Source organism: Ranitomeya imitator, chromosome 3 (genome assembly GCF_032444005.1).
Source record: "Ranitomeya imitator isolate aRanImi1 chromosome 3, aRanImi1.pri, whole genome shotgun sequence".
Taxonomy (NCBI): domain Eukaryota; kingdom Metazoa; phylum Chordata; class Amphibia; order Anura; family Dendrobatidae; genus Ranitomeya; species Ranitomeya imitator.
This window is the reverse complement of record NC_091284.1, coordinates 132,140,560-132,212,648: the sequence shown is the minus strand read 5'-3', so window position 1 is coordinate 132,212,648 and position 72,089 is coordinate 132,140,560. Positions and strand designations below refer to the sequence as shown.

At 46.7% G+C, this 72,089-nt stretch overlaps 1 protein-coding gene across 2 annotated transcripts; it reads right to left on the bottom strand.

Moving 5' to 3' along the window:
• Window positions 1-32,653: 32,653 nt before the first annotated feature.
• On the bottom strand, window positions 32,654-65,094 carry PRDX4 (peroxiredoxin 4). 2 transcript variants are annotated; one of them, XM_069761465.1, is made up of 8 exons: window positions 64,820-65,094; window positions 58,149-58,266; window positions 51,342-51,458; window positions 50,561-50,683; window positions 48,350-48,480; window positions 36,414-36,448; window positions 36,138-36,184; window positions 32,654-32,789 (listed from the first exon to the last, which is right to left on the bottom strand). In XM_069761465.1, exons 1-8 carry the CDS (start codon window positions 65,031-65,033, stop codon window positions 32,786-32,788), a joined length of 789 nt encoding a protein of 262 aa, XP_069617566.1. In that variant the 5' UTR covers window positions 65,034-65,094; the 3' UTR covers window positions 32,654-32,785. The 2 variants fall into 2 exon arrangements, with proteins under 2 accessions (XP_069617566.1, XP_069617565.1); XM_069761464.1 differs by lacking the exon at window positions 36,138-36,184.
• Between the last annotated feature and the right edge of the window lie 6,995 nt (window positions 65,095-72,089).

Genomic DNA, 72,089 nt, shown 5'->3' with positions numbered 1-72,089 from the left:
ATGCTGGACATGGGGACAGACAGACATGGGGGCAGAATGCTGGACACGGGGACAGAATGCTGGACACGGAGGTCAGAATGCTGGACACGGGGGTCAGAATGCTGGACATGAGGGCGGACTGTGAGACACGGGGCAGAATACTGGACGTGGGAACAGAATGCTGGACACGGGGGTCAGAATGCTGGACATGGGGACAGACAGACATGGGGGCAGAATGCTGGACACGGGGACAGAATGCTGGACACGGAGGTCAGAATGCTGGACACGGGGGTCAGAATGCTGGACATGAGGGCGGACTGTGAGACACGGGGCAGAATACTGGACGTGGGAACAGAATGCTGGACATGGGGGCAGAATGCTGCACACTGGGGCAGAATGGAGATATGGGGCATGATTGGAGACACGGGGCATGATGAAAGACATGGGGGCATAATTGGAGACAGATGGGGCAGGGTTGGAGACAGATCTTGCAGGATCATGGGGCAGGATGGATACGATGGAGACAGATAAGGCAGGATGGGGAGATCATATGGGGCAGAATGGATACTCATGTGAGCAGGATGGGGGAACGTATAGCTGAAGCCAGGAATGAGACACATGGGGACCAGGATGGGGAATATTATTACCATTGGGGCTAATTAAGGGATATTATTACTGCAGTGATGTATTTATTTTATTTTTTGAGTATACTGTTTTAAATAGGGGGGCGGTCCTGTTACTGTGTAGAGTAATACTATGTCGCCTTTTTTTCTTCATGTGGTGTAATGTAAAAGTTGGGAAAAATTAAGTAATGTGTTCTGCAAGCGGAGCTTGAGATAACGGTTATTTCCTGCAGAGACAAGTCTCCTGGCTGGAAGAAGTGATGGCGGTCTGTACTGGATGAAAGAGGAAGAACTTCACCTAGAGACGTCATTGGTGAGTCAGTGTGTTACCTATACACTGACAATATACACTGTATACTATATTAGATTTTTTCGAAGGAAGTGATTTCTGAAACGCGCCTCGGGTGTGTGTGCGCGTTTACAGGACAGTGAGGCATCCTAAGGTAATGCTCTCTACACTAACTTGGGTTGGTGGCAAAGCAGTAACCACTCGGGCAACATCTCTGACAATGTCAGGATACAAAGGAATCACTTGTTGCACTGTTATTTTTGATGAACAGTCAAATTTCTCAATTTCTTTTAGTGCACATGAAAAATTCTGCTGAAATGTACTGGCTGTGTTCTTTGATGGGGATGACTCCTCTATGCGGGAACGCTTTGCACAGTCCTTGTGATCCAAGTATTTTTCAAAATTAAATTCTTCATCAGTTGATGAGGATGAAGATGTGGCAGGATGACAATTCTTCTTGTTCCTCCTGACTGTTCTGCAACCCTTTCATCCTTACTGCTATTTTAAAGAGCTTCTTTTCCTTTAGTTAGCTGTTGATCATCTAGAAGAATCCGATGCATTGGGTCTACATAAACAGCTGCCAAAAGAATGTTATTTTGTAATAGTAGCTTCTCTCCGTTTCATTAATGTAGCAATGCCACTTGCAATTAACCCTCCTCTTTGGGACAGGCGAAACATTAGGTTCTTCCACTCCTTTAAGAAAATACCTGGAGTTAAGTCCTCTGCTTGTAATTTTTTAGTCACTGTAAATGGGTGCTCTAGCAATTTTTCCAGCTCAGTCACCTGATTCCACTGACTTTCATTTAGCGCCAGTTGAGGGTTAGCCATGTCTACAAGAGAGGTTTTTAGTTCAACCAAGCGCTGAATCATTAAGTACTGCCCCATCGTGTGGCTTGATCAATAATTGCCCCTTTTCCAGCACGTCTCTTCAAAATTGAGTGAACTTTAGGGGTTCTGGCAAAAGTAGCCAATTTTCTCACCTTGCCAATCAGTGCAGCAGCATGTCCTTCTTGCAGACTGTCTCTTATAGCCAGCTGTAGCGTATGCACAACACAGAGCATGTGATGAATGAAAGAATGTATTGACAGTTTCAACAAGATCATCTAAACTATCATGTTGATGTTCATCTGAAGCAACTTCAGTTTGCTCCTCAGTTATAATACTGTGTTCCTCTATTTCAAACATTTCTGTGTCTGTGGACCCAGAATGTTCTTCTAGCTGCTGGTCACCATCATTACTCTCATTCATTAGCTTAATAGTACTTATCATATTTGAAGCATTGTCAGTTACGACAGAAAGAACTTGCTCTTTTTTAAGTTCATAGTCTTGCAGAACCTTTTCCACCAAGACCTGGAGAAACTCACTTGTGTGATGAGCTTTGGTGACTTTTACTGCCAATGTCTTGGTAACTATTTCATTTTTGTCACAAACAAATCGGACATTGATGGCAAAATAGTTCACTCTGTGACGTGCGCAGGCATCCATTTTAAGAAACAGAAAGCGTCCCTTGAGAGTTTTTTTAAGTTCTTCCTTTTGTTTAAAAGCTTCTTCGATTACTAATTTTCTAATACTCTCTCTCTCCAGAGAAACACCAAGCTTGCGGGCCATTTCCCCATTCCGACACAAAGCTGGTCGTGAAAATAATGAAATAGGCACACTATCCTTTACAACAAGCTCTATGGTCTGTTTTTTAAATGTATCTACTGTCATTGTCACAGTAACTTTGTCACTGACAAAATATCTTGCAACTGATGGCTGCAAAGTTCTCTGCTCCTTTGTTTGGCTGGAAGAGCTGGGCACTGGTTCATTGGTTTGGATGCAGTCTCTCTCATCCACTGCTTTCAGTATTTCTGGATGAAAGCGCTGTAAATGTCTCTTTAGATTAGAAGCTCTGGTAGGAGCATTTTTATCTTTGCCTGAATATGCACTGATCTTGGCTTCACAGCATTTGTTTTCGTCTGGATCATTTGTCATACACTGACAGACATAATGTTTTGTATCTTGAGTGATGGTGAAATGTTCAAATACAGCTGATTTAATGTGACGCTTCTTTGACATTCTCAGGTTTTTAATTCTGCACTCACAATCCAAATGACAATTGTTTTTCCTAAAAACAATTGTACAAAATTATTGCCAGGTTGTACAATTGATATAGTGGTCAGTAATACTGTTATTCCTCATGCACTCACAGTTAACTAATGCAAAGTTTGTTGAAAGGATAATACTTCTTACAGTCTTCCTCTTCTGAGTAGCAGCTGTGAGATGCTTGGAAGACCCACACCAAACATCTAGTCTAGAGGAGGAGCTTTACTACTAAGAATTTGCAACACTTTCAGTTTCATACATTGTAAGTAGGGGTTTGGGGCAGCATGAGGTTAACCAAGTATAAGATTAGATGAGGGCAGTGGAGAACAGTGACACACAAGTAAGAAATGTGTATCTCCAGCAGAACTGCTTATCACGGTTGTTCATAGTTTGATAGAAAATATATATTTGAGTAACATTTATAAAATTCATATGAAGTTCAATTATGAAATATTAATACATTTTTTTTTAGCCCCTTCATGACCCAGCCTATTTTGACCTTAATGACCTGGCTGTTTTGCAATTCTGACCAGTGTCCCTTTATGAGGTAATAACTCAGGAACGCTACAACGGATCCTAGCGGTTCTGAGATTGTTTCTTCGTGACATATTGGGCTTCATGTTAGTGGTAAATTTAGGTCAATAAATTCTGCGTTTATTTGTGATAAAAACGGAAATTTGGCGACAATTTTGAAAATTTCGCAATTTTCACATTTTTAATTTTTATTCTGTTAAACCAGAGTTATGACACAAAATAGTTAATAAATAACATTTCCCACATGTATGCTTTACATCAGCACAATTTTGGAAACAATTTTTTTTTGCTAGGAAGTTATAAGGGTTAAAATTTGACCAGCGATTTCTCATTTCTACAACGAAATTTACAAAACCATTTTTTTTTAGGGACCACCTCACATTTGAAGTCAGTTTGAGGGGTCTATATGGCTGAAAATACCCAAAAGTGACACCATTCTAAAAACTGCACCCCTCAAGGTGCACAAAACCACATTCAAGAAGTTTATTAACCCTTCAGGTGCTTCACAGCAGAAGCAACATGGAAGGAAAAAATGAACATTTAACTTTTTAGTCACAAAAATTATCTTTTAGCAACAATTTTTTTATTTTCCCAATGGTAAAAGGAGAAACTGAACCACGAAAGTTGTTGTCCAATTTGTTCGGAGTACGCTGATACCTCACATGCGGGGGTAAACCACTGTTTGGGCACACAGCAGGGCTCGGAAGGGAAGGCGCACCATTTGACTTTTTGAATGGAAAATTAGCTCCAATTGTTAGCGGACACTATGTCGCGTTTGGAGAGCCCCTGTGTGCCTAAACATTGGAGCTCCCCCACAAGTGACCCCATTTTGGAAACTAGACCCCCCAAGGAACTTATCTAGATGCATATTGAGCACTTTAAACCCGCAGGTGCTTCACAGAAGTTTATAACGCAGAGCCATGAAAATAAAAATTAATTTTTCTTTCCTCAAAAATTATTTTTTAGCCTGGAATTTCCTATTTTGCCAAGGGTAATAGGACAAACTGGACAACAAAATTTGGGGTCCAATTTCTCCTGAGTACGCTGATACCCCATGTGTGGGGGTAAACCACTGTTTGGGCACACGTCAGGGTTTGGAAGGAAAGTAGTGATGTTTTGAAATGCAGACTTTTTTTTTTTTTTTAAACTCGTTTATTAATTTCAGAGTAAACAAACATTGCACATATTACATTTATCATTATTAAACATACCATCAGATACAAATGATTACAAAACATCATCGCATCCAAAGTTCAGAGGTAATAGACTGTGCATGTTGAATCATTAGTACCTATAAAATACCTACTATACAACTTAAACCTTTAGTAATAAGTCGCCAAAAGAAAACAGATTCAAGTTTGCTCTGCAACGATGTCCCTAAACCACATGCCCTCCCTCCCGTGCACATATCTAATCCACGCAGACTACAGAGTATGATGAGATGAGTTCCATCTACCCCAAATTTTTTTTAATTTACCTGGGCATCCTCTATTATGGTATAGTGTTCTTTCATATGGGATAACAGAGTTCACCAGGTCAATCCAAGCTCTGAGAGACGGGGAGGAGCTACCCATCCACCTTAATGCCAGTACCTTTCGTGCTAAGAAGAGCGCTTCTCGAAGGAAGATCCCAGTATGGTGATCCCAGGTCTCTGTATCCCACACCCCAAATAGGCAAGTCAATGGTTCAAGTGGGACAGGGATTAACAATAAAGACGTTAACAATGTTGTGACTTCTTTCCAATAGTGAAAGATTACCGTGCACCTCCATATCATGTGGATAAAATCCGCATCATGCGCGTGACATCGTAGGCAGTCTGACGTCTGAAGGCGGCCCATTTTAAAAAGTCGTGTCGGAGTCAGATAAGTCTGATATATAATATATAGCTGGGTCATCCTATTGTTAACTGAGGGAGAAACTTTAGTTGGAGATTCCAAAATATCTTCCCACTCCTCTCCCAGTGTATCGGGAAGGAGTCCCTCCCATTTCTTTTTTAAGGAGTTAATAGTGAGCCCATCTCCCACGGATAATAGATATGTGTATAAAGAGGAGATGAGTCCCTGAGGACCCTGTGATTTGAGAATGCCTATAAGGGGTAAAGATGAAATTGCTCGACTTGCACCTGCATTTCGCATATGTGACTGGAAAGCTGACCTCAGCTGTAAAAAACGGAAGAATTGAGATCTTGGGATATTGTAGGTATCCCGCAATTGCTCAAAGGACACAAAAACATCCTGGGTTATATAAATTACCTACCGAGAGAACACCATATGAGATCCAGAACTCAGTAGATGGGTGATTTAGTAATTCTGGAAAATAACTATTATACCACAGTGGCATTTCGGCTATTATATCTGTACATTTAATAACTTTTTTAATTTGCCTCCATATTAATCTCGCTTGTCGAAGCAATGGCAGCAAACGGGGAGCACTGACTTTCTCCATTTCCAAAAAACCCAGTGGACAGTCAATCCGGGCAGAATGGATTATATGGCTTTCTGAATTGGGTAGGGGGTTGCTAGGCATCCACTTGCTTATCGCCCTAGCCTGCCCGGCAAGATAATATAGATAAAAGTCTGGTAAGGCTGCCCCTCCCCCCCTTGTCGGTCTCTGTAGAGTAGATAGCTTGAGTTTGGGTCTAGTCTTCCCCCATATAAAGGACGTGGTCAGGGAGTTTAAGTTTGCAAAGAAAGATTTGGGTATTGGCACAGCACTATGTTGGAGACAATAATTAAATTTGGGGAGCAATATCATCTTAACTAAATTAATGCGACCTGCAACGGAGAGAGGGAGTTTGCTCCAAGTTATAAATTTAGATTTGGCCAGGTCCAATAGTGGATAAATATTAAGTCGTAGGTCCAGCTGACTATATTGAGACATATGTATTCCTAGATATTTGAAATTGGAGACTATAGGTAGTGACGAGAGATTTTTGAGACAGGGCATCGGCGCATGTGACAGAGGCATCAGAGCAGATTTATCCCAATTTATATAGAGACCAGAGAATTTGCTAAAATTATCTATAGTCGTTATTACTCGTGGTAGTGTTTCTTCTGTTTTATCCATAAATATGATCATATCATCAGCATATAAACCGATGGTATCCACACGATCCGCAATACTTATTCCTTTGATATCCGTGGAGGACCTTATGCGTATTGCCAAGGCTTCTATCGCGAGGGCAAAGAGGGCCGGGGACAGAGGACATCCCTGACGGGTTCCCCTATGTAAAGTAAAGGAATCAGAGATAGTTATTCACAATTACCCGTGCCCTAGGATTCCTATATAGTGTATCTATCCCTCTAATAAATTTATCTCCAAAACCGTATTTCTGCAGACATGCGGATAGAAAAGGCCATTCGAGGGAGTCAAACGCTTTAGCTGTGTCTAGGGATGCCAGAGCCCAGTTATTGTCCAATTCTAGGGAGCTATATTGAATCACTGATTGGACCCGCCGAATATTAATAGAGGTACTTTTCCCGGGCATAAAGCCTGTTTGATCTGGGTGTATAAGATCTAATATGATTGTATTTAGTCTAGTGGCCAATATTTTAGTGAAGATTTTATAATCTACGTTCACCAATGATATGGGGCGATATGATCCACATTCCAAGGGGTCTTTTCCCTCCTTCTTAAGTACAATGATATTTGCATCATAAAATGTTTCAGGCATAATTTCTCCCTCCCATATATTCTGAAGTACCTTCAATAAAAGTGGTGCCAGGTGGTCCCGATATTTTTTTATAGAACTCAACGGGAAACCCGTCAGGTCCAGGGGCCTTCCCGGTGGCCATGTCCATTATAGACTGTTCCACTTCCTCCAGAGTAAACTCGGCTTCCATAAAAGCTTGCTGGGTTGGGCTCAGTAAGGGGAATGCTATGTCTGATAAATAGTCTGTACATTCAGGGACCCCAAGACCACTACCCGATTTGTACAGTGACTTATAGTAATTACAAAAACTTTGAAGAATTTCCTCGGTGGAGGATACCAACGCACCATCGAGTGTCCTAATCTGTAGTACCGTGTTGGAGGTGTTATGCTGACGTACCAAAAAAGCTAGGAGTGTACTGGCCTGATTCCCCAATTCAAAATAAGACTGACGGGTAAAAAATAATTTACGTTTTGATTTAGTGTCTATATTTTTGGTGTATAATCTTTGGGAAGTGAGCCACTCTACCCGGTTGCCGTTAGTTTGATTGGCCACATAGGCGGCTTCCGAGTCCTTCAGCCGTCGCTCCATCTCGTCATCCTCCCCCGCCGTCACCCTCTTTATATAGGAGATTGTAGAGGACAGACATCCCCTCAAGTATGCCTTTAGAGTGTCCCAGAACAGATTGAGATTCGAGGGGTCTGGGTGAGTAGAGACAAAGCAGTTTAACTGATCAACCGTTCTATCACTAGCATCTATCAGTTTCAGCCAGAAGGGATTCAATTTCCAAGGTATATTATTATTTGACTGACCGTATTTAAGTTTGAGAAAAACTGGGCTGTGATCTGATATCCCCCTGCTACCATGTTCGACACTATTCACCCATAGCGCTAGGTCACTAGATCCAAATATGTAATCTATACGGGATAGAGACTGTCTAGTTGAAGAATGACAAGTATATTCCTTTGTCTCAGGGTGACGTGTTCTCCATAGGTCTAACCATCCGCTACCGTTCATAAATGATGCCAATTGAGAGGGAGATTGAGAAAGGGGCCCCCTTAATATCTCACCGTCTAGTCTCAGTCTGTCTTTAAGATTATCCATGACTAAATTAAAGTCTCCCATACAGATAACACTAGCATTAGGATAATTTAGGGAGAAACCCAATGCCATGCGGAGAACCGATATGCCAGCCGGGGGTGGGTTATGAACACATAGTATCACATATTCCCGCATATTAATAAAGGCATGAACAAAAACAAAGCGACCTTCGGGATCACGTCGTGACTAGTGTTGAGCATTCCGATACCGCAAGTATCGGGTATCGGCCGATATTTGCGGTATCGGAATTCCGATACTGAATTCCGATACTTCCCGCGTATCGGATACCGGAATCGGAAGTTCCCAGAATTCAAATTGAACGCAGCAGCCAATGAGGAATGAATGAAAGTGTGGGCACATCCTGTTTAGCATGGTGGGCATGTAAGTACTGGCAAGGCTTGGATTGGCTGCTGAAATGATGTCACTCTGCACTATAAAAAAGCGCTGCCGCCATTTTGCGCTCACTCTGCTGTGATTTCAGTTAGGGACAGGACGCTGTGTTCTAACTGAGGGCCAGTTGAGCTAGCTAATTGCTTTATTTTCCTTTCCAAAGGCTAATTTAGCAAAACGCTGTGTGTTCTTCACTGTTCACCTTGCTCTTGCCTTGCAGCGCTGTTTTAACAGCGTTCTGCAAGGTCTCTGTGTGTGTGTGTGTGTGTGTGTGCAGCTCACTCTGTAGTCTGTGTGCAGCCATATACCCGGTTGTATTCAGCTCAGGGGGGGTTCACACTGCCTCACACAGTTGTTCTTTTTTGCTCTTAGTGCAGCCTGCTGCACATTTTTTCTCAAATTTCCTATTAGTGTTTTTCCACCAGTCTCCAGCTCTATTGTGGAAAAACACTACATAGGATAACCTAGAGGGGGGTTTTTGGGCCTTGCAGCGCCGTTTACGGCTGTCTGCACGGTCTCCGTGTGAGCCCAGCTCGCCCTGTAGTCTGTGTGCAGCCATAGCCGGTTGGATTCAGCTCAGGGTTCGTTACTGGCTCATACCTTGAGAAAAATTTTCCTTTTTTTCAAATAGTGCAGCCTGTTTAAAATTTGAAAAAAAAAATTCCTATTAGTGTCTTTCCACTCGTATCCAGCTAAATAGTGGAAAAACACTATATAGGATAACCTAGAGGAGGGTTTTTTGGCCTTGCAGCGCCGTTTACGGCTGTCTGCACGGTCTCCGTGTGAGCCCAGCTCGCCCTGTAGTCTGTGTGCAGCCATAGCCGGTTGGATTCAGCTCAGGGTTCGTTACTGGCTCATACCTTGAGAAAAATTTTCCTTTTTTTCAAATAGTGCAGCCTGTTTAAAATTTGAAAAAAAAAAAAATTCCTATTAGTGTCTTTCCACCAGTCTCCAGCTCAATTGTGGAAAAACACTACATAGGATAACCTAGAGGTTTTTTTGGGGGCCTTGCAGCGCCGTTTACGGCTGTCTGCACGGTCTCTGTGTGAGCGCAGCTCGCCCTGTAGTCTGTGTGCAGCCATAGCCGGTTGGATTCAGCTCAGGGTGCGTTACTGCCTCATACCTTGAAAAACAATTTCCTTTTTTTCAAATAGTGCAGCCAGTTTAAAATTTGAAAAAAAAAATTCCTATTAGTGTCTTTCCACTTGTATCCAGCTAAATAGTGGAAAAACACTATATAGGATAACCTAGAGGAGGGTTTCTTGGCCTTGCAGCGCCGTTTACGGCTGTCTGCACGGTCTCCGTGTGATTTAAACTAGCTCTGTAGCCCGATCTGCACCAAAAAAAAGGTTAAGTTCACCAAACACAACTTACACTTGTGTAGGCCACATTTGAAAAATAATAAAGTTTAGTCCACAATTTACAACATTAGTGTTTCTTACACCTGTTAGGAGGAGCATTACAGGAATAAGCACACTAAGGCCTTAGTACTTTTCTGCTTATCTTTATCTGTCAACCAAGATGAAGAGGGCAGGGAGTAAGGCACGTGGGCGTGGGCGCGGAGCAGGGAGAGGAGCAGGGAGAGGACGTGGTGATTCTGTGCCTGCTGCGGGCGCCGGTGACTCGTCGTCACTCAGTTTCAGCAGGGAACAGTCCTTCATGCGCAGCTTTGTCGGAGAGCGCCGTGCACCGCTGCTGCGTGAAGACCAAATTGAAGCCGTTGTCGGGTGGATGGCAGCTAACGCCTCGGCATCGACTTCAGTTAGTGCCACATCCTCTCAGGCACAGAGCACTGGAGAGCAGCCATCTGTCTCTTCACCACCTGCCAAATTGGCCAGGCAGTCAGAGAGCCCAGGACAGGAGCCGTCTCTACTTCTGTTCTCTGAATCTCTTGGCTTGGAAACAGGGGGCCAGCCAAGCAGCATTGGAGAAATGGAAGAAGAGGCAGTGTGCAGTGATGCCCAACACCTTTTTCTCTCTGACTCTGAAGAGGCAGGTGGGCCAGTGCCTCCGGTGACCACAGCGCAGTACGCATCTGATGATGAAACTCAGGTGCCGCTTTCTCGTGCGTACTGTGCTGCTGAGACTACCCAGGAGGAGCAGTTGGTGGCAGAGGGTAGTGGAGATGATGAGGTCCTTGACCCATCGTGGCGTGAGGAACAGGAAGGTGGTGGGAGCAGCTCAGAGGAAGAGCTTCCTCTTACGGGCCAAAGAGGGAGAGGGAGGGGGAAGACTGCGGAGCCTGTAGCCTCCACTTTGGCACCCGTTAGGAGCCTGTCTCTTTCCAAAGCCAAAAAGGGCGCTCCCAAGACTTGCAGTGCCTGGTCCTTTTTTGACACAGTTGCAGATGACATTTGTTTTGTCAAATGCAAGCTGTGTCATCATAAAGTAAAAAGAGGGAAAAATGTCAGCAACCTCAATACCACAAATATGTGGAAACATGTGCGGACCAGGCACGCGGTGGAGTTACAGAAACACACTGAAGATGTAGGCCAACCAACAGCGGCAGCTACCACCTCTTCAGCTCGTGTTGCCTCTTCCTCCAGCTCACGCACAGCTGGTTTGGCTTCCTCCCAGAGACCTTGTGTAATTCCACCCACAGCACCACCTTCCCAGTCATCCTCACACTCCCAGTCTACTCTACAGCCATCGGTAGTACAGGCATGGGAGAAAAGGCGGGCATTCTCGGCCAACCACCCCCGAGCACAGGCTCTGAATGCAGGCATTGCCAAACTGTTGTCCCTGGAAATGCTCTCGTTCAGGCTGGTGGAGACTGACAGCTTCCGTGACTTGATGGCATTGGCAGTCCCACAGTACAAGGTGCCCAGCCGCTTTTACTTCAGCAGGCAGGCTGTCCCTGCCCTGCACAGGCATGTTGAGGCAAACATAAAACATGCGCTACTGAACGCCGTCAGTAGCAAGGTCCACCTCACCACCGATGCGTGGACCAGTCAGCATGGACAGGGGCGATATGTTTCCCTCACTGCCCATTGGGTTAATGTTGTTGAGCCAGGTACAGATCGTGCGAGTGGCGCAGGACGTGTCCTGCCCACTCCAAGGATTGCAGGAATCCAGTCTGTACGCATCGACTCCTCCTCTTACACCAGTTCCTCTGATTCCTCTCTGCAGGATCCGTCACAGTCCACCCCCACATGGACCCGTGAACGTTTACCTATGACCGACATGAGCACAGCCGTGGCCAAACGTCAGCAGGCCGTCTTGAAACTAGTTTCATTGGGGCATCGAAGCCACACAGCGCAGGAGCTCTGGAATGCCATAAAGCAGGAGAGCGATGTGTGGTTACTGCCAGCGAATCTCCAGCCAGGCATGGTAGTGTGTGACAATGGCCGAAATCTGGTGGCAGCTTTGGCCCTTGGCAACCTCACTCACATCCCATGTCTGGCACATGTGCTCAATTTGGTTGTGCAGAGTTTTCTGAGGGACTATCCGGATCTTGATGCCCTGCTGCACAAGGTCCGCCTAGAGTGTGCTCACTTGCGGCGTTCCAGCTTGGCCAGATCCCGCATTGCTGCTCTGCAGCGCCGATTCCGCCTTCCGGAACACCGCATCATATGTGACCTACCTACCCGGTGGAATTCCACGTTACATATGTTGGAGCGGTTGTGTGAGCAGCAGCAAGCAGTTATGGAGTACCAGCTGCATCAGGCGCAAAGAAGTCGCAGTCAGCGCCGATCAGACTTCACAACCACAGAGTGGGCCACTATGAAGGACGTCTGCCAGGTTTTGCGTCCTTTTGATTATTCCACGCGGATGGCAAGTGCAGATGATGCACTAGTCAGCATGACTGTCCCCCTTATCTGCCTGCTTCAGCAAACTTTGCAAGGGTTAAGGGATGATGTGGTGGAAGAGGTGGAGGATGAGGAGTCACCTTTTCCATCAGCTTCTGGAGAGTCAGCGCCACGTGGTTCCTCACAAAGGGGTACGCAGGGGCCAATTTGTGAGGAGGATGAGGAGGAGTCAATGGAGGAGGAAGAGCTCCGTCCAGAGGAGGGAGCGACACAATTGTCCAGTGGTCAGTGTGTACAGCGAGGGTGGGGTGATGACGAGCGGGCAGAGATCATGTCTCAAGCAGGGGACAGCGTTTCTGGGCCGGTTGGCACTCTGCAGCACATGGTGGATTTCATGCTGCAGTGCCTGAGAAACGACCGCCGCATCGACCACATTCTCAACATGCCTGATTATTGGGTGTTCACCCTCCTCGATCCTCGCTACCGGGACAACGTCCAAAACCTCATCCCTGCGTTGACCCGGGAGCGTAAATTGCGGGAGTACCACGACACACTGGTGAATTCCATCATCTTCTCCTGTCCAACTGAGAGGAGTGCTGCTAGTGCTTTACAAAGCAGCTCAGTGCGTCGAGGCAGTGGGGGAGGCTCTGCCCAAAGAGGGAGCAGAAGCAGTGCCTCTGCCCAAGGCAAGCCCAGTATGGCACAACTCTGGCACACTTTTGTGTGCCCGCCCCAAATGTCTACACCATCACCGGCGGCTCCAGTCAGCAGGAGGCAACGGTTCCGTCAGATGGTGACAGACTACATGGCTTGCCCTCTTACTGTACTCCCAGACGGCTCTTCCCCGTTCAAGTTTTGGGTCTCTAAGCTGGATACATGGCCAGAGCTAAGCCAGTATGCATTGGAGGTGCTGGCTTGCCCTGCGGCTAGTGTCTTATCGGAACGTGTCTTTAGTGCCGCAGGTGGTGTACTAACAGACCGTCGCATGCGACTATCCTCCGATAACGTTGACCGGCTTACTTTCCTGAAAATGAACCAGGCCTGGATCTCGCAGGAATTTGCCACTCCTCTGCCTGATTAAGTAATTGGGTGTCATCCAGGTCTCCTGCTGTGTTCATCTTTCTACCACCTGAACTGCTATTCCTGGGCTCCAACACCGCCAGTTGCGGCTCAGAAGTGCAGGCTGCACAGTAAAAACATACGACCCAGTGTTATTGGGTTTCAGTAACGTCAGCTGATCCCCAGCTGTGTAGCCGGCAATGTGTCCTGCGACCGCCACGCTGGCACAACAACCTAAATGTAAGGGAACCTGTCCCCCCCCCCCCCCCCCCGTCGTTTGTTACTGAAAGAGCCATCTTGTGCAGCAGTAATGCTGCACAAGGAAAAGGTAGCTCTTTTTTTTTTAGCTCTTTGCACACGCAGAACTTAACACTTATAAAATGTGTTCACTGATACCGTTATACCGTCCCGGAGCTGGGACTTTCCTTCGTAATGTGACGCAGCACAGCCGTCATTCCTACCCCCTTGGTGCCATGCGCTGCCTCCTCAGCGTTGTTTTAAGCTGTCACGGAGCCTGCGCTGTTCTGTTATCCCTTGGGCATGCCCTATTTGCGCTGCCTGTCTTCTGACATAATTTGGTGTCAGGCTGGCTGCGCCTGTGCGGCCGCGGTGCCCGAGATCCCGCCTCGCAGTGTCTTCTGATTGAGTCACACTGCGGGCCTGGGATCCATGGGCATGCGCAGTGCATATCTTCCCCTCGGGCTCTCGCTCATTTCCCTCCGCCTTCTTTAGACTGTGCGCCGTCAGCTGATCCCTAGCATGCCACGGCCGTGACACCGCACAGTCTGAAGAAGAGGGAAGGAGGGGAGTGAGAGTCGAGGTTATGCACTGTGCATGCCCATGGTTCCAAGGCCCGCAGTGGGATTACGTTAGATGAGACTGCGAGGTGGGATCTGGAGCAGCGTGGACGCACAGGCACTGACAGCCTGACACCAAATTATGTCAGAAGACAGGCAGCGCTAATTGGGCATGGCCAAGGGCTAACAGAACAGCGCAGGCTCCGTGGCAGCTTAAAACAACGCTGAGGAGGCAGCGCACGGCATCAAGGGGATAGGAATGACAGCTGTGCTGTGTCCCATTACGAAGGAAATTCGCACCTCCGGAACGGTTTAACGGTATAAAGGGACACATTTTTAGTGTTTACTTCGGTGTTTGCAAGGAGCATAATTAAAAGAGCAACCTTTTCCTTTTGCATCCTTAGTGCTGCACAACATGGCTCTTTCAGCTACAAACGTCTTGGGGGGGGGGGGTTAAAGGTTTCCTTTCAACTTGCTCCAATCAGGCTTCGGCCTACACTCTGTTCCTCTGCTCCTCCTGCTGTCCCTGGGCTCTAACACCGCCAGTTGGTGCCTGGAAGTGCTGTGTGCACAGTCAACAGTCGCTCCTCTGTTATTGGGGTTCAGTAACGTCAGCTGATCCCCAGCTGTGTGTGCGGCAATACCTCCAATCTGCTCCTCCTGCTGTCCCTGGGCTCTAACACCGCCAGTTGGTGCCTGGAAGTGCTGTGTGCACAGTCAACAGTCGCTCCTCTGTTATTGGGGTTCAGTAACGTCAGCTGATCCCCAGCTGTGTGTGCGGCAATACCTCCAATCTGCTCCTCCTGCTGTCCCTGGGCTCTAACACCGCCAGTTGGTGCCTGGAAGTGCTGTGTGCACAGTCAACAGTCGCTCCTCTGTTATTGGGGTTCAGTAACGTCAGCTGATCCCCAGCTGTGTATCCGGCAACGTGTCATGCGACCGCCACGCTGGCACAACTAAAATGTAAGGGGACCTGTCCCCCCCCCCCCTAGGCGTTTGTTACTGAAAGAGCCACCATGTGCAGCACTAATACTGCACAAGGGAAAGGTCGCTCTTGAAATTATGCTCCTTGCAAACGCTGAACTACACACTCATGTAATGTGTCCCCTCACACCGTCCAACCGTCCCGGAGGTGGGACTTTCCTTTGTAATGTGACGCAGCACAGCCGTCATTGCTACCCCCTTGGCACCGTGCGCTGCCTCCTTAGCGTTGTTTGATTCCGTCATGGACCCTGCGCTGTTATGTTATCCCTTGGCCATGCACAGTTTGCGCTGCCCGTCCTCTGACATCATTTGTTGTCGTCCTGGCTGCGCCTGTGCGTCCACGCTGCCCGAAATCACACCTCGCAGTGTCGTCTAATGTGATCCCACAGTGGGCCTGGTATCCATGGCCATGCGCAGTGCATATACTAGCCTCTCACTCCCCTTCTTCACGCTTCTTCAGACTAGGCGGCGTCAGCTGATCCCTAATAGCATGCCACGGCCGTGACGCCGCACAGTCTGAAGAAGCAGGAAGGAGGTGAGTGAGAGGCGATGATATGCACTGCGCATGCCCATGGATCCCTGGCCCGCAGTGGGACTACATTAGATGACACTGCAAGGTTGGATCTCGGGCAGCTTGGACGCACAGGCACTGCCAGCCTGACACCTACATGATGTCAGAAGACGGGCACCGCTAACTGTGCATGGCCAAGGGATAACATTACAGTGCGGGCTCCGTGACAGAACCAAACAACGTTGAGGAGGTGGTGCCCGGCACCAAGGGGGTTGGAATGACGGCTGTGCTGTGTCACATTACAAAGGAAAGTCCCACTTCCGGGATGGTTTGACGGTGTGAGGGGACACATTATATGAGTGTGTACTTCAGCGTTTGCAAGGAGCATAATTTTCGGAGCCACCATTTTCCATGTGCAGTATTACTGCTGTACAAGATGGCTCTTTCAGCAACAAATGCCTGGGGGGGGGGGTTAAAGGTTCCCTTTCAACTTGCTCCACTGCAGGCTTCGGCCTACACTCTGCTCCTCTTTGATTCCCTGGGTTTCAACACTGTCAGTTGCCACCTGGAAGTGTTGTCTACACAGAAAAAAACACTAGGTGATGTGTCAGTGGGGTTCAGCACCGCCAGCTGTTCCCCTGCTGTGTAGTCGGCAACGTGTCCAGCACAAGCCACGCTGGCACAACAGAACAAAAGCTGCCACCAGTGCAGGCTTCGGCCTACACTCTGCTCCTCTCCTCCTCCTGCTGACCCTGGGCTCAAACACCGCTAGTTTTTGCCCGGAAGTGCTAGCTGCACAGAGAAAAACACCAGCCAATGTGTTAGTGGGGTTCAGCAACGCCAGCTGTTCCCCTGCTGTGTAGCCGGCAACGTGACCTGCAAACGCCATGCAGGCACAGGAACTGAAATTAAAAGGGAACCTGGCCCCACCCCCCCAGGTGTTTCTATGTATAACAGCCACCTAGTACAGCAGTACTGCTGCATTTGTACAAGGTGGCTGACTTTTTCTCCTTGCCCACGTGGAACTCAACACGTACAAAATGTGTCTCATTGAGACCATTCCACTGTCCCTGAGGTGTGACTTTCCTTTGTAATGATACGCAGCACCCCCCTTGGTAGCGTTTCCCGTCTTTTGTCATCATGGTTAGCTGGCTGCGCCTGTGCATCCGCCCTGCTAGAAACAACGCCCCTCGTTGTCATATTTATTTTGTCAGCGAGGGTGTGGTTTATGGGCACGAGCAGTGCATATGTTCGCCTGTCTTAACTCATCTCCTTCCGCCTTCTTCAGACTGTGCGGCCTCCTGGCCGTGGTAGGCGATAAGGGATCAGCTGAGGCCGCCCAGTCTGGAGCAGGTGTAAGGACATGTGTAAGCGGCAAACCTATTTACTGCACAAGGCCACGAATCCCAGCCACGCAGTGTGATTTTTTGAAAACACACTGTGGGTCTGGGATTCATGTCCATCGCTAACCGCAACGGCCGACATGAAATGAGGTCAGAAGACAGGAAGCGCTCACAGCGCATGGCCAAGGGATCACAATAGCGCAGACTCCTGTACAGCAAATAACAACGCTCAGGAATCTGCGCCCAGTACCTAGGTGCAAATTTTGACACCTGTGCTGCGTCTCGTTAAAAAGACAAGTCACGCCTCCACAACTGTTTGACAGTATAATGGGCTAAATAGTGTACGTGTTTTAGTCAGCGTGTGCAAGGAGCAAAACAAATAGAGCAACCTTTTACTTGTGCAGCATTAATGCTGCACAAGGTGTGGCTCTTGTACCTTGCAACACCTGAGGGGGGGGTTAAAGGTAACCTTTGAAATTGGTTCAACTAGGCTTCGGCCTACACTCTGCTCCTCTACTCCTCCTGCTGACCCTGGGCTCAAACACCGCTAGTTTTTGCCCGGAAATGCTAGCTGCACAGAGAAAAACACCAGCCAATGTGTTAGTGGGGTTCAGCACCGCCAGCTGTTCCCCTGCTGTGTAGTCGGCAACGTGTCCAGCACAAGCCACGCTGGCACAACAGAACAAAAGCTGCCACCAGTGCAGGCTTCGGCCTACACTTTGCTCCTCTCCTCCTCCTGCTGACCCTGGGCTCAAACAACGCCAGTTTCTGCCCGGACATGCTAGCTGCACAGAGAAAAACACCAGCCAATGTGTCAGTGGGGTTCAGCAACGCCAGCTGTTCCCCTGCTGTGTAGCTTGCAACGTGACCTGCAAACGCCACGCAGGCACATGAACTGAAATTGAAGGGAGCCTGCCCCCCACCCCCCCAGGTGTTTCTATGTATAACAGCCACCTTGTACAGCAGTACTGCTGCATTTGTACAAGGTGGCTGACTTTTTCTCCTTGCACACGTGGAACTCAACAAGTACAAAATGTGTCTCATTACAGACCATTACAATGTCCCTGAGGTGTGACTTTCCTTTTTAATGACACGCAGCACCCCCATTGTTACCGCTGCCCGTCTCCTGACATCATTGGTTGGCTGGCTGTGCCTGTGCGTCCCCCCTGCCCGACACAACGCCCCCCGTTGTCTCATATATTTTGACTGCGAGGGTGTGATTGATGGGCACGAGCAGTGCATATGTTCCCCTGTTTTCACTCCCCTCCTTCCGCCTTCTTCTGACTGTGCGGCCTCATGGCCGCGGCATGCGATAAGGGATCAGCTGAGGCCGCCCAGTCTGAAGCAGGTGTAAGGACATGTGTGAGCGGCGAACATATTTACTGCACAAGGCCACGAATCCCAGCACCGCAGTGTGACTTTAGGAAAAGCCACTGTGGGTCTGGGATTTATGGCCATCGTTAACCGCACCGGCCAACATGAAATGAGGTCATGAGACGGCCTGCACTAACAGGGTATTGCCAAGGGATAACACAAGAGCGCAGTTTCCTGTACTGCAAATAACAACGGTAAGGAATCTGCGCACAGCACCTAGGTGTAAATTTGTACACCTGTGCTGCGTCTCCTTAAAAAGACTAGTAGTCACGCCTCCACTACTGTTTGACAGTATAATGGGCTAAATAGTGTACGTGTTTAATTCAGCGTGTGCAAGGAGCAAAATTAAATAGAGCAACCTTTGACTTGTGCATCATTAATGCTGTTCAAGGTGTGGCTCTTGTACCTTGCAACACCTGAGGGGGGGGTTAAAGGTAACCTTTGAAATTGGTTCAACTAGGCTTCGGCCTACACTCTGCTCCTCTACTCCTCCTGCTGACCCTGGGCTCAAACACCGCTAGTTTTTGCCCGGAAATGCTAGCTGCACAGAGAAAAACACCAGCCAATGTGTTAGTGGGGTTCAGCACCGCCAGCTGTTCCCCTGCTGTGTAGTCGGCAACGTGTCCAGCACAAGCCACGCTGGCACAACAGAACAAAAGCTGCCACCAGTGCAGGCTTCGGCCTACACTTTGCTCCTCTCCTCCTCCTGCTGACCCTGGGCTCAAACAACGCCAGTTTCTGCCCGGACATGCTAGCTGCACAGAGAAAAACACCAGCCAATGTGTTAGTGGGGTTCAGCACCGCCTGCTGTTCCCCTGCTGTGCAGCTTGCAACGTGACCTGCAAACGCCACGCAGGCACATGAACTGAAATTGAAGGGAGCCTGGCCCCCACCCCCAGGTGTTTCTATGTATAACAGCCACCTTGTACAGCAGTACTGCTGCATTTGTACAAGGTGGCTGATGTTTTCTCCTTGCCCACGTGGAACTCAACACGTACAAAATGTGTCTCTTTGAGACCATTCCACTGTCCCAGAGGTGTGACTTTCCTTTCTAATGATACGCAGCACCCCCCTTGGTAGCGCTTCCCGTCTTCTGACATCATTGGTTGGCTACTTGCGCCTGTTCGTCCGCCCTGCCTGAATAAAATGCTCCTCGTTGTCTTAATTATTTTGACTGCGAGGGTGTGATTGATGGGCACGAGCAGTGCATATCTTCGCCTGTCTTAACTCATCTCCTTCCGCCTTCTTCTGACTGTGCAGCCTCATGGCCGCGGCATGCGAGAAGGGATCAGCAGAGGCCGCCCAGTCTGAAGCAGGTGTAAGGACGTGTGTGAGCGGCCAAAATATTTACTGCTCAAGGCCACGAATCCCAGCACCGCAGTGTGGCTTTATGAAAAGACACTGTGGGTCTGGGATTTATGGCCATCGTTAACCGCACCGGCCAACATGAAATGAGGTCATAAGATGGGCAGCGCTAACAGGGCATTGCCAAGGGATAACACAAGAGCGCAGACTCCTGTACAGCAAATAACAACGCTCAGGAAGCTGCGCCAAGCACCAAGGCGTTATTTTGGACACCTGTGCTGCGTCTCATCAAAAAACCAAGTCACGCATCCACTACAGTTTGACTGTAGAATGGGGTAAATTGTGTATGTCTTTCATTCAGCGTGTGCAAGTAGACAAATTAATAGAGCAACCTTTCACTTGTGCAGCATTAATACTGCACAAGGTGTGTCTCTTGTACTTTGTAACACCTGAGGGGGGGGTTAAAGGTTTCCTTTGAAATTGGTTCAACTAGGCTTCGGCCTACACTCTGCTCCTCTCCTCCTCCTCCTGCTTCAACACGGGCTCTAACATCGCTAGTTTTTGCCCGCAAGTGCTAGCTGCACAGATAAAAACACACGCCATTGTGTTAGTGGGGTTCAGCAACGCCAGCTGTTCCCCCAGTGTGTAGCCGGCAAAGTGTCCTGCAAACGCAACGCAGACACAAAGCTGCCTCCAGTGCAGGCTTCGGCCTACACTCATCTCCCCCTGCTTACCCTTTGCTCCAACACCGCTAGTTGGGGCTCTAGGAAGACAATCTTTAATAGGCAAGGCAACGCATCCGGGTTCCAGCACCGCCAGCTGGTTCTCGGCAGTGTTCTTGTCACAGGTACTCCCTCGTGCCAAGCCTGGTTTCAGCACCGTCAGCTGTTTCCGGGTTGTGTCAACTTCACTGAGACGCCTATGCTTGCCCCGTCGTGGGGCGGTCGAGTTAGCCAACTCCAGGGTGCCTCCAGTTTAGGAGCTTCCTATGTGGGCTGCGTGAACTGGTAGTCAAGGCTGGTTCTGTAGTGCCAGTAGGCCCAGCTCCCCCTGTAGGACTGTTGGGGTTCGGTAACTGCGGCTGCCTCGCGGCCTAGCTGTTCTCTCCTCTCCTGTGGGCCTTGGGGTCCACCACCTGGTTCCAGCACCGTCAGCTGGTTCCGGGCCGAGCCTTTGGCTTAGGTGCCTCCTCCTGGGTATCCGAGTTCCGCCAACGCCAGGCGGTCCTTGGTAGTGCTTTTAAGCGCGGGCACCTACAGCTTAGTAACCGGGTTCCAGCACCGTCAGCTGGTCCTCGGTCGTGCCATTGGCTCTTGCACACTGGGGCAACGCATCCGGGTTCCAGCACCGCCAGCTGGTTCTCGGCAGTGTTCTTGTCACAGGTACTCCCTCGTGCCAAGCCTGGTTTCAGCACCGTCAGCTGTTTCCGGGTTGTGTCAACTTCACTGAGACGCCTATGCTTGCCCCGTCGTGGGGCGGTCGAGTTAGCCAACTCCAGGGTGCCTCCAGTTTAGGAGCTTCCTATGTGGGCTGCGTGAACTGGTAGTCAAGGCTGGTTCTGTAGTGCCAGTAGGCCCAGCTCCCCCTGTAGGACTGTTGGGGTTCGGTAACTGCGGCTGCCTCGCGGCCTAGCTGTTCTCTCCTCTCCTGTGGGCCTTGGGGTCCACCACCTGGTTCCAGCACCGTCAGCTGGTTCCGGGCCGAGCCTTTGGCTTAGGTGCCTCCTCCTGGGTATCCGTGTTCCGCCAACGCCAGGCGGTCCTTGGTAGTGCTTTTAAGCGCGGGCACCTACAGCTTAGCAACCGGGTTCCAGCACCGTCAGCTGGTCCTCGGTCGTGCCATTGGCTCTTGCACACTGGGGCAACGCATCCGGGTTCCAGCACCGCCAGCTGGTTCTCGGCAGTGTTCTTGTCACAGGTACTCCCTCGTGCCAAGCCTGGTTTCAGCACCGTCAGCTGTTTCCGGGTTGTGTCAACTTCACTGAGACGCCTATGCTTGCCCCGTCGTGGGGCGGTCGAGTTAGCCAACTCCAGGGTGCCTCCAGTTTAGGAGCTTCCTATGTGGGCTGCGTGAACTGGTAGTCAAGGCTGGTTCTGTAGTGCCAGTAGGCCCAGCTCCCCCTGTAGGACTGTTGGGGTTCGGTAACTGCGGCTGCCTCGCGGCCTAGCTGTTCTCTCCTCTCCTGTGGGCCTTGGGGTCCACCACCTGGTTCCAGCACCGTCAGCTGGTTCCGGGCCGAGCCTTTGGCTTAGGTGCCTCCTCCTGGGTATCCGAGTTCCGCCAACGCCAGGCGGTCCTTGGTAGTGCTTTTAAGCGCGGGCACATACAGCTTAGTAACCGGGTTCCAGCACCGTCAGCTGGTCCTCGGTCGTGCCATTGGCTCTTGCACACTGGGGCAACGCATCCGGGTTCCAGCACCGCCAGCTGGTTCTCGGCAGTGTTCTTGTCACAGGTACTCCCTCGTGCCAAGCCTGGTTTCAGCACCGTCAGCTGTTTCCGGGTTGTGTCAACTTCACTGAGACGCCTATGCTTACCCCGTCGTGGGGCGGTCGAGTTAGCCAACTCCAGGGTGCCTCCAGTTTAGGAGCTTCCTATGTGGGCTGCGTGAACTGGTAGTCAAGGCTGGTTCTGTAGTGCCAGTAGGCCCAGCTCCCCCTGTAGGACTGTTGGGGTTCGGTAACTGCGGCTGCCTCGCGGCCTAGCTGTTCTCTCCTCTCCTGTGGGCCTTGGGGTCCACCACCTGGTTCCAGCACCGTCAGCTGGTTCCGGGCCGAGCCTTTGGCTTAGGTGCCTCCTCCTGGGTATCCGAGTTCCGCCAACGCCAGGCGGTCCTTGGTAGTGCTTTTAAGCGCGGGCACCTACAGCTTAGTAACCGGGTTCCAGCACCGTCAGCTGGTCCTCGGTCGTGCCATTGGCTCTTGCACACTGGGGCAACGCATCCGGGTTCCAGCACCGCCAGCTGGTTCTCGGCAGTGTTCTTGTCACAGGTACTCCCTCGTGCCAAGCCTGGTTTCAGCACCGTCAGCTGTTTCCGGGTTGTGTCAACTTCACTGAGACGCCTATGCTTGCCCCGTCGTGGGGCGGTCGAGTTAGCCAACTCCAGGGTGCCTCCAGTTTAGGAGCTTCCTATGTGGGCTGCGTGAACTGGTAGTCAAGGCTGGTTCTGTAGTGCCAGTAGGCCCAGCTCCCCCTGTAGGACTGTTGGGGTTCGGTAACTGCGGCTGCCTCGCGGCCTAGCTGTTCTCTCCTCTCCTGTGGGCCTTGGGGTCCACCACCTGGTTCCAGCACCGTCAGCTGGTTCCGGGCCGAGCCTTTGGCTTAGGTGCCTCCTCCTGGGTATCCGTGTTCCGCCAACGCCAGGCGGTCCTTGGTAGTGCTTTTAAGCGCGGGCACCTACAGCTTAGCAACCGGGTTCCAGCACCGTCAGCTGGTCCTCGGTCGTGCCATTGGCTCTTGCACACTGGGGCAACGCATCCGGGTTCCAGCACCGCCAGCTGGTTCTCGGCAGTGTTCTTGTCACAGGTACTCCCTCGTGCCAAGCCTGGTTTCAGCACCGTCAGCTGTTTCCGGGTTGTGTCAACTTCACTGAGACGCCTATGCTTGCCCCGTCGTGGGGCGGTCGAGTTAGCCAACTCCAGGGTGCCTCCAGTTTAGGAGCTTCCTATGTGGGCTGCGTGAACTGGTAGTCAAGGCTGGTTCTGTAGTGCCAGTAGGCCCAGCTCCCCCTGTAGGACTGTTGGGGTTCGGTAACTGCGGCTGCCTCGCGGCCTAGCTGTTCTCTCCTCTCCTGTGGGCCTTGGGGTCCACCACCTGGTTCCAGCACCGTCAGCTGGTTCCGGGCCGAGCCTTTGGCTTAGGTGCCTCCTCCTGGGTATCCGAGTTCCGCCAACGCCAGGCGGTCCTTGGTAGTGCTTTTAAGCGCGGGCACCTACAGCTTAGTAACCGGGTTCCAGCACCGTCAGCTGGTCCTCGGTCGTGCCATTGGCTCTTGCACACTGGGGCAACGCATCCGGGTTCCAGCACCGCCAGCTGGTTCTCGGCAGTGTTCTTGTCACAGGTACTCCCTCGTGCCAAGCCTGGTTTCAGCACCGTCAGCTGTTTCCGGGTTGTGTCAACTTCACTGAGACGCCTATGCTTGCCCCGTCGTGGGGCGGTCGAGTTAGCCAACTCCAGGGTGCCTCCAGTTTAGGAGCTTCCTATGTGGGCTGCGTGAACTGGTAGTCAAGGCTGGTTCTGTAGTGCCAGTAGGCCCAGCTCCCCCTGTAGGACTGTTGGGGTTCGGTAACTGCGGCTGCCTCGCGGCCTAGCTGTTCTCTCCTCTCCTGTGGGCCTTGGGGTCCACCACCTGGTTCCAGCACCGTCAGCTGGTTCCGGGCCGAGCCTTTGGCTTAGGTGCCTCCTCCTGGGTATCCGTGTTCCGCCAACGCCAGGCGGTCCTTGGTAGTGCTTTTAAGCGCGGGCACCTACAGCTTAGCAACCGGGTTCCAGCACCGTCAGCTGGTCCTCGGTCGTGCCATTGGCTCTTGCACACTGGGGCAACGCATCCGGGTTCCAGCACCGCCAGCTGGTTCTCGGCAGTGTTCTTGTCACAGGTACTCCCTCGTGCCAAGCCTGGTTTCAGCACCGTCAGCTGTTTCCGGGTTGTGTCAACTTCACTGAGACGCCTATGCTTGCCCCGTCGTGGGGCGGTCGAGTTAGCCAACTCCAGGGTGCCTCCAGTTTAGGAGCTTCCTATGTGGGCTGCGTGAACTGGTAGTCAAGGCTGGTTCTGTAGTGCCAGTAGGCCCAGCTCCCCCTGTAGGACTGTTGGGGTTCGGTAACTGCGGCTGCCTCGCGGCCTAGCTGTTCTCTCCTCTCCTGTGGGCCTTGGGGTCCACCACCTGGTTCCAGCACCGTCAGCTGGTTCTCGGCAGTGTCTTTTGCTCTTGTACCTTCTGCTCCCCATCCTGGTTCCAGTACCGTCAGCTGGTTCCGGGCAGAGCCTTTGGCTTAGGTGCCTCCTTCTGGGTATCCAAGTTCCACCAATGTCAGGTGGTCCTTGGTAGTGCTTTCAGGCACGGGTACCTCCTGCTTAGTAACCGGGTTCCAGTAACGTCAGCTGGTCCTTGGTAGTTCCATTGGCTCTTGGACATTCGGCTACCCATCCGGGTTCCAGTACCGTCAGCTGGTTCTCGGCAGTGTCTTTTGCTCTTGTACCTTCTGCTCCCCATCCTGGTTCCAGTAACGTCATCTGGTTCCGGGCAGAGCCTTTGGCTTAGGTGCCTCCTTCTGGGTATCCGAGTTCCGCCAACGTCAGGCGGTCCTTGGTAGTGCTTTTTAGCACGGGTACCTCCTGCTTAGTAACCGGGTTCCAGTAACGTCAGCTGGTCCTCGGTAGTTCCATAGGCTCTTGAACCTTCGGGTAGCCATCCGAGTTCCAGTTCCATCAGCTGGTTCTTGGCATTTTCTCAGCCTTCTTGTACCTTCTGCTACATTTCCAAGTTGAAGACCCTAACGTCGACAACCCGGAAGACCACCCCGATGACGACGACCCGGAAGACCACCCCGATGACGACGACGACGACGACGGCGGAGACGACGACGGCTGAGACGACGACGGCGGAGATGACGACACTGGAGACGAAGACCCTGGAGACGACAACATGGAAGACCGAGAAGCAGAAGAACAAGAGGCTGCAGAACAAAGAGCAGAAGAACATTAAGCATAAGACTTAATATCAGAGCAAAAGATATTATCTAAATTATATGCAGAAGAAGACTAAGCAGTGTATGGGGGTGAGTCCGTTCCTCCTCGTGGTGCCCCTGGATAAAGCCTGATGCTGCAGGCCAAACTGAACGCGGACAAATGTAACTTTTGTGACTGGCAGAACGGAAGGTGTAATCTTCCAACTTTTATAGATAACAACTACGGGAATGCCTGTCACAAATGAGAATATGATGAAGAAGTAGAATAGGAAGAATAATAACAGTGGAATAAAAAGAATATGTAGAATAGGAAGAATAATAATAGTTGAAGAAAATGAATATGAAGAATGTAATAAAAAAAAAAAAATAGGTAGAAGATGAAGAAGAAGATGAATAAGGTGAAGAAGTTGATGTCAAGGATGCTGATGATGATGAAGATGAAAGTGTGGGAAAAGAAAAAAAAAAAAGAAAAAAAAGAAGGGGAAGGGCGTGGAATAGTGAAACATCAATATCTGACAAAATAAAAAAAATTTACATACTCAATATCTTTTTCAATCCGAACGTCTTTAAAAAAAAAAAAAAAAACATGCTATTCTATTTGATTGGACTAATCCTCATTGCCTTTAATGTCTCCGCCACCTCCCCCATACATCCTACATTATTCTTAGTTGTTTTCCTTCAGGTAGAATGAACCTACAAGGAAAGAAAGGGTTTATTTTAATTCCGATATTTTGGTCCCATTGACTTGCATTGGGATCGGGTATCGGTATCGGCGATATCCGATATTTTTTGAATATCGGCCGATCCAAACCGATACCGATACTTTCCGATATCGGAAGGTATCGCTCAACACTAGTCGTGACTCTCTAGCCTCCCACCTGACATTCCTATGTACCAACAGGGAGACCCCTCTGGAGTAACTGGTGTGAAATGCGTGAAGGGACCACTGCACCCACGGCTTTTGCGTACACTTAGCTGTGTCTCTGGTCAAATGCGTCTCCACAAGTGCTACAATATGTGGATGATACCTTTTAATTTGTGAAAATACCTTAATTTTCTTTCGAGGAGTCTTAATACCCCGTATGTTCCACATCATACATACAATCTCAGATCCCATATCTACGTTCGGGAAAAGGCATAATATACACCACAGCCTGGGCGGGAATCAGGAACATCATATAGAGCATAAGGTTATCACTGGCGACTAACAAACATAACAAACAATCAAAACTGGTGTAAAATACCAAACCAAACAACATTTAAACGGTGGAGGAGTGTAATCCTACACTCCTATAGTTGAGTAGAATAGGGGATACCCTCACTGGAATCAGCGTCCGGTATAGTTGACAAACTCAGCACCCACGTAGAGAGCTCTAGATTGCGTTGCCATCAGATAGAAAGAGCTACTCAAGAGTCCGGGGTACTAGGCCCCTTGTATGACCGTAACCACTCAACCGCCTCCGCCGGGTCAGTAAAGAACAAGGAGGAGCCTTCATGAACAATACGGAGTCGAACTGGATAAAGCATGGAGTAAATGATGTTTTTATCCCTGAGCTGCTTTTTGACTTCCATAAATCGAACTCGCTGCTTTTGAAGTTCCATAGAAAAATCCGGGAAGATTGATATGGTGGCGTTATTGAATTTAATAGGGGTCTTCTGCCTTGCCAAGCGAAGAATTGCATCCCTGTCTCAGCAGTTAAGGAGACGTGCCAGAAAAGGTCGAGGCGGAGCTCCGGGGGGGAAGAGGTCTCGTTGGGACCCTATGGGCCCTTTCCACAGAAAATGTTGAGGAGAATCCGTCTCCCAGGGAGGTTTTAAGCCAGTCCTCTAGAAATTGCTCAGGTTGCTGACCCTCCGAGCGTTCCGGCAGGCCAATAATTCGGATGTTATTACGACGCAGTCTGTTTTCCAGGTCATCTGCCTTTTGCTTCCAGGCATTCACAGAGCCAGTGGCCCTTGATAGCTTAGCCTCTATTGGGGCAATGGTGTCCTCTATCTGAGACACCCTTGTTTCAACCTCTGAAATACGTCCTCTCAGTTTGTATATCTTGTCGCAGACGGCCCACTTCAGTATGCACGTCTTCTATTTTCTCAGTGAGAGAGGACCTGGTGAGAGATATGGCCTGCATCAACTGCTCAGATGCTTGTTTAAGAGTCAGTTCGTCTTGTTCTCCCTCCTCATTGCTGTCAGAGACGATTTTTGCGTTGACTCTGCGTAGGATTATTTCTGAGAGAGCGTGTATTATCTGGGGCATCGTCTCTGGCATATTTCCTCAACTTGTCAGCAGCCCCCGCTCCTTTAGGATGGTGCATGGTGATTGGCAGAAGATCCCCCACCAAAGGACCAGATTTATTATTATGGCAGTCTATTCTCCACTAGCAGACCGGATAGGGCCAAACACCGGGATGTACCCCAGAGAGGCAGCAAACCAAGCAAAGAGTCTCAGATATTTGCAAATGTATCAACTTAGGAATTTGCCCAGGCACTGCGTCTCAGAGCAGCCACAGTTCCCCAGGCAGAACAGCAGGGAGGGGGAACGATCCCTCCAAAGTTATGGCGCAAGCAGGGGTTTTTTGATAAGGGGAGTGCAGGGCCCAATTTTTCAGGGCGCACACCGCTCTGCCCCTTTTAGCATTTCAGGCCGGTAGCTCACCTCCTGAATGCACCGCAGTCTTACTTTATAGCGCCTCTCTCCTTGCTGCTGGAGAGTGCGCTGTGGTAATGGCCGCTGTCCCCCAGGGCCCGCCCGCCGCTCCAGACCCGGCACCTGCATCCTGCTCCTCGATGTTCCACAGCGTCCCCGCTGTATATAGATGCCTGCCGTGCTCCCAGGAGATCCACCCGGCTTCAGCCGCCGCCGGCACTGCGTCCCGCCCGCCGGAGCCGCGCTCAAAGATGGCCGCCGCAGCTCAGGGACTTCGCTGCTCTTCCAGGCCGCCACAGATATCGGCTCTCCAGCGCTCCACCGCCCGAGGGGTCGCCGGTCTCCCGAGCTCTCAGAGCACCGTTCCAGCCGGTGCAGCTGCGGTTCAGGGGGATTAATGGCCGGATTCGAGTCAGGATGATGGGAGCCTCCAAAAGGTGCGTCTTCTCTCTTGGCTTACATAGCCACGCCCCCCCCTGAAATGCAGACTTTGATGGAATGCTCTGCGGGCGTCACGTTGCGCTTGCAGAGCCCCTGATGTGGCTAAACAGTAGAAACCCACCACAAGTGACCCCATTTTAGAAACTAGACCTCAAAAGGAACTTATCTAGATATGTGGTGAGCACTTTAAACCCCAAGTGCTTCACAGACGTTTACAACGCACAGCCGTGAAAATAAAAAATCATTTTTCATTCCTCAAAAAATGATGTTTTAGCAAGCTATTTTTTATTTTCACAAAGGTAACAGGAGAAATTGGTCCCCAATAATTGTTGTGCAGTTTGTTCGAGTATGCTGGTACCCCATATGTGGGGGTAAACCACTGTTTGGGCGCACGTCGGGGCTCGGAAGGGAGGGAGCACCATTTGACTTTTTGAATACAAGATTGGCTGGAATCAATGGTGGCGCCATGTTGCGTTTGGAGACCCCTGATGTGCCTTAACAGTGGAAACCCCTCAATTCTACCTCCAACACTAACCCCAACACACCCCTAACCCTAACCGCAACCCTAATTCCAACCCTAAGGCTATGTGCCCACGTTGCGGATTCGTGTGAGATTTTTCAGCACCATTTTTGAAAAATCTGCAGGTAAAAGGCACTGCGTTTTACCTGTGGATTTACCGCGGATTTCCAGTGTTTTTTGTGCGGATTTCACCTGCGGATTCCTATTGAGGAACAGGTGTAAAACGCTGTGGAATCCGCACAAAGAATTGACATGCTGCGGAAAATACAACGCAGCGTTTCCGCATGGTATTTTCCGCACCATGGGCACATCGGATTTGGTTTTCCATAAGTTTACTTGGTACTGTAAACCTGATGGAACACTGCTGCGAATCCGCAGCGGCCAATCCGCTGCAGATCCGCAGCCAAATCCGCACCGTGTGCACACAGCCTAATTCTAAAGGTATGTGCACACACTGCGGAAAACGCTGCGGATCCACAGCAGTTTCCCATGAGTTTACAGTTCAATGTAAACCTATGGGAAACAAAAATCGCTGTACACCTGCTGCAGAAAAACTGCACGGAAATGCAGGGGTTTACAGTCCGCAGCATGTCACTTCTTTCTGCGGATTCCGCAGCGGTTTTACAACGGCTCCAATAGTAAACTGCAGTTGTAAAACCGCAGCGAAATGCGCAGAAAAACCGCGGTAAATCCGCAGCGGTTTAGCACTGCGGATTTATCAAATCCGCTGCGGAAAAATCCGCAGAGGACTGGAATACGTGTGCACATACCCCAACCCCAACCTTAGTGGAATAAAAAAAAAATTTCTTTATTTTATTATTGTCCCTACCTATGGGGGTGACAATATTTTTTTTATATTGATAGGTCACAGTGATCAAAATGCACTTGAAACGAATCTGCCGGCCGGCAGATTCAGTGGGCGCACTACGCATGCTCCCGCCATTTTGGAAGATGGCAGCGCCCAGGAAAGAAGATGGACGGACCACAGGAGGCTCGGTAAGTATGATGGAGTGGGGAAGGAGCACGGGGGGGTGGATCGGAGTACGGGGGTGAGCGGACAAGAGCATGGGGGGAGCGGACAGGGGGACGGAGGGGAGTGGAGCTGTGTACCGGACTGATCGGAGGAGGGGGGGGGCTTGGGAAACAAAAAACAGTGGCGGTGGGGGGGTGCAGACCAGTGTTTCCAGCCATGGCCGATGATATTGCAGCATCGGCCATGGCTGGATTGTAATATTTCACCAGTTTAAGGCTACGTTCACACTAGCGTTCTGCTAGTGTGCGTCGCCTTAGCGTCGGGCGACGCAGCGGCGACGCACGCATCATGCGCCCCTATGTTTAACATGGGGGACGCATGCGTTTTTGTGTGTTGCGTTTTTCAACTTGTCTTTTTTGCCGCTAGCGTCGGACCAAGAAAACGCAGCAAGTTGCATTTTTCTTGCATCCGATTTTCGGCAAAAAACGACGCACGCGTCGCAAAACGCAGCGTTTTGCCGCGTTTTTGTGTGCGTCGTGCGTTGCGTCGCCGACGCAGCGGCGCGCAACGCTAGTCTGAACGTAGCCTTAATAGGTGAAATATTACAAATCGCTGTTTGGCAGTTTCACTTTCAACAGCCAATCAGAGCGATCGTAGCCACGGGGGGGGTGAAGCCACCCCCCCTGGGCTATACTACCACTCCCCCAGTCCCTGCAGATCGGGTGAAATGGGAGTTAACCCTTTCACCCGATCTGCAGGGACGCGATCATTCTGTGACACAGCATATGCGTCACAGGTCGGATTGGCACCAACTTTCATGATGCATACGCTGTGTCACAGGTCGGGAAGGGGTTAAAGCTGGAGTCGGTACATTTCTACCGACTCAAACCAAAACTAACTTTCACTCCACAGCCCTGTGTGGTCCATGCTAGAACATACTCCAAGCCTGCAGCTCTCTATGCGCTTCCTGTAGAAACCAGAAGTGCGTTCCACCCTAGAACGTACATGGCACTGGAAGCGTGCCTGGGAAGCAGCCGCAGAGAGCCCTCCATGAAGGGAAGCAGCTAGAGTCAGGAGCTACGTCCCACTAAACTGAGCAGGCTGAGAGACCTCACAGAGGTGTCAGCTGTGAGGGTCTTGCCAGGAGGGCGGAAAGGATGAAACCCCGGACCCACCTGGAAGCTTCGCATGTTCTCTCAAGCATCGGTCCTCCTAGGGACAGGAAAAACACTGATGGCTGAAGGGAAGGGGCTATTCAACTGCTCATGTGTTTTCTTTCCCTTGAGGATGGCTCTCGCCTGGTGTACTGTTAGGAGAGATCCTGGAAACTGTTGATTTTAAACTGTGTACAACCGATGCAGTATTAATACATTTGTGTTCATGCAAAAAAGGACTGAGAAAAAGTAAGATAGTGAATGGAAGCTAGTAGCCTTGAGGAGGGAGGCATGAGGCACAAAGGAAAGAAAGCTGCATAGAGGGGATATTAGAATGAGGTGGTGTCGCACTTGCCTGCATCCTATTCGCCATACATACAGAGCATAGGCACAACCACATAAAATCTGCAAGCTTTATTCATATACATTGGGTTAAAACATGCTCTGATGTGTTTCTGGCACCCACTGTGCCCTTAGTCATAGAGCTTCAAGACTGGGGATACCAAAAACACCTGTGCATGTTTTATTACCTTCAACAGCTGTATGTTAAAATTTTAATCCGATGTATGTAAAATACAGGTTGAACTTTTTTTGCAGGTGTGCCTATCCTCTTTTTTTTGCATTTGGACATTTCTGTGAATCAGCAGTATTGGAATTTCACTCCTGATGATGAAGACAGGACTTTACAGGTCTTTAAGTAAAGTGAAGATTTTCCCTTTTCATATTCTCGAGGATTACTTACTCCAAGCTTCATGACGCTGTATTTTCTGAGCTGACAGAATTTGAAGAAATACATTACAGTTAGTGATTAGTTACTCTCTCTGCACTCCAACAGCCTCCCACGCTGTGAATGGGCTGGTAAATTAGCCTGTGTCTACAGCTTAGGAAACGGGCAACTCTGTTTCTAGAGGAGACTTATGTGCAAGTCACGATCTTCAGCAGAATCCCATCTGTAGAGTCGACAGATCCATCCAAGCAACTAGCTCAGGAGCCTCACTTACACAGTATGACAAATCACTACTCAGTGATGGTGCACACTGATGGTCTCACTCGGAAAAGCCGCCAACCAGTATGAGCATTGTGTTGCAATCGTTATTAGAGTTACAGGGACGCCTGACCTTTCCCTTAGATGAAGGTGTTGCAAAGTATTTAGAGTTTATGATATAACTTGAGAACATTTGGTACAGCCATTTGTAAATTATATTTGCATGTTTTACAGAAACTTTGCCACTGTGTGAAGAGAGAATGGAGAGTTGAGCAGCACTTCTTGAAAGCAGTAGAGAGGACTGGGGGGTGGAGATGACCACTCTTCATATGTTCAACCTGTGAATGAAGAACTACTGAAGGACATTACTCTTTGTTGCTGCTGGACTATCGTGAGTAGGGAACGGCAGAAAGACAGATGTTTTGCTTACGAAATGACAGAAGTCCATAATATTTATATTTAAGAAACACACAAGAGTAACAAAATTCACAGAATTTTAATGAATGTAATCAACCAGCTTTAAAACACTTACTGATCTATGTATAGTCTAAAACTATAAACATCAGTGTTGCTTGTCGAAATATTTCAGCTTTCCTGCTGGGTCAGGAATTATCTATAAAAGAAAAAAAAAAGACAGATTTTTAATTATAGTTTCCTTTCCTATTCCCACAACTTCACAAAACAAAAACAAACAAAAAAAAAAAAAAAACACGTTTCAGATGACACATTCCTCCACCCCACCCTCCAAGATTGGGAGGTAAACGGGGGTGCATTTTATAATCCAAAGGGAGGTCACCAGGGGTGCGCAGCACAGAATCAGAAGACGCAGGGTCGTTGCTTCAGGAAGCCAGCGGTGGCAGGTCTCCAGATATCATAATCTGCGTATGAACAGCTTCCAGCAGCCATTATCCTGAATCCCGCACCAGGAATATCATAGGGAAAATTTAGTCTGCTCACCGACACCTTCTGTGATCCCAAGCAACGCACTACTCCAGCTGCTGACGGCCTCCTGAAGCATCGACCCTGCATGGGATTGCAAGAAATCCTATGCCCACTATGCGCGAATAGACGCCCGCGGCTCAGCTGCATAGACGAACATGCGACACGTCTTTCCAGACCGCAGCATGTCAATTTATCTTGACACAAGTCTCTGTAAGATAAATTTCACCCATACAATGTATTGAACTCTGTGATTCCGCATGGTTTAACAAACACATGCGGATTCAGCTGTATTCAATAGGGGTCAGCGCTTTGAATACAATGCACATGTGCTGCGTCCAAAGCTCTGCTGATTACTGACCATGGGCACCTACCCTGAGGCTATACTGCTTATCGGCTTCTATTCCAGAGTAAACTGGCGACATTAACCTCAATTCCAATGCAGTTCCATTTAAAGTTTAACATCCAGCAGCTACCTGCTAAACAACTTGCTGGTGGGAGAGCCTAGGGTTAGATTCATATTACCTGATAAAGAAAAAAGGCCATTTATATGTCCAAAGAAACCAAAAGGACAAAGTTAAAGTATAGAAATGTCCAATCGTCCATCACCGATTCCGGACTTAAGTATAAAAAAAAAAAAAATTCTAGAGTTTTGACTTTTTTCTTCTTGTTACGCCGTTTAACGATTAGGTTAATTTTTTTTTTTATATTCATAGATCGGGCGATTCTGAACACGGCGATACCTAATGTGTACTTTTGATTTGTTTTATTTTGAATTGGGCAAAAGGGTGCTGATTTGAACTTTATTTTTTTTTAATATTTAAAAAAACACCTTAACTTTTGGCCTGCTTCAATAGTATTCATGAAAGACTAGAAGCTGCCATAGTCCAATCGGCTCTGCTACATACAGGCGATGATCAGATCCCCTGTATGTAGCAGAATTACTTACTTGCTACGAGCGCCAACCACCGGGTGGCGCTCTTAGCAATCCGGTAGTGACAACCATAGAGGTCTGCTGGAGATCTCTGGTTGTCATACCGACCCATCGGTGACCAACGATCACCGATGGGTGGGATTTGCGACGGAATCAGTAACCGGATTCCGTCATTTGCTGGATCCGGCACCCATAGGATTCCATTCGAGCAAACAGACGGCGACGGATCCGCCGCTGTCCATCATTTTAACGTACACAAAACACGTTACTTTGTGTGTTGTCTCTGGCCACTGGACAATTTGACGGATACGGCGAACGACAGATGAAACGTAAGGCCATCCGTCGCTAATACAAGTCTATGAGAGAAAAAAAAGGATCTGGCAGCATCAGTCGCCAGATTCGTTTTTTTTCCATAATTTGACAGATTGTGACTGATAGCAAAAAACTGATGTGTGAAAGGGGCCTTTAAATGTCACCATCAGATTGACGATTTAGCGATTCCACCTGCAGCTGTTAGAGGCACATGTCAGCAGTTCAAAACAGCCGACGTGCTGGGAAAGATGTGGGCTCAGCGCTGGAGCCCACATCAAAGGGAGGGAGTCTGACATTGGTCTAATATTACGCCCCATGTCAGAAAGGGGTTAATCAGATTGCACTTGTCCAATTGCATCGCAAGTGGGAATGACCCCTTTCAGTCGAGCTGGCTAGAGTCTCATCAGTTTCTTGTAATAGAATGTGTTAAGCTAGTTGACAAATGACCACAAGTATGCAAAAATCAGACAATCAAGCAAAGTCAAATCCTAAGGCCAGGGTCACACTTGCAAGTACAATGCAAGAAACTCGCACATCAATACCCAGCACTGCCGCCGGCACTTGGGACCGGAGTTTGCATTTATTTCTATGCAGCCGCACACTCCGGTCCCGAGTGCCGGCCGAAGTGCCAGGACTTGATAAGGGAGTTTCTCGCATTGATCGCGCAAGTGTGACCCCGGCCTAACAGTGTTTATAGTGCAGTTAAAATTTGACAAGATGTAGCACTTGTTGAAAATTTCCTCAGCGCTGGCAATACCTTTAAAAAGGTAGTGTACGTAAGCTGAGTCACTGGGCATGTGATTTCAGAATACTAGATTCATTTTAGCTTATATTTTAAATTTCACATCAGAGATACAGAATACATTTGCAATTCTAAACAGACCCAAAAATAATCGTAGTACGTAAAGTGTCAGGAATTGTGAAAAACAGAATGTGGTTAAGGTACTTATGATTGGGAAATACTCTAAGCTATAATCCTATAAAGACAATTTACAGACCAGTTTAAAGGGAACCTGTCACCCTGAAAATCGCGGGTGAGGTAAGCCCACCGGCATCAGGGGCTTATCTGCAGCATTCTGTAATGCTGTAGATAAGCCCCCGATGTTACCTGAAAAGGGAGAAAAAGACGTTATATTATACTCACCCAGGGGAGGTCCCGCTGCTGGTCCGGTCGGATGGGCGTCTCTGGTCCGCTGCGGCGCCTCCCTCCCATCTTCATTACAAGACGTCCTCTTCTGATCTTCAGCCACGGCTCCGGCGCAGGCGTACTTTGCTCTGCCCTCTTGAGGGCAGAGGATAGTACTGCAGTGCGCAGGAAAGGTCAGAGGCCCGGCGCCTGCGCACTGCAGTACTTTGTCTGCCCTCAACAGGGCAGAGCAAAGTACGCCTGCACCGGAGCCGTGGCTGAAGATCAGAAGAGGACGTCTTGTAATGAAGATGGGAGGCGCCGGAGCGGACCAGAGACGCCCATCCGACCTGACCAGCAGCGGGACCGCCCCTAGGTGAGTATAATATGACGTCTTTTTCTCCTTTTTCAGGTAACATCGGGGGCTTATCTACAGCATTACAGAATGCTGCAGATAAGCCCCTGATGCCGGTGGGCTTACCTCACCCGCGATTTTCGGGGTGACAGGTTCCCTTTAAGACAAAATGATACTCTTGGCAACTATTAGACCCCATGAACGCATCATATGCCATGTGCACCATACTGACAGTCAAGTAAAATAGAAATGCAAGTAGAGCCTAAAATTAACTAAGGTGTAGAAGTTTACTTACAGTTCCTGTCTTGGCCACCAAGCTTTCATAGCATCATCTGGTCTGATCTAAGTTAACCAAATAAACGTGGCACTGAGACGGAATTTATAAGTGCTATGCACACAGACTATAGTTACTGTCTAATACAAGAGTGGTTGGGAAAGCATTTCATAGGTTTGAGGCAGAAAAGTAGAAGGCTGCTACTATTACTAGTCTGGATATGCAGCATAGCTAAAGTTTAGCAAGAGTCAATTTATTATTTAGAAGTTGCATTGAAGAGTTGTGTACGGTACTTACAGTCTCACTACCAGGCTTCCACCCCGCAGGACAAACTAAAAAAAAAAAAAAATATTATAAATAAAGATCTCAATAAATTAAACATTAGCATACAATGATTAAATAAATACATACATATCTGACCAGAATAAAAGCTTAACATTTACAAAGACTCGGTGTGAGCTTAGCCGAATGTGAGTAGTGCATCTGACTTGAGGTCTGCAGTCACATAAAAAGGATCAGCCAAAGTTACCATACACAGCACATTTGTAGGTCAAGTCCAAACAAAACATTGCACCTGCACAACAGGTGAATTCTTTGGTCCATCTGATGAGGTTGCCTTGGTGGCATGGCTGGAGGCGAGGAATAAAATCTGTTCAAAATTTTTGCCATTAACACGAAGAACCAATATTAACAATTAAAATTAATAATTCTCTTAGCAAGTGCTAAGGTAATCTGTCACCCCCTGGCACGCCTTTACCTATTAATATGGGCACACAGGTAATAGAATGGTTGAAATAATCATACCTGTATGCCGATATCTGCAGTCTTGATTTGCAGAAATGGCTTTTTATTAATTACCGTAATTAGTTTCTGGGCATGAGGTACCTGGAAGATAACTGCCTCCAGTCTTCGTTTGCATCCCTCCCCCCCTCCCGTCAGCGTCACAGTGCCCTGTGATGAGTATTGCTGGCCCCGGGATCCGGTACCCTTTAATTGTGCAATTATATGTACATTTTCCACCCTGCTGGGGGCATTGGTGTCATGGTTCTTCTTCGATGGCAAATCACTGTTTCTTCATCATGCAGTAGCTACTTCCAGGCACCAAACGACCCGGAGCCTGGAAGAACTCATCAGAATAAGACGATCTCTGCACATTAAAGGGAACCTGTCATCTCCCCCCCTGACATTTTTAAACTAAAAGCCACCTTGTGCAGCACTAATGCTACATTCTGTGAAGGTGGCTCTTTTTGTGGTCCCTTTCAATGCTGCAATATTACTTTCTATAATTTGCAGGCCATACCTTTAGTCTGTCCGGGAGGCACGTCTTTTCCCCTGGACACAACCGCCTCCCAGCCATCACTCAGCCTCTGCGTGCGCCGCCTCCTCCTCCTTCAGTAACGTACCCGGTGCCTGCGCTGTGCTTTCCTTTTTCAGGCAAACAGCGCATGCCCGAAAAAAAGAAATTAAAAAAAAAAAAAAAAAAAGAAGAGCCATCTTCACAGAATGCAGCATTAGTGCTGCACAAGGTGGCTCTTTTAGTTTAAAAATGCCAGGGGGGAAAAACTCCGCCCCCTGAGCTCAGAGCATGAGGCTGTAGAGTGAGAGGCTCCAGGGGAAAGCATCACAATCCGGCAAAAAACTGACTAAATCCCAGCCATCCAGTCCCAAAAACACACAGGATTGGTCCGGGATACAACCTAGTCCCTTCCCAGACCTACATTTCCCACTTTGGAGGACTTTTGTAATTGAGGCCTACTCACACCTCTGAGGCCTGGGCCTAAATTTCTACAGCCAGCCGGCTGCAACGCTTCTACAGCGTCACCGCACATCCCCGGACACAGCGAGGTTCCTCCAGGGCCCAGACAAGACCGAAAAGGGGCTGAATATCAGGGCCCCCCACGGGCAACGGGACCGCTGTGACAAGGTGAGGCTGCCGCGGCTGAGCCGCCATTGAAGTGCCTCCCTCCCTCTCCCTCAGCGCCCGACAGCGGTGAGCGGGTGCCCAAGAGCCCGCATCATCCACCGCCAGGAGCGCCAGGAACAGAGAAGCGGCACAGAAGACCCGGTCACCGGAACTACAACGGAGGTGACCGGCGAGGCGGTGAGTGTCACCGCTTTAGAGCCGCCACAGAGAAATCTCTTCCCCCACCTCCACGGCACCCGGCAACGGAGCGGGTGCACAAAGCCTGCGGCCCACACCGAGACCGGGCGCAGAGGGGCGCAGAGAAGCGACTGTCGCTGCAGCGGCCGGCAGCCCTACAACCTCACTGCCGACGGATTAGCAGCAGAAGCGGTCCGGGACTCGGCGCGGGGCGGGAGATACATCCGGTCTCCGGCCGCGCCGGAGTCCTCTGCCTGTGAGCCCGCAGCAGCGGCGGGAAAGCAACCGCTCCCCTCCTCTCCCCACACCGAGTGAGCGATACAACAAGCGGGGGAGAGACCAGACCCTGCTTTACCCACCTGGACACAGCAGCAGCACAGCTCCAGAGGCAGCACAGATCCAGATCCAGCGCCTGGGTCACCCTGAATCAACAGGTCAGCAGACAAGCAAAATCACTACCAAGGCACAGCAGGTAGGAGGTAAGAGCCCCTCCTCCCCCTGCTCCAAGCACCCGGCCAGTCTGCCCACATAATATAATACAATAGCTGCAGCACAGCAGCAGCAGCTCACAGGTCTCACTGCCCCTGCCAGCTAAATCATTACAGTAACTGTTACCCTTCTGCGCTCCAAAGCTCCACTCAAGAAGCTCCAGCGCCATTTTCTCACAGCTACCAGCGCTCCATAATAAGTGCCCAGAGACGTATTCACAAAGCTGCTGCGCAACTTCCGTAGCATCACAGCGCTACACAGCCCTATCTAAAACGCTCCAGCGACATACCCTTACTGTCACATACGCTTTAATCACAGTTCTCTGAAACCAGTTCACATCTTGAATTAATCCCACAGATCATCTAGTGGCCTTACTCTGTCCCGCACAGACCCAAAAAAAGACCACTGAGCCACATAATTCCCGCTAAAAATCACTCAAAAGCGGCGGCTCCCACACCGGATCCCCCCGGTACTATCCTACCATTACCCAGCTAACTCAATCCAACCATCATGAGCTTCTCTAGACCTAAGGGGCTCTCAGTCCCAACAATCTCCTAAATCACAAAATGCTGCAAAACAAAACAAAACATATAGCAGCCACAAACCTCACAAGGACCAAGTAAACCTCATTAGTCACATTAGAGCCAGATCCAGATCGCCTCAGAGAGACGCTAACCAACAACCATTAGTTAGAAGAAAAACAAAAATGGATGAAAATCCCCACCAGTTGGAAAAAATGGACTCCTCCCTTTCCTCAAAAAGAAGTATGCCAGGGGCAATGGGCGAAAAATACGTAAACCTCAGAAACATTAGCGACTGATGAATCATACAATGACTACAGCCCCAACCAAAGTCCTGAAAAACAAAGACTCAGAAGGGAGAGCCCACCCCGTGCCCAACCAGGATTAAACCACCATAACCAAGAACTACAACCAAACATGATTGAGGAAATCAGATCCATGATCAGAGATGAATTCAAAATTCAAAAACAAGAATGGAGAGTAGAGTTCGACACGATGTGCGACAAAATCAATAAACAAGTTGAGAACCACGAAATAAGAATCCAAAAAATAGAAAAGAGCACTGCAGAATCAACCGTTGACCTAGAGTACCTTTCAGCTGAGATCCACAAACTAAAAATTAAAATGGCAGACATCGGGGACAGGGGACGCCGAAATAACTTAAAAATCAGAGGGATTTCGGAATCAGTTAAACAGGAAGATCTCACACAACACATCCAGGACATATTCAAAACAGCAATCCCGGAATTGTCCCCCTCCGATCTTATAATCGACAGAGCCCACAGACTCCCCCGTCCTCCCAAAATAGCCTCAGATGTCCCAAGGGACACCATCCTAAATATTCACTTCTTCCAAACCAAGGAGAAAATTACCAACTACCTTAGAGCGAACAAGTTTTTCCCCGAACCCTACAAGGACCTGAAGGTCTTCCCAGACCTATCTAGAGAAACTCTAGAAGGCCGCAAGGATTTCAGCAAGGTCACTTCTTTCCTTAGGGAAAAAGACATTCCCTACAAATGGGGCTTTCCGCTAAAATTACTGGTGAGCTTCAGAGGACGGACCATTCCGATCTTCTCACCTAGAGATGGAATGGACTTCATTGACTCAATCAAAGACTCCCCCACCTCCACCAGAACCAAAAATTGAAGAATGTCACTTATATTCCTGTTGGGAGACTGCAAGTTGTAAATTGCTGATTAGATTTCTCTGATACCAGGATGCTTTCCCTGTTTGCTTCCCTTTCTTCACAGGAGTTTTCCCGTCGAGAGGAGGTAGCATCCCTTCGGGTCTACCTGTCCATATATTCTACATTAATAAACAGGACTAACCATTTTTTCTCTTTCAGGAACTGATACCAAAATCTGAAAATTGTTGTATAGTTAATTCAAGTTATAGCCGTTTCCAATAATTGTAATTTTTCTGATTACTTCCTAAACTTATCCCTATTTTCCAGTCACTCAGCAAAAACGCATAATGGAGCTGAACTTGACCTCATACAACGTGAGAGGGCTCAACCCTAGAAAAAGACACGCACTGTGGAGAGAGCTGACCGAGTCCAAGGCCAACATTATCTGCTTACAGGAAACCAAATTCCTGGAAGGTAACCACCCTTATTTTAAACACCACAAATACCCACACATGTTCGAATCTTGTAACACAAAGAAAAGAGCAGGAGTCCTAACATTGATTGAGAGCTCAATCCCGTTTGAGACCCTAGGTGAATTTAAAGATAAAAATGGCCGCTTCCACATACTCATTTGTAAAATAAACGATCAGGAGTGTACGATAGCAAACATTTACGCCCCAAATGTTGGCCAGGTCCCATTCCTGAACAAAATCGTGAAAAAAAAAAATCGAAGAGGTCAGGAGAGGTAATCTGTTTCTGCTGGTGGACTTCAATGTCACCCCGGACAACAGGTTGGACTCCTCCTCCAAAAACAGACCCGCTAATGACTGCCTCAATAACTGGCTAGATAACAATTAACTATTTGACGGCTTCAGGTGCCTTAACGCCAATTCTAAAGAATATACACACTTCTCGGACATCCATCAATCAGCCGCGAGAATAGACTTAATTGTCACAGACATCCACTCCCTGACAAAATTCAAGGAAATATCAATTGGAGTTAGGTCAATTTCGGACCATGCTCCTGTCTACGGGAAACTCACAATAGGTCCCCCTCTCCTAAATGCCAGATTATGGAGATGTAGCGCCAAAATCCTACACAATCCAACTAATAAAAACACTATACAAAGCGCAATAAATAACTACTTTGAGGTCAACAAATCAGAGTCAACCAATCCTTGCATCAATTGGTGCGCACACAAGGCGGTTATCAGAGGACTGTTGCTGGGAATGGCATCCAGGGAAAAAAAAGGAGTCTAGGAGAATAATTAAAGACCTATCTAATAAAATTCGGACACTAGAAAACAATATACTAAACAATAACACAGCCCCCCAGAACACCCAAAAGGAGCTTTCCAAACTAAGATCAGAATTAAGAGAGACCCTATTTTCGCCATATGACAACATAGTTAAAATGTCAAACTACAAATTTTATACATCACACAACAAACCTACTAAATACATGGCCAATAAAATAAGAACGAACAGAATCAAAAGTAGAATCAACAGAATTAACAAGCTAGATGGTCAGGTAAAATCTCCCACCCTAACGAGATAGCAAATGAATTTGCAACATTCTACACCAAGCTTTATAACATAAACCCCCAAAATAACGACTCCACAGACAATTTGGTCAAAATAGACAAAATCAAAGACTTTCTAAAACAAATAAACCTCCCCACCCTAACCCTAGAAGAACTTACCGCCCTCAAAGCCCCTATAACGCCCGACGAAATAGAAAACACTATCAAAGGGTTTGGCCTTCACAAGTCCCCAGGCCCCGATGGATTCTCAAATGCATACTATAAAACTTTCTCAAAAAATCTTTCCCCACACCTAGCAGAGGTTTTCAACTTTATCTTCCATGGCGGCTCCTTCCCCTCAGAAATGTTAGCGGCCACAATTTCGGTTATCCCCAAATTAAAAGGAGATCCTGAGGCCATGGAAAATTTTAGACCTATCTCCCTAATAAACGTTGATGTCAAGATTTATTCAAAAATCCTTGCAGATAGGATCGGCCTGGTGATTCCAAGGTTGATTCAAAACGACCAAATGGGATTCGTGAGAGGTAGGCAACCAGCGGATTCTACTAGAAGAATCATTAATATCTTAAGCTGGGCTAGGAAACAGGGAATCCCCATGACTCTACTGTCGCTTGATGCTGAAAAGGCCTTCGACAGAGTGGATTGGGATTTCTTGAGAGAATGCCTAAACAAATTTGGCTTCGACAAACCCCTGACATCACACATAATGGCCCTATACTCAGATCCCAAGGCCAGCGTCTACTGCAACTGTCAAATTTCGGACCCCTTTAGTATCAGGAACGGTACTAGACAAGGTTGCCCACTCTCCCCGATCCTATTTAACCTAGTAATTGAACCACTGGCAGAAATTATAAGATCCAATAACAAAATAACAGGCATTTCCACACCCACCAGACACCACAAAATCTCCCTCTTTGCAGACGACATTATTCTATCCCTCTCCAACCCAGAAACCTCAATTCCCGAAGCAATCCAAACTATCGAAAGATTCTCCTCATTCTCAAACTTTAAAATTAATAAAGCTAAATCCAATATACTCCCAATAGGTCTTAGTGAAGCCCAAGCCCATACTATAAAAAAACCTAACAACCCTAAACTGGTGTGAAAAAGAACTCACTTACCTAGGTATCATAATAAATAAAACAAATATAGGGACAATAAAATCTAACTTCAATCTACTGAAAGAAATACTAAACAAGGAAACCATAACACATAGGCACAACACACTTACATGGTGGGGCAGAGCGCTGACAATGGGTCTATTCATTCTACCTAGACTTTTATACATCCTGAGATGTGTCCCCCTACCATTTTCAGACATCAGCTTCACACACCTACAGGAACAGATAAAAACCTTTATCTGGAACTCAAAAAAGCCACGTACTGCCACCCAAACTCTTTTTAAAAGAAAAATAAACGGAGGGATTAATATCCCAAACATAAAAGCCCACTTCCACACACTGCTTATAAAACAGAGTATCCACTGGATGCAGAACTCCAACCCGCCAGTATGGCTTGATCTCGAGACAGCTCTAAATAACAATAGCCACCCAAAATCGATTATATACAAATCAATATTTGGCAACCTCCCAAATTCAGTCTCCCACCCCATCTTTCAGGCAACAGCCTCAGCCTGGAAAAAATTATCACTCCAAAAGAAAGGCCTTAAACACTCAGCTATATTAAGATACATTCCCATCTCCTTGGCCTATTCCATAATTGGCCAAACTTTCCCAAAAATTTGGTCAGACTCAAAAATTAAGAAGATTGGGGACATACACTCAGGAGAGACCTTTATAAGCTTCCAAAATATGAAACGCCAATATGGCACTCAACCATCCTCTTTCCTAGAGTTTCTTATACTCAAAAAGAACATAGGATCTTTTATGGGGAGGAGACCCAAATTATCAGAATCATCCATTAAACTCCTAAGCAATATTGGACATAGCATATTTTGGAGCCACAAATTCATTTATAGCAATTTCAACTCTGACTTAACTCTCTAAAAGTCCCCCAATGTTCAAATGGGAACAAGATTTAAAAAACACTTATAGTATTGAAGAGTGGGAAGAGGCTTTCACCACCTCTTACCAGTCCACTCTTTCAATGGCCCTACAAGAAACACACTTCAAGGTAGAATCAAGATGGTATTACACCCCCAGCAGATTGGCGCACATGGACACCATAAATTCTGCCCAATGCTGGAGAGGCTGTGGCCAAAGAGGAGACATTATGCACATTTTCTGGAGCTGTCCCGTGATAAATCCCATATGGAAAAAATTAAAGAAATCATCAACAAACTTACTAGCACACCCTTTGACTTGAAGCCCCAGGGGGCTCTGTTGTCTCTTGGACTCGGTCAGCTCGACCATAACCAAAAACTACTGATAACTCATATCTGCTTAGTCGTAAAAAATCTCATAGCATCAAATTGGAAAACTCAACAAACCCCATCAACAAAAGACATCATCTCAAGGATCTCTCTTCATAGATCCCATGAGTCTCACTTCGCAATTGCCAATAACCAGTACCTAAAGTTTGCAAAAAAGTGGTCCAGATGGGATCAGCAATTTCCCACACCCATCACCTGAACACCAGTCAAGTTCATGCTCCATTTGCCAAGTATAAAATAGTCCTACTGTTTTGGTGCTGTTGTCGACTCAAAGAGTCAAATATTGTGTTTTGTGTTATTACTGCTTTTTCAAATATCACAAAAAAGCTCTATAGCTTATGATGCTCTCTTCGACTCATAAAGAGTCAAATTCCATGTCGTTTGTGATACTACTGCTATTTCAAAAGTTTTGTTTTGTGTTATTACTGCTTCTACACATCACAAAAAAAAAAAAAAAGTTCTATTGCTACCGATGCTCTCTTCGACTCATAAAGAGTCAAATTTCACGTAGTTTGTAACACTACTGCTATTTCACAAGTTCATTACTATTATGTTTTTGTATCTGTACATAGTTCCTGCAATTTCTACATTTATGCACTTCAAATGTGAAAATGGTTCTGTTTTCTCCCCCCCCCCACCCCTACTTTGGCAGGGGGTCTGACCTTTCCCTCTCCCTTTTCCCATCCCTACCCTCCTTTCTTTCCCTCTTCCTACCTCCCCCCTCCCCTTTCCCTTCTCAACTCCCCTCCCCCTCTCCTCCTTTTCTCCCTATTAAAGTTGAAAATCCAATAAAAGATTTTGAAAGTAAAAATGCCAGGGGGGAGGAAGGGGGTGACAGGTTCCCTTTAAGATCGCAGATATGGGTGTATGACTATTTTAACCATTCTATCACCAGTATGCCCATATTAGTAGGTAAAAACATTCCAGGAGGTCATGTATTAAGGGAATATATCTTGTATCCTAACCTGACTAGTTTTAGGCTGTGTGCACAAGTTCAGGATTTTTCGCTATAAAAACGCGATAAAACCGCAAAAATTAATGTATCCTATTATTAGAATGCAATCCCCAATTTTTGTGCACATGTTGCGTGTTTTTTTTTTTCGGCGGCATCGCATTCCGGAAAAAAATGCAGCATGTTTATTCTTTGTGCGGAATCGCGGGGATTCTGCACACATAGGAAGGCATTGATCTGCTTACTTTCCGCATGGGGCTATGCCCACCATGCGGGAAGTAAGCGGATCATGTGCGGATGGTACCCAGGGTGGAGGAGAGGAGACTCTCCTCCAGGCCCTCAAAACCATATAATTGTTAAAAAAAAAAAAAAAATTAAAATAAAAAAAATTGTGATCTTCTTACCTTCCGGTGTCCCCGGCAGTCTTCCTGTTCCTGTTCCCAATAATGCCTTGCGGCAATGACCTGTGATGGCGTAACCGCTATGTCATCACAGGTCATTCTCGCAATGCATTACTGGGAACTGGAGCATCACGAGGAGCAGGAAGACTGCTGGGGACGCCAGAAGGTGAGAAGATCACGATTTTTTATTTTATTTATTATTTTTAACATTATATATCTTTTTACTATTGATGCTGCATAAGCAGCATCAATAGTAAAAAATTTGTCACACTTGTCAAACACTGTCTGACAATTGTGACCAACCTGTCAGTTTTCCAAGCGATGCTTCAAATCATTTGGAACACGCTAGCATTCTGCAAGCTAATTACGCTTGCAAAACACTAGTGTTTAGCGGGAAACCGGATGCCAATTCCGCATGCATTTATCCCGCGGCAGGGAGTTCCGGAATTGCCATGGAAATTTCCGAGGCAATTCCGGACATGTGCACATAGCCTTAAACATTTCATGATAATTTGCCTGGTCATGAATGTAGGGTTTTATTTATTGTTTTAAGTTGGGTGCAAACTGGCAGCGGATGTTTGATTTCATAACAGTACAAGTCTAAGCTAGGGACTTGTATTTACTTGAATAAAAGCCCTCAGGATTTCACCCCAGCTTGGAGATTTATTTTTTCCCTGCTTGTTTCCAATCTGAACCACTCATCTAATGTCCAGCTCAGCACTAATTTGCTGCATCCTGAATGGAACTCTAAAGGTACTGTTACATTAAGCGACGCTGCAGCGATATAGACAACGATGCCGATCGCTGCAGCATCGCTCTTTAGTCGTTGTGTGGTCGCTGGAGAGCTGTCACACAGACAGCTCTCCAGCGACCAACGATGCCGAAGTCCCCGGGTAACCAGGGTAAACATCGGGTTACTAAGCGCAGAGCCGCGCTTAGTAACCCAATGTTTACCCTGGTTACCATTGTAAATGTAAAAAAAAAAAAAAAAACACTACATACTTACATTCCGGTGTCTGTCGCGTCCCCCGGCGTCAGCTTCCCTGCACTGTGTAAGCACCGGCCGTAAAGCAGAGCGGTGACGTCACGGCTGTGCTCTGCTTTACGGCCGACCGGCGCTGACAGTGCAGGGAAGCTGACGCCGGGGGACGCGACAGACATCGGAATGTAAGTATGTAGTGTGTGGTTTTTGCTTTTTTTTACATTTACAATGGTAACCAGGGTAAATATCGGGTTATTAAGCACGGCCCTGCGCTTAGTAACCCGATGTTTACCCTGGTTACAAGTGAACACATCGCTGGATCGGCGTCACACACGCCGATTCAGCAATGTCAGCGGGTGATCCAGCGACGAAATAAAGTTCTGGCCTTCTAGCTCCGACCAGTGATGTCACAGCAGGATCCAGATCGCTGCTGCGTGTCAAACACAACGATATCGCTATCCAGGACGCTGCAACATCACGGATCGCTATCGTTATCGTTCTAAAGTTGCTCAGTGTGAAGGTACCTTAACAAGGAATGGGATATTGGCTGAATTTATATCACCCTCTAGCTGCACAAACACAAAAGATGGGCCTCCATTATCCACGCAAGTACACTATTGAACTTCTCACAGATGATGTTGTACATCAGATTTTTTTTTTACATGCTTTTGCTGCAGTCTCCAAATCAAGAGTAGCTCATTTAGTTTCTAGCCAGAATGAAAAGGGAAGAGTTTTCTGTAGGACTTTACATCCCAGATGTTCTTAAATGGAATGAGTCATCCTATTTATAAAATTATAAAAAAAACAAAAACAAAAAAAAAAAAAAAACACATCTTAAACGGCCTTTAACCTCTTCACCTTTGTGGCACTTGTACGTCAATAGACTTGTCACTGCCTTTGATGCAGGGACGCACACTGAGAAAGCATCTTACTCCGCACATGACAGCTGATTTAAAATCAGCCATCATGTGCCTCCAATAGCCACGGATGGATCATTCTACACTCCCATTGGTGCATCGGTAACGTGATCACGAAAACAAAAAGTGCAAATCATCCCTTTTGAAGCAATATAAAAAAAAAAAAAAAAAACACCCCGACCACACATTTGTTATCGGTGTATATGTAGAAGTCCAATCAAAAAATAAAAATTAACCCGATGAGTAAACTGCTTAACAGAAAAAGAAATCAAAAGGATAATGTAATAAAAGGCAATTAGAACATAGAATCTACCCCAAAATGGTATCAACAAAAAGGTCAGCTCGGAGTAAAAATAAGCCCTTATACAGCTGCATATTTACAGTGAACAAGGTAGATAAAAAAAAAAACAACAATTGTGGAACTGCACTCTGCAAGTTCAAAGCACTTGGCGATTTTTTTTATTTTTACCCATTCTGCCATATAGCATACTAGACAGGCAATGGAGAAATAAAATTCCATGTCATGAAGGGGTTAAGTTGTGACCTGCAACTGTTAATAAGACAGCTTCTCTTCTGTGAATAAGGTGGTAGACCTGGATCCACAGCTGCTGGACCCCGATTTTAAATTTAACAGCCTTTACCTTTTAAACAAACAAACAAACAAAAAAAAAAAACACACCTTTACTCATTACAGGTGGTACAAGCAGTGACCGGAACTTCTCAACCAGGATGGAATGAGCCATTTAATAGCCAAACACCAACTTCCAGTCCATCGGGTACATCAGACATGGATAGAACGTTTCCTTACCTTCTCCATGCTTGTCTGTATATTGGAATGCTTGAACTAGACGAAGTGTTTCATCTACAGATCGTCCAACAGGAAGGTCATTCATCGTAATCTGCCGAAGAACTCCCTTATCATCAATGATAAATAGCCCTCTATTATACAAAAGAAAAAAAATAATTTCTAGGGAGGTGTTTAAAATGTATGCATTTAAAAATGTGAAGTCAAGGTATGATCCTGAAAGTTTATACAGGGATTTAAAATGGATGGTACAAAACTGAAAAGCCTGTCGTTAGAGTAACCTCAGTGGTAAATGTCCAGTGACAAACAAAGAAGAAGAAAAAAAAAGAAGAAAAAAAAAAAAAAACATTGGCTACTTAGGTTCCCAGTTATCAAAAGCCAAATATAAATTGTGCTTACTTGGTACAACATAAGGCTGTGACATTGAAGATAGAAAAAGCTTTGTGCTTGCTGAAGTTTGGCTCTACTGTCACCAGACTGCGTTCTTGCAAAATTTCAGAATAGGTTTGGTAAATGCCTTGCACATTGAAGCTGTGTTTGCAATGGCTGAAGAAATTTGTAACCATGTCATGGGAAAAATCCTGGCTGCCCAAAGACTTCATAAAAGACAATGAGCACAACACTTGCATAGCTAAAGAAAGTAGACAAGTATGGAGCAACATGTGCCACAAACCACTACCTGCTCGTTATGCTCTGCAAACAACTGTCGACTAAACTCAGCAGTAATACGTACCTCCCACTCCGAGCTTTAAGACTTCTCCAGCGCTGCGCCAATCCTGTGGAATGTTCTACCCCAAGAAATTAGGACCATCTACAACTTACACAGATTTAGGCGCTCCCTCAAAACACATTTGTTCAGGGCAGCCTATCACGTTCCCTTATCACTAAGCACCAAAAAATGCACCAAAAATGCACCTAAACTTGCGTTTTTGACGCAGCTTTTTTCCTGCCAAGATGATCAGGTTTTGCAGAAAAAAAAAAAAAAAAAAAGCAGCAAAAACATCCTGTGTGAACTTACCCTAAGCCATAGAGACTACATCTTGAGGAGCTGAACCTAGAGAAATTGAAATAATGCTACTTTTGCATTGACTTCCAGGGCCCAATTGAAAGAGGGTGAATTCACTGACAGGTTGGTGTTCCCTAAGGGGAAAGATCAATCGCTACAAAAGTTAGCCCTTAATCAAGCACATGAGACTCCCCTAATGTAACCATTTTCTGGACAGGGAGCAGGTGCTACATCTACTATCTCTTTGCTGAGAGTACCAAGTTTGGAGTTTCCTAGCTGGACAAGTTAAAGAAATGGCTGATGTCAAGAGACTACGTTTTGCAGATCTTCCTCAATCTGTAGATTAGTGCACCTCCACATCTCCATTTGGATGTTCACAGAACCAAATTAAGTTTTGCTGGTAAGTTTGATTGGCTGCACGGGAAACAATTGCATTTGCACCATCCTTTTATAAATCATCCTATATAAACGAGTAGTAAAACCAATACCGTGGAAGAGTTACTAAGCAAAGAGAGAAAGAACATCGGCTTACTACACATAAAACAGTTATGGGCTGTGCGCAAAACATAACTGTTCTACTTTTTGCACCTCACTAGACTAGTTCCTGTACAAGCAACTGCTCAGCAGCTTTACCAAGGTGATACAGTTTTCAATGCAAGACTAAGACCCCGTATGGGTCACCATAGAATAAAATAAGAAAAAAGTTCCAATTCATACAAATCACTTTACAATCGTGCCATCAGGTCAGTTGGGACAGAAAAGGACCACAGTGGTGGTGGAAACAAGGGAAAGCCGTGATCAATAACTATTATAATATGCTTACACATCATTACATGGTTAGGGTGGAATGAAAATGTTGATGGAACTTCTTTAATAAATGTGGTGCATGTAATGTGTGCTAGAAATCTGGATCAATTTGAGTCAATTCTGGTATATTTGTAGTTGTCATAATCCCTAAAGTGTGAAAATCCATGGACAGAACAGTAACCCACAGAATACTATCAAAGTTAACCAGATGTATAGATTGTGCACAAAAAATAAAAATAAATAAAAATTACCCTATGGCTGGCACAGATTTGCCTTATAATTTATGGCACTTTTAGGTGCAAATTTGTCCTGCAACGTGTGGTCTCTACCTCTACTAAACTGCACTAAATTGGAAAATTCATTTGGAAGCTTTTTGAAGAAGTTAACTAATGCACACAAACCTGAGTGTATGACCTTGGTCCTCCAGATATACACCATAGTCTTTTGAAATCTGATGTGTCAAATCAGATAGGAGAGGAATTTTCATTGGCCCAAGCCCACCTTGCTTCCGAGGTGTATTAATCCTGTGATTAGTAAAGTTGTTGTAAAGTGTACATTATTTAATGTCCATTTAACATTTGATATTTCGCAACAATTTTTTTTAGGCCTTCTTTCAAATAACAGTGAAAGGCAACAAGGTAAAAAGCATTACAATGATACCCGGTTTACTGGAAACACAGCTTCAGGGGGAAAAACCATCTATCCTCCCTGTAGCTGCTCTCTTGCAGTCAGCCATGGGGCAATGCAGGAGCTATAAGGCACCACTAACTACATCCTGAGCACAGCTGTAATCCTCACTTTGACAACCTAATCCACAGTGTATGTGAGCCTAGCTAGTTATAAAGGTGCCAGGAAGTGATTAAAGCCACCTTGACCATGTAGAGAATGATAACAAATAGTTCCCTGCACCCCCCAGAAGATGGTAAAGAGTGGCAGCACGGAAGATACAAGTTCATTTTTTCCCTGTAGCTATACTACAAGGCATGAATTTAATGCCATTTACCTGCAGATTGACAATATTTGCTAATCAATAGTGCTCAACCACCCCAACTAACCAAATATATTGTGTAAAAAAATTGCATGTTCTGTACAGCAGTCTCCTATATCTTCCATTTATGGCTCTGGCACTTTAGTCTACAGAGTTCCCACTGGTAACACAATTATTTCATACTAAATACATACCATGCCAAGTGTGTGAATTGGGAGTCCACAGAGCAGGCCACCACCTCAGTATTAATTGATCTAAATTCTTCTATGCGGTCTCCAAAAGCAATAATTTCAGTTGGACAAACAAACGTGCTAAAAATAAATAAATCAGTCAATTACAGCTTTAAAATATCCTATTCTTAAACAGAAATTTAATGCAATATACTCATTTTCTTGTTGACTTAAATAAAATAAATGTCTAGCCATCTATTGAAATAACTACAACATCAAATACTAGTTTGTTTTGTTGTCTTATACTGAGTTGTACTCCCTATTCCCAGGTCCATCAATGAATCTCAGGTGCACTGCTCCCGGTGTCTGGCATTGGCTCCAGAGTTTACGTTACAGCAGCCAGCCTTTCCAATTGTAGATGGCATACTCTATTCTGGGCAGCCATTTGGTTGACAATGTCAGTGCCGCAGCCCAATGCCAGACACTGACACCAGTGGAGACTCACCAGTGGACACAGGAAAGAAGGGTACAGCATCTGGTGTTCTTTAACCCCTTTACCCCCAAGGGTGGTTTGCATGTTAATGACCGGGCCAATTTTTACAATTCTGACCACTGTCCCTTTAGGAGGTTATAACTCTCGAACGCTTTAACGGATCCCGTTGATTCGGACATTGTTCTCTCGTGACATATCGTACTTCATGCTAGTGGTAAAATTTCTTTGATACAACTTGTGTTTATTTGTGGGGGGAAAAAAAAAAAAAAATGGAAATTTTCATACCCTTAAATCACACAGATATGTCACACAAAATACTTAATGAACAACATTTCCCACATGTCTACTTTACATCAGCACAATTTTGGAACCAAATTTTTTTTTTTTTTTTTGTGACGGAGTTATAAGATTTAAAAGTTACAAGCGATTTCTCATTTTTCCAACTTTTTTTTTTGGGGACCACCTCACATTTGAAGTCACTTTGAGCGGTCTATATGATAGAAAATAACCAAGAGTGACACCATTCTGAAACCACATTCAAGAAGTTTATTAACCCTTCTGGTGCTTCACAGGAAATTTTGGAAAGTTAAAATAAATAAAATGATGAACATTTAACTTTTTTTTTCACAAAAAAAAAAAAATTACTCCAGATCCAAATTTTCTCTTTATTTTCCCCAGGGGTTACCGGAGAAATTGGACCCCAAAAGGTTATTGTGCAATTTGTCCTGAGTACGCCGATACCCCACATGTGGGAGGGAACCACTGTTTGAGAGCATGGCAGAGCTCGGAAGGGAAGGAGCGCCGTTTTACTTTTTCAAAGCAAAATTGGCTGGAATTGAGATTGGACTCCTTGTTGCGTTTGGAGAGCCCCTGGTGTGCCTAAACAGTGGAAACCCCCCACAAGTGCCCCAATTTTGGAAACTACACCCTCCAAGGAACTTATCTAGATGTGTGGTGAGAACTTTGAACCCTCAGGTGTTTCACTAAAGTTAATAACGCCCCGGCATGAAAATAAAAAAAATAAAATTATTTTTTCCACAAACATGATCTTTTAGTCCACAATTTTTTATTTTACCAAGGGTAACAGGAGAAATTGGACCCCAAAAGTTTTTGTCCAATTTGTCCCGAGTAGGGTGATACCCTATATGTGGGGGTAAACCACTGTTTGGGCACATGGCAGAGCTCGGAAGGGAAGCAGATTCCTCAAGTGTTCCAGAGAAATCTCACAAAGTTTTGGACTTTTTTAATGCAGAATTGGCTGGAATTGAGATCGGACGCCATGTCGTGTTTGGAGACCCCTGATGTGCCTAAACAGTGGAAACCTCCCAATTCTAACTCCAACCCTAACCCCAACACACCCCTAGCCCTAATCCCAACCCTAACCTAACCATAACCCACACCACAAACCTAACGCTAACACACCCCTAACCCCAATTCCAACCGTAATCCTAACTTTAGCCCTAACAGGAAAATGGAAATACATTTTTGTTATTTTATTATTTTTCCCTAACTAAGGGGGGTTTATTTACCATTTATAGTGGATTTTTACAGCGGGTTTTTATGTTTGGCAGCTGTCACACACTTAGATGCTTTTTATTGCAAAAAAATAGTTTTTGCATCACCAGATTTTGAGCGCGGGGGGGCCTTTATGCCATTTTGCATCTGGTAAAATTGATAAAGCAGTTCTATGTATAAGCCAACCCAAATATAAGCTGAGGCACAAATTTTTTTTTTTTATTTTTCTTTTTTGTGATAAAAACACATAGGAAAACGTATTGACTCAAGTACAAGCCTGGTATGCACGGCCCCCCATCAGAAAACAAAACAAACAAAAATTCATCTTACTCCTCTTCCCTGCACTCCAACGCAGCGTTCTGTTCTGATGCCAACAGCTGAGTTATGCTCAGCAGGGACGTCATGCGCTGCTTACAAGCAGAGGACAGCTGCCAGAAAACTCACTACTCTCCATGCCAGGACTGTGTGTGTGGAGAGCAGTAAATATTCATTGCTTTTAAATAGCGGGCACAGTAACCTCAGCTGCTGACATGCTGCAGCGGCCGGGCGATCACGTGTACCAGCTACTAAAGGCAATGAACATTCACTGCTTTCCACACCTATAGGAGTGGAGAGCAGTGAATATTCATTCCTTTAAGTAGCGGGCACACTTGATCTCACAGCCGTTGCAGGAAGCCGGTGAATATTCATTGTGTGCGGTGAATATTCATTTCTCTTTAGCAGCAGGAAAAGGTGTTAGCTGCAGCAGCCGACTCCTGCCTCCTGTGAGATGCTGCTCTGCCACTGCCGCTCCCCCTCAGTCTTGTGGGACCCTGACTAGAGTATAAGCCAAGGGGGTCTTTCGGAGAAAAAAAAAAAAAAAAATGCTGAAAAACTCAGCTTATGCTCTAGTATAAACAGTATTACTGTCTAGGGCACTGGTTATATCACCACGTGGCTTGTGTAGAGGTGGAGGAATGTGAGGAGGGGGTTGTGTTCCATTTTGCAGGAATGAGTTCTGGATTGAAGAAGGGGTAGTGGCGGTCTGGACCAAAAAAAAAAAAAAAATTAATGACAACAATCAGTAAAAAAAGAAAAAAAAAAAAACCACACACGTGACTTCTGAGATCCTCTGCAGTACACATATATGGTCTTCAGAGCACTGGTCTAGAACTAATATATGGGTCATTGTATGGTCTAGTAACCTACCCTAAAAATTATAGACTGTATGTCTTTGTCAGTGGGCAAACTGACAAAATCAGAAAGGGATCAAATACTTACTTCCCCCACTGTATGTACTTCTGGTTTTACCTTTTCTGGGCACAACCAGGAATGGACTAGGACTAAAATTCAGCCCTGGCATTTGAAAACACACAGGCCGAGGCCTATTTCCAAGAATAACTTTATGTAAAATTTAATAACATTGTAATATAACAGAAATATCACCAGATATACAGTGGTGATAATACCACCATACTGATCATTAACCAAAACCTCTGTACTAGACCATACAATGACCATATATTGTTATCAGTGCTACACCAGTGCTCTGCAGACCATATACCGTATATACTAGAGTATAAGCCGAGATTTTCAGCACAAATTTTTGGGCTGAAAGTGCCCCTCTCGGCTTATACTCGAGTCAAGGTGGGTGGCAGGGTCGGCGGGTGAGGGGGTGAGGGCGCTGAGGCATACTTACCTAGTCCTGGCGATCCTGGCGCTCCTCCTGCCGTCCCACGGTCTTCTGTGCTGCAGCGTCTTCCCCTCTTCAGCGGTCACGTGGGACCGCTCATTAAAAAAAATGAATAGGCGGCTCCACCTCCCATAGGGGCGGAGCCGCGTATTCATTTCTCTAATCAGCGGTGCCGGTGACCGCTGATAGAGAAAGAGGCTGCGGCACTGAAGACCAGGCAGAGGGAGCGTCAGGATTGCTGGGACTAGGTAAGTATTTTATATTCACCTGTCCGCGTTCCAGCCGCCGGGCGTCGCTCCATCTTCCCGGCGCCTGCGCTCTGACTGTTCAGGTCAGAGGGCGCGATGACGCATATACTGTGCGGACGCCCTCTGCCTGATCAGTCAGAGCAGAGACGCCGGGAAGATGGAGGCGCCGGGACCGGACGCTGGGAGCTGCAAGCAAGAGAGGTGAGTATGTGTTTTTTTTTTATTGCAGCAGCAGCAGCAGCGACAATGGCAGAGCATCTTTGGGGAAATATGAACGGTGCAGAGCACTGTATATGGGGCACAGCTATGGGGCACAATGAACGGTGCAGAGCACTGTATATGGGGCACAGCTATGGGGCACAATGAACGGTGCAGAGCACTGTATATGGGGCACAATGAACGGTGCAGAGCACTGTATATGGGGCACAGCTATGGGGCACAATGAACGGTGCAGAGCACTGTATATGGGGCACAGCTATTGGGGCAGTATGAACGGTGCAGAGCACTGTATATGGGGCACAGCTATGGGGCAATAATGAACGGTGCAGAGCACTGTATATGGGGCACAATGAACATTTTTACTTATTGTGGTGACTTATTTTCCTTTTTTATTCGGTCCAGACCACCACTACCCCTTCTTCCATGCAGAACTCATTCCTACAAAATGTAAACAGTCCCCTCCTCACATTCCCCCACCTCTACACAAGCCACAGTGCCCTAGACAGTAATACCGTATATACTTGAGCATAAGTAGAGTTTTTCAGCACATTTTTTATGCTGAATAAGACCCCATTGGCTTATACTTTAGTCCACCAATTCTGAGATTTTTTGTTTTTATTTGTTTTTGAGACACACTGTACTTCATAATAGTGGTAAAAATTCTTCAATATGACTTGCCTGTATTTATGCAAATAAACAAAAAACAAAATTGAAATTTGCTTGTGACCCTGCGTGCATGTTTCGCTTCCGATAGCCACACAAAAAAATAAAAAAATAAAGAAACCCACACACCACGCAAGGATCTGCGATGTTCCGTGCAAACCCGATAAACTCAAGTAGATAGCACTTGGGCTCAACCGTAGCCACCATATCGTCTGAGGGTTTTTTTTTTCTTCAAAAGTTATAAAAAGAAAAATCAAAAACACAACCCCCAACCCAAACTGCAAAGAATGGAATTTTTTTTATCTAACTAAGGAGAGGAAGGGGGGTGACAAAGGGAGGTTTGATTTACCATTTTGTTTTATTTTGATCACTGTGATAGACCTAATCACAGTGAAAAAAAAAAAAAAAAAAGGAACCAATAGGAAAAATTCCCTATAGTTGCCGGGTACTGGACGGCAGATCTCGGCAGACGCATTGTGCATGCGTCCATATTTTTCCAAAAAGATGCGGAGAACCATATCAGAGGAGAGAGAAATTAATCTTAAAATCAGACTTTTTCTTTTGTCATAATCATTATTCAGTGAACAATGGCGATCATGTGACGGGACTGTAAAATTAAGCACTGATCCTGTTCTCTGGCACTGATCAAAAATATAAAATTTGTCCTGGTCATTAAGGTCAAAATTGGCTTGGTCACTAAGAGGTTAAAGGGGGTTATCTAGCTCTGCTCACTTGCACACTGAAGGCGAGTGGCACACATGTTATGACCTGCTGAGAAGTATGCCCGATCGCCATAGGACACTTGCACACATCCCAATTGACATGTGGGGTCATAACTTCAACAGCAACTCTCACCAAATGCAGAAGTGAGTGGTGCCAGATAACCCCTATAAAAACGTTGAATAAGTTGTTAATATTTTCAGAGAAATAATCTAAAGTTTAAATTTAAATTAAGGAAACTGCATTGAGCAATTTGACGCTACTATGAATTCAGTCTTAGAGGATCAAGTTCTTGGGAACACATTACAAGCAGCTACTCCAGTGGTCATGGCTTGACGGAAATCTAGTTTTTGCTGAGCACAAGTAGTGATTGACAGGTTGGCTCAGTGGACATGTGGTAATGAAACTACTTATATCTCAAAGACAGAATTACTAGGGATGAGCGAGCGGAGGTCGGATGGGGGTGGGGGGGGGTCTTGGGCACGCTTGAATAGAGTCCATGTGGCTGAATGTTTTTGCGGCTGTTAAGACAGCAGCAACACATGAAGGGATCGTCTAAAACAAGCAATCACCACATAGGTTGCGGCTGTCTAACAGCCACAAATCATGCAGCCGCGGCGACTTGAACATATTATTCGAACATGCCCAAGATACTGTGATAACATGTTATCTGAGCACGTTCGCTCGTCACTAATAACCGAGTGGAGATAGACTAATCCCTTGGAGACATAGCTACGTTACATTGTGAAATGTGTTTCTGTGACAATATTCTAAGTTGGTGTATGTAAGCGTACAATTGGTCTGATCTCAGTCTGTCTCATCTGGTATTCTTATGAGAATTACTATAAATAAAGCTCTAAAGATATTTAGGCAATAGCCATTCTGCTTCTCTGCTCTGACTGGGAGCGCCGGGCAGCCGGAAAGCAGACCGGTGACGTCACCGCTCTGCTTTCCGGCCGCTGTGCTCACAGTCAGAGCAGAGAAGCAGAGCGCCGAGGACAGACAGCGGTAGGTAAGTATGTAGCGTTTGTTTTTTTTACTTTAACGATGGTAACCAGGGTAAACATCGGGTTACTAAGCGCGGCCCTGCGCTTAGTAACCCGATGTTTACCCTGGTTACCTGGGGACTTCGGCATCGTTGGTCGCTGGAGAGCTGTCTGTGTGACAGCTCTCCAGCGACCAAACAGCGACGCTGCAGCGATCCGGATCGTTGTCGGTATCGCTGCAGCGTCGCTTAGTGTGACGGTACCTTAAGAGAACCCCCTTTAGTATAGATCCATATAGCACAAAAAGATACTCACAAATCAAGAGGATAGAAGAAGAAAACCAAGTATTTCCCCTTGTAATCTGTAAGTTTTAGCTCTTTGAATTCTCCATTTATGACTGCAGTTCCCTCCCAGTATGGAGCCGTCTTGGAGACTAGAAATAAAATACATATAAAATAAAGTGTTAAAGAAATATCTTTGTATTTAATATTGTTTAGAAATCTTAACCAGAACACTGGTTGGGTAAATCTAAAGCGCTTACAATAGCTTTCCTAAGTCTTCTTCAAGCTGAACTGAGCAACAGAATGATGGAGCCATTCCTCAAGCAATGGAAGCTATAGAGACAGCAGTTACTCCGCTGCTACTTCCACGCTACAGAAAGGGCAATTATTCTCAAGCAGCCACAAGATGCAGCCCCATCAACAACTGTCAGCCAGCCATTTCCACACTATGGAAGTCTAATAATTAAAAAAAAAAAATTAATAATTCTAAATCAGCAATTAGATCATTTTGATTCCTCCCTACACAGGTAAATAATCCAGGCTGGCGGGCAGCTATAGAATAATCTTCGCCATCACACTTGCACATTTTGCATCACTGCTTATATCTCAGAACACACCAGGAAAGCAAGCAAACCATTGATGAAAAGACTTGAGCCTTTTCCATGTTTTGGACCCACTGCTGGTTTTGACTGGTAATTCGCATCAGTGTTTGTAAGGAGGCCTTATGTACAAGATTCTACATACCGTACATCAGAAAGTAATAAACCTCAAATACTAAAATTAACGAAAAAAAATAAATCTGACTCCATTAGCAGTTAGAAGATTATGAAAGGCCATTTCCATCATCCAAAGGGGTTTAGTGGACTTTATATTGACAGCCAGTCCTTAGGAGAGATCATAAGCAAGTCTGTGGATTCATAGTCGTGGAGTCAACATAAAATGGACCAACTCCTAAATTATATAAAAAAAAATTAGGTTCAGTAGTTCAATGCAGGATAATAATAATCTTTGTTTTTATATAGCGCTAACATATTCCGCAGCGCTTTACAGTTTGCACACATTATCATCACTGTCCCAGTTGGGGCTCACAATCTAGAATCCCAATCAGTATGTGGGAGGAAACCGGAGTGCCCGGAGGAAACCCACGCAAACACGGAGAGAACATACAAACTCTTTGCAGATGTTGTCCTGGGTGGGATTAGAACCCAGGACTCCAGCGCTGCAAGGCTGCAGTGCTAACCACTGCGCCACCGTGCTGCCCAGGATGTGCTGTAAATGTTTTCATAAGAATTTGGAAATGTCCTATAAATGTCTGTCCTGTTCCTGATCTAAGTATCTGGGCTTTTAGTTGGGATGAATCTGTGCTGCACTTTATGTGCATGCTCAGTAGCGACCAGTGGTGTGGGGTCAGGGAAATTAAGGAGTCTGAGTCTAAGGCCGGGGTCACACTTGCCAGTGTGATGCGAGAAACTCGGACGAGTCTCTCGCATCGATACCGGGCACTGCTGCCGACACTCTGGACTGGAGCGTGCGGTTGCATGTATTTCTATGCAGCTGAACGCTCCGGTCCCGGCGGCAGTGCTGGGTATCAATGTGCGAGTTTCTCGCATCCCACTGGCAAGTGTTATCCCAGCCTAATCAGTGATTTGTCTTAAGGTAACGTCACACTGAACTATATCGTTAACTAAATCATTCTGTGTGACAGCGACCAACGATCAGGCCCCTGCTGGGAGATCATTGGTCGCTGGGGAAAGTCCAGCACTTTGTCGCTGGATCTCCCGCTGACATCGCTGAATCGGCGTGTGTGACACCGATTCAGCGATGTCGTCACTGGTAACCAGGGTAAACATCGGGTTACTAAGCGCATGGCCGCGCTTAGTAACCCGATGTTTACCCTGGTTACCATTGTAAATGTAAAAAAACAAACACTACATACTTACATTCCCGGTGTCTGGTCATGTCCCTCGCCTTCAGCTTCCCGCACTGACTGGTGAGCGCCGGCCAGCCGTAAAGCAAAGCACAGCAGTAACGTCACCGCTGTACTTTACGGCCGGCGCTCAGTCAGTGCTGGAAGCTGAAGGCGAGGGACCTGACCAGACACCGGGAATGTAAGTATGTAGTGTTTGGTTTTTTACATTTACAACGGTAACCAGGGTAAACATCGGGTTACTAAGCGCGGCCCTGCGCTTAGTAACCCGATGTTTACCCTGGTTACCCGGAGACTTCAGGATCATTGGTCGCTGGAGAGCTGTCTATGTGACAGCTCTCCAGCGACCAAACAGCAACGCTGCAGCGATCGACATCGTTGTCGGTATCGCTGCAGCGTCGCTTAGTGTGACGGTACCTTTACCGACCCCACAGCCCTGATCATAAGTATCAGATCGGTGGGGAGTTGTGGGTGTACGACCACTGGCAACCCCCAATCAGTGGTTCTCGATGCTGAATAGAAGCGGATGTGTAGTACCCAGCCACTATAAATATGATGAAGCTGAGTAGCAAATGATCACTTCAGGCCGAGGCCTGGACCAAGAACAGTTGATTGTCGGGGGATGCCGGGTGTCTCACCGATCTGATATTGATGACCTATCCTGAGAATGGGCCATCAATATAAAAGCTGTGAACACAAAAAAAAAAAAAAAAAAACTTAGAAGCATATCCTTTTTCTATTTGGGGCTTCTCTTTAAATCAATAAAACCAGTGGGCAGCCCCTCAGCGTGATCTGTCTTTACATAATCTAGTAACAAGGCTGCTTAGAAGTTTCCCTACTGCTCCCTGACTTTCCAGCAATGTCAGTCCTCGGCTTCTTCAACCTGCAGCTTTACAATGGACTTCACTATATTGCAAAGGCAAGAAATAATTCAGATTTGACAACAGGGCTGTATTTAGATGGTTTTTTAAGAGACATTCCCTCGTACAGTAATTTGATCTAGTTTTTGTTTTGTCTATGTGTTAGACCCACATAGTGCCGAAAATGATATAAGGAGCTGGGAAACAATCTTTTGGGAACCTTTTACATCCACACAAAGTCATATGGCCAAGTGAAGAAAGCCAGTATTAATTTATGTGTCCAACCATACAAGACACAACAGGTACAGGAGCACCAGGGGAGATTTTACATGGAAGTTGTGTCAACCGAACCCAAGAGTTTACACATTACGTGTCCTTAGCTGCAGCCCTATGTCAACAGGAAAGGTTCCATGGTAAATAATGGACAGCTATTGCATGAAAATGACACAGCCTTGAAAAGATTGATGATTAGGTTGATGGGATCATGAGAAAAAGTTGCCTAAAGGTACCGTCACATTTAGCGACGCTCCAGCGATATAGACAACGATCTGACCTAAACTAGATCGCTGGAGCGTCGCTGTTTAGGTCGCTGTAGAGATGTCAAACACAGCAACTCCAGAACGATGCAGGAGCGATCCAGTAACGTACTTATCGTTCTCGCTGGTTGTTCGCTCCTTGAAAAAACATTGCAGGCATCGTTGCTTTTGCTGTCAAACATGACGATACACGCCGACCTGACGACCAAATTAAGTTCTGGACTTTCAGCTACGACCAGCGATGTCACAGCAGGATCCTGATCGCTGCTGCGTGTCAAACACAACGAGATCGCTATCCAGGACGCTGCAACGTCACAGATCGTTGTCGTTCTCGTTGGAAAGTTGCTAAGTGTGAAGGTACCTTAATCCAATACTGTATTCCCTATCACTATAAAGGGTTTGTCAATACACATTAGACCATTAATGACATCTTTAACTGATAGAGTAATATTAAATCCACACTTCTGGCCGTGGACACATTCTGAGCAAGTCAATCTTCTGTATTGTAATGCCATTCCCATATTACAGAATCAGTGCTTGTGTGTAGACACTGAATCAGCAGGAGGTCAGCAGCGAGAACCCTACAATTTAACAAAACCTGTCAGGTTGATTTTCCTTCTGGAACTTACTGTAAGGTACCGTCACATTAAGCGACGCTGCAGCGATATAGACAACAATGACGATCGCTGCAGCGTCGCTGTTTAGGTCGCTGTAGAGACGTCAAACACTAACAGCAGAACGATGCAGGAGCGATCCAGTGACGTAACGGCGACTCACTTATCGTTCTCGCTGGTTGTTAGCTCCATGTAAAACATTGCTGGCATCGTTGCTTTTGATGTCAAACATGACGAATCACGCCGACCTGACGACGAAATAAAGTTCTGGACTTCTAGCTCCGACCAGCGATGGCACAGCGGGATCCTGATCACTGCTGCGTGTCAAACACAACGAGATCGCTATCCAGGACGCTGCAACGTCACGGATCGTTGTCGTTCTCGTTGTAAAGTTGCTCAGTGTGAAGGTACCTTAAGTCTATGGCTGTAAACGTCCGAGCACAACAATACAAGTTATACCGGTCTTACCATAATCAGGTACGCCAGGGGTAAGAAAGTTAGCCTAAAGCCACAAGCAAATTAGTACGGAAGTCAGCCCCAACACTAGGCTGACTTATGTGGATCTAAAGCTTGCATAAGAACATCAGATTAGAAAAAAAAAAAAAGCATGTTTTTGATACATAGTCTCACAGCAGCATGATGTAGGGGCTGAGAGCCTGATTATAGTAATGTGCATGTCACTAGGCTGCGTGTTGCTGTTTAAATAAAATCAGTATTTTATCAGTAGATCACTACTGGACTAGGTGTCTGGTGCATTCTAGTCCAGCTGCACAGTGTAACCACATCCCCGCCAATTATCAATCAGCTGTCTTTCAATGTGCACATAGCTGCCAATCAATGGTGTGGTAGATCTGCAGCAGATATTGTATCAAAACGACAGCAGGCAGACTGGTAAGTGACACATCACTGGTGACATTCCATTTTTAAGCTTTGTTTTTATCTAAGGCTATATTCACACTTTGCGGATTTTGCTGCGGATCCGCAGCGGATTTGACCGCTGCGGATCCGCAGCAGTTTCCCATGAGTTTACATTACAATGTAAACCTATGGGAATCAAAAAACGCTGTGCACATGCTGCAGAAAAATCCGCGTGGAAACGCTGCGGATTACATTCCGCAGCATGTCACTTCTTTTCTGCGGATTTTCACCTGCTCCAATAGAAAACTGCAGATGAAAATCCGCAGAAGAAAACGCAGTAAAAACCGCGATAAATCCGCAGTAAAAACCGCGATGGGTTTTCACTGCGGATTTTGGAATTCTGCTGCGGAAAAATCCGCAGTGGAATCTGCAAAGTGTGAACATAGCCTAAACGGAGAGATAACAAGAACCTGAGCAAACTGAGGATCACATACAGAGTATGCTCACATGGCACCATCCCTTCCATCAGAAGTTATGGGGGGCTTTTCTGAAGTGCAGCAAAAAAGGTAGAAAAGAAAACAAAATGTATATATGGGTCCCAATAATAAGAGGCAGCACAAATGCAAAATACTGATCCAGACACTCACACCCATCACCCATCGGGCCTGGGTGCTTAGTATTATAAACATATGTATAAGGCTGCCGTCACACTAGCAGTATTTGGTCAGTATTTTACATCAGTATTTGTAGCCAAAACCAGGAGTGGAACAATCAGAGGAAATGTATAATAGAAACACATCACCACTTCTGCATTTATCACCCACTCCTGGTTTTGGCTTACAAATACTGATGTAAAATACTGACCAAATACTGCTAGTGTGACGGCAGCCTAAGAGGCAGGTATCAGGTGCCTGTCACCTATCAGGACACGTTGGTCTGTGTTCACACTGCCGTATTGAAAGACTGATGTGATTGGCTCCATCTATGGATAGCAACTGCTGGAGCCGTCATTCATCGCCCGGAAAATGGACCTTTATAGCGCATGGTGGAAATTGTATTGCCATACAGACCACTGGTCCATCTGGACAGTCACCCACGAGCACTAGCGCTAGAGCTAACGGATCTGGGTACAGTATGTGCCACAAACAGATATGGTCACGTGTTAGCGCTTCAGGGCCATCTTAGCGCCACCTGAGCATTACAGGTATTCCAGTTTTAATACCAACAAATCACATTACTGCCAGAAAAGTCTCCGACCCGGATGGACACAGGAAAGTCTACGATGGCCGGTTACACGCATGTAATGCACAGCGGGGCCCAAGGTCACTGCTCAGAAACCGCGGCCGGACCACTCATTCGAACGAAGTCACAGTAAGCTGGCCCCACGCCACTGAAATCACAGTCACCAAATCTGAGGGACTGTGATTATCTTATATAGCGCCATCCTATAACTACATTATCATACTAGTAACGTGCCATCACCAGCAGCCTGGGATAGAACATGCACAGCAAGGAATAAACCCCACACTGAGGAGCAACGAGGCCAGAAACGGAAATCTGGAGGGATCACACACACTCTAGGACAGAAGAAAGCAGCAACAAGCCAGTGTTCACACTGCTGAGCCCACACATGCGGTCCACACACATGCGGCAACTCACACATGCGGCATCTCACACATGCGGCATCTCACACATGCGGCATCTCACACATGCGGCAACTCACACGCGTCACACAGCGCAGGCGGCCAGTGATGAATGTGAGCGCAGCATCTGCACCAATAGGAGCCGCACACAGCACAGGGACCCCGCACACAGCGCAGGGACCCCGCACACAGCACAGGGACCCCGCACACAGCGCAGGGACCCCGCACACAGCGCAGGGACCCCGCTCCGCAGCTCCAGGAACCCACTTTTTGCTTTGCTCAGATGCAGGGAGTGGTCGGACACCGGCACACGGGTGGCCTCCCCGGGGTACACCTGCCCGCCGGCATAGAAGTGGCACTCTCCGTCCTGCGCAGCCTTGCCCGGCCGGGGCTGCTCCTGGTCTTCCGCTGCGATAGACGTGCCGGCGAGAATAAAGCAGAGAGCCAGGGAAAGTGCGGGCCTGGACCGCGGGGCCTCCATCCTGCGCTGTGGAAGGACACGTCTGCTGCCTGGATGTGACCGTGTGCAGGAGGCGGGAAAGTGAGGCCGTATACGGCGAGGGGCGGGGCCTGGATTAACCCTTCACCCACCAAGTCTCGTGTCACATTTCATTCATTCCAGGCTCATTGTTTTCTTATGTAGAGAGAAATAATTCTTCCTTTGCTTGAAAAAGACCAATTGGTCGAAGCGTCGCATTATGGCAAAATAAAGAGGTATTTTTGTTTTTTCACCTGGATAGGCTGCTGCCCTTCTTGTTTTTCTGGTATCCATTCTTTCTTTCAGTCTGTCCTGTCATTGTGTCCTGTCAGTCTGTCCTGTCATTGTGTCCTGTCAGTCTGTCCTGTCAGTGTGTCCTGTCAGTCTGTCTTCCCAGTGTGTCCTCTCAGTCTGTCCTGTCAGTGTGTCTTCCCAGTCTGTCCTGTCAGTGTGTCCTCTCAGTCTGTCCTGTCAGTGTGTCCTCTCAGTCTGTCCTGTCAGTGTGTCCTCTCAGTCTGTCCTGTCAGTGTGTCCTCCCAGTCTGTCCTGTCATTCTGTCCTGTCAGTGTGTCCTCCCAGTCTGTCCTGTCAGTGTGTCCTGTCAGTCTGTCTTCCCAGTCTGTCCTGTCAGTGTGTCCTCTCAGTCTGTCCTGTCAGTGTGTCCTCTCAGTCTGTCCTGTCAGTGTGTCCTGTCAGTCTGTCTTCCCAGTCTGTCCTGTCAGTGTGTCCTCCCAGTCTGTCCTGTCAGTGTGTCCTGTCAGTCTGTCTTCCCAGTCTGTCCTGTCATTGTGTCCTCCCAGTCTGTCCTGTCATTGTGTCCTGTCAGTCTGTCTTCCCAGTCTGTCCTGTCAGTGTGTCCTCTCAGTCTGTCCTGTCAGTGTGTCCTCTCAGTCTGTCCTGTCAGTGTGTCCTCTCAGTCTGTCCTGTCAGTGTGTCCTCCCAGTCTGTCCGTCCTCCCAGTCTGTCCTGTCAGTGTGTCCTCCCAGTCTGTCCTGTCAGTCCGTCCTCCCAGTCTGTCCTGTCAGTCCGTCCTCCCAGTCTGTCCTGTCAGTGTGTCCTCCCAGTCTGTCCTGTCAGTGTGTCCTCTCAGTCTGTCCTGTCAGTCCGTCCTCCCAGTCTGTCCTGTCAGTCTGTCCTCCCCGTTTGTCCTGTCAGTCTGTCCTCCCAGTCTGTCCTGTCAGTCTGTCCTCCCAGTCTGTCCTGTCAGTCTGTCCTGTCAGTGTTTACCAAATAATACAAAACCCGGCACTCAACTTTGTAGTGAGAAGAAACGAAAGATTTATTATATCCCAAAGCAGTAAACGTTTCGGTCACACAAAGGGACCTTCATCAGTAACTGAAACAAGTATATATACACAAAATCAATTACATAATTGGGAAAACACAAATGATAACATAAATAATAACCAAAACCAAAGTATATACAAAACATATGCAGTCCCGTCAGTGTGTCCTCCCAGTCTGTCCCGTCAGTGTGTCCTCCCAGTCTGTCCTGTCAGTGTGTCCTCCCAGTCTGTCCTGTCAGTGTGTCCTACCAGTCTGTCCTGTCAGTGTGTCCTCCCAGTCTGTCCTGTCAGTCCGTCCTCCCAGTCTGTCCTGTCAGTGTGTTCTCCCAGTGTGTCCGTCCTCCCAGTCATTCTTGTCAGTCCGTCCTCCCAGTCTGTCCTGTCAGTCCGTCCTCCCAGTCAGTCTTGTTAGTGTGTCCTCCCAGTCTGTCCTGTCTGTCTTCCCAGTCTCAAGACAGCTGACTAGCGGTGGATGCCTCGTCGCTGGAGCACACGCCGACTTCAGTAAGGATAATGGTCTTTACAGACTCGCCGGAAACCACAGCAGGATTCTCTATAGCTACCTGAACATACAGTTAGATCCATATATATTTGGACAGAGACAACATTTTTCTAATTTTGGTTATAGAAATTACCAAAATGAATTTTAAACAAAACAATTCAAATGCAGTTGAAGTTCAGACTTTCACATTTCATTTGAGGGTATCCACATTAAAATTGGATGAAAGGTTTAAGAGTTTCAGCTCCTCAACATGTGCCACCCTGATTTTAAAGGGACCAAAAGTAATTGGACAATTGAGTCCAAGGCTATTTCATGGACCGGTGTGGGCAATCCCTTCGTTATGTCATTCTCAATTAAGCAGATAAAAGGCCTGGAGTTGATTTGAGGTATGGTGCTTGCATTTGGAATGTTTTGCTGTGAAGTAAACATGCGGTCAAAGGAGCTCTCCATGCAGGTGAAAGAAGCCACCCTTAAGCTGCGAAAACAGAAAAAACCCATCCGAGAAATTGCTACAATATTAGGAGTGGCAAAATCTACAGTTTGGTACATCCTGAGAAAGAAAGAAAGCACTGGTGAACTTATCAATGCAAAAAGACCTGGGCGCCCACGGAAGACAACAGTGGTGGATGATCGCAGAATAATCTCCATGATGAAGATAAACCCCTTCACTACAGCCAACCAAGTGAACAACACTCTCCAGGAGGTCGGCGTATCAACATCCAAATCTACCATAAAGAGAAGAATGCATGAAAGTAAATACAGAGGGTTCACTGCACGGTGCAAGCCACTCATAAGCATCAAGAATAAAATGGCTAGACTGGACTTTGCTAAAAACTAGGGTTGAGCGAAACGGGTCGTTCATTTTCAAAAGTCGCCGACTTTTGGCAAAGTCGGGTTTCATGAAACCCGATCCGACCCCTGTGCGGGGTCGGCCATGCGGTACGCGACTTTCGCGCCAAAGTCGCGTTTCAATGACGCGAAAAGCGCCATTTCTCAGCCAATGAAGGTAAACGCAGAGTGTGGGCAGCGTGATGACATAGGTCCTGGTCCCCACCATCTTAGAGAAGGGCATTGCAGTGATTGACTTGCTGTCTGCGGCGTCACAGGGGCTATAACGGGGCGTTCCTGCCGACCGCCATCTTACTGCTGCTGATCTGAGCTTAGGGAGAGGTTGCTGCCGCTTCGTGAGAAGCAGGGATAGCATTAGGCAGGGTCCATTAACCACCAAACCGCTTGTGCTGTAGCGATTTCCACTGCCCAACACCACCTTCGGTGTGCAGGGACAGTGGAAGCTACATTTTTTTTTTTTTCCCCTCAGCGCTGTAGCTCATTGGGCTGCCCTAGAAGGCTCCCTGATAGCTGCATTGCTGTGTGTACGCCGCTGTGCAAACCAACTGCTTTTTTCAAAGCACAAATCCTCTTGTTCCTTCCTTTCTGCACAGCTATCTTTTTTGTTTGTACACACTTTTTATTTAATTTGTGCATCAGTCCACTCCTTATTGCTGCCTGCCATACCTGGCTGAGATTACTGCAGGGAGATAGTAATTGAAGGACACTCCCTGTTTTGTTTTTTTTTTGTGGGAGATTAAGAATGACATTTCTGCTAGAGTGCCATCCCTGTGTGTGCCATCTCTCACTCAGTGGGCCATAGAAAGCCTATTTATTTTTTTGCTTGATTTGGGTTATAAAATCTACCTGAAAAAATCACTACATCAATCAGTGGGAGAAAAATATTGGCCTCAGGGCTTGTGTGCCACTCTTGACTCCTGTGTGTGCCATCTCTCAGTCAGTGGGCCATAGAAAGCCTATTTATTTTTTTGCTTGATTTTGGTTCTAAAATCTACCTGAAAAAATCACTACATCAATCAGTGGGAGAAAAATATTGGCCTCAGGGCTTGTGTGCCACTCCTGACTCCTGTGTGCATCATCACTCACTCAGTGGGCCATAGAAAGACCTTTTTTTTTTTTTTTGCTTTATTTGGGTTCTAAATTCAACCTAAAAAAATCAATAAATCAATCAGTGGGAGATTAATATTGGCCTTTGGGCTTGTGTGCCAGTCCTAAGCGTGCCATCTCTCTCTCTCAGATAGTGGGCCATAGAAAGCCTATTTATTATTTTTTTTATTGAGTTTATAAATTTTCCCTGGAACAAAAAAAAAAAAAGTGGGAGATTAATATTGGCCTCTGGGCTTGTGTGCCAGTCCTGAGCGTGCCATCTCTCTCACAAATAGTGGGCCATAGAAAGCCTATTTATTTATTTTTTTTTGGTTTTATAAATTCTCCCTGAAAAAAAAAAGGGAGATTAATATTGGCCTTTGGGCTTGTGTGCCAGTCCTAAGCGTGCCATCTCTCTCTCTCAGATAGTGGGCCATAGAAAGCCTATTTATTATTTTTTTTATTGAGTTTATAAATTTTCCCTGGAACAAAAAAAAAAAAAGTGGGAGATTAATATTGGCCTCTGGGCTTGTGTGCCAGTCCTGAGCGTGCCATCTCTCTCACAAATAGTGGGCCATAGAAAGCCTATTTATTTATTTTTTTTTGGTTTTATAAATTCTCCCTGAAAAAAAAAAGGGAGATTAATATTGGCCTTTGGGCTTGTGTGCCAGTCCTAAGCGTGCCATCTCTCTCTCTCTCTCTCAGATAGTGGGCCATAGAAAGCCTATTTATTATTTTTTTTATTGGGTTTATAAATTTTCCCTGGAACAAAAAAAAAAAAGTGGGAGATAAATATTGGCCCCTGGGCTTGTGTGCCACTCCTGACTCCTGTGTGCATCATCTCTCACTCAGTGGGCCATAGAAAGCCTTTTTTTGTTTTATTTGTTTTCTAAATTCTCCCTGAAAAAATCATTTTATTTTATTTGGTTTCTAAATTCTTCCTGAAAAAATCATTTTATTCTATTATTTTTTTTTCCTAAAGTCTCCCTGAAAAAGAAAAAAAAAACACATCAGTGGGAGATTAATATTGCCCTTTCTGCTTGTGTGCCAGTCTTGACTCCTGGGTGTGCCATCTCTCTCTCTCTCTCCAATTGTGGGCCATAGAAAGCCTATTATTTTTTTAGCTTGATTTGGGTTCCAAAATCTACCTGAAAAAATCACTACATCAATCAGTGGGAGATAAATATTGGCCTCTGGGCTTGTGTGCCACTCCTGACTCCTGTGTGCGTCATCTCTCACTCAGTGGGCCATAGAAAGCCTTTTTTTGTTTTATTTGTTTTCTAAATTCTCCCTGAAAAAAATCATTTTATTTTATTTGGTTTCTAAATTCTTCCTGAAAAAATCATTTTATTCTATTATTTTTTTTTCCTAAAGTCTCCCTGAAAAAAAAAAAAAATCAAATCAGTGGGAGATTAATATTGCCCTTTCTGCTTGTGTGCCAGTCTTGACTCATGGGTGTGCCATCTCTCTCTCTCTCTCCAATTGTGGGCCATAGAAAGCCTATTATTTTTTTAGCTTGATTTGGGTTCCAAAATCTACCTGAAAAAATCACTACATCAATCAGTGGGAGATAAATATTGGCCTCTGGGCTTGTGTGCCACTCCTGACTCCTGTGTGCGTCATCTCTCACTCAGTGGGCCATAGAAAGCCTTTTTTTGTTTTATTTGTTTTCTAAAGTCTCCCTGAAAAAATCATTTTATTTTATTTGGTTTCTAAATTCTTCCTGAAAAAATCATTTTATTCTATTAGTTTTTTCCTAAAGTCTCCCTGAAAAAAAAAAAAATCAAATCAGTGGGAGATTAATATTGCCCTTTCTGCTTGTGTGCCAGTCTTGACTCCTGGGTGTGCCATCTCTCTCTCTCTCTCCAATTGTGGGCCATAGAAAGCCTATTATTTTTTTAGCTTGATTTGGGTTCCAAAATCTACCTGAAAAAATCACTACATCAATCAGTGGGAGATAAATATTGGCCTCTGGGCTTGTGTGCCACTCCTGACTCCTGTGTGCGTCATCTCTCACTCAGTGGGCCATAGAAAGCCTTTTTTTGTTTTATTTGTTTTCTAAATTCTCCCTGAAAAAATCATTTTATTGTATTTGGTTTCTAAATTCTTCCTGAAAAAATCATTTTATTCTATTATTTTTTTTTCCTAAAGTCTCCCTGAAAAAAAAAAAAAAATCAAATCAGTGGGAGATTAATATTTACATTTGTGCTTCAGTGACAGTCCTGCGTGTGTGGCATCTCTCTCATTTGTTGCCACCAACAACAGAGTGTGTAACATTGTGCCTGATTTTCGTTGTGGTCTCACCTGTAAAGGGGTAGCTAAATCATACTGAAGTTATAGCTCACCGTGTAATTTGTGTGACAGCAACAAATACCGTTAGTTTGTTTACGTTTTTAAAACAATGAGGAAGTCTGGTGGAAGAGGTCGTGGCCGGGGGCGTTCATTGTCAGCTGGTAATGAGGGTAGTGGTAGTGGTGGAGCATCAGCTGGTCGTCGGAAAAAAAATATTGCACCTAAGTCTGGAGCTGTGGAGCCAGGTTCGTCGTCTGGCTACACAAGGCCTCGAACGCTCCCTTTTCTGGGAGTAGGAAACCCGCTTTTAAAGCCGGAGCAGCAAGAGCAAGTTTTGGCTTATCTTGCTGACTCAGCCTCTAGCTCTTTTGCCTCCTGTCGTGAAACTGGTAAATGTCAAAGCAGCGCGTCGTTAGTGGATGTTCACGGTCAGGGACAAGTCGCTTCCTTGTCCTCTTCAGCAAAAACAACAGAGAAGAATGCAGCAGGCGACACAACGGGTTACTCCATGGAGCTCTTTACACATACCGTCCCTGGCTTAGAAAGTGAAGCAGTTAACAGTCCATGCCCATTACAAGTTGAATCTGACATGGAGTGCACTGATGCACAGCCACAGCCAGACTACTATGCTGGTCCTTTGACTCAGACCACAACATTGCCCTCGCAGGGTGCTGATCAAGAATCAGACCCTGATGAGACTATGTTGCCCCATCACGAACGCTATACCACCGACCGACACGGTGACACAGACGAAGTTGCACACGAGCTACAAGAAGAGGTAATAGATGACCCAGTTCTTGACCCCGATTGGCAGCCATTGGGGGAACAGGGTGCAGGCGGCAGCAGTTCTGAAGCGGAGGAGGAGGGGCCGCAGCAGGCATCAACATCGCAACAGGTTCCATCTGCCGGGCCCGTATCTTGCCCAAAACGCGTGGCAAAGCCAAAACCTGTTGGAGGACAGCGTGGCCATCCGGTTAAAGCTCAGTCTGCAATGCCTGAAAAGGTACCCGATGCTAGAAAGAGTGCAGTCTGGCATTTTTTTAA

What these genes read in the sequence shown, in the direction of transcription:
- PRDX4 (XM_069761465.1), bottom strand. Translation starts at nt 65,033, where the DNA reads ATGGAGGCCCCGCGGTCCAGGCCCGCACTTTCCCTGGCTCTCTGCTTT. An exon ending in GCATCTGAGCAAAGCAAAAA is followed by an intron (nt 58,267 to 64,819) that starts GTGGGTTCCTGG and finishes TTTTATTTCTAG; the next exon opens with TCTCCAAGACGGCTCCATAC. An exon ending in TTCTTCTATCCTCTTGATTT is followed by an intron (nt 51,459 to 58,148) that starts GTGAGTATCTTT and finishes ATTTATTTTTAG; the next exon opens with CACGTTTGTTTGTCCAACTG.